The sequence below is a fragment of the Columba livia genome, chromosome 4, assembly GCF_036013475.1.
Source record: "Columba livia isolate bColLiv1 breed racing homer chromosome 4, bColLiv1.pat.W.v2, whole genome shotgun sequence".
NCBI lineage: Eukaryota > Metazoa > Chordata > Aves > Columbiformes > Columbidae > Columba > Columba livia.
Window position 1 is genome coordinate 65511919 of NC_088605.1, and position 60948 is coordinate 65572866.

Below are 60948 nucleotides of genomic sequence, written 5' to 3' on the forward strand. Positions count from 1 at the left end.
TGCTTTGTGAAAGTAAGTGATTTGTGTTAGAGAGAAGTCTAACTTGGTGTAACTTCAGGTATCAGATTATACAGATAATTCACAATCCCAGACAGCATTTATTAGACCTCAGTTTACTCCACCACAAGACTCAAATCTGTAGGACAAGCATTCCCATTGATTTCTTCAAACACATGGACAGACAAATTTATAAACAATGTGAAGCTGAAATACATTACAGAAATCTTTCCTGAGAGGTTGGTGGTGTGCTTCTCAGACTATTTGTTTCATATGATAAAAGATACATTCATGCATGTTAGTAATAAAACAAAAAATTTTACTGCTATTTACTTCTTGGTAGAACACTAGAATGAGCTAGTAAAAAGACCGAAATTCATTTCCATCGTCACTGTACACCATCAGCAGAATTGTTAAGACAGTGGGACTGTCATAGAACAGCCACTTGTAAGACCAAGTATTTATGAAAGCTGTAATCATGTAGGTGACACCTAATCATACACAATTATCTCGTCTGGGTAGGGAACTGAATGAGGTCAGTGAGAAACAACTGAGTTGTCACTATTGGAAGTGACTTTGGATCAAGCCATCATGTGGTGTTCAGTCTAAATTAAATTGAATTAAATTATGACAGGCTTGGGATTTTAGACAGAAAAACTGAGAAAGCAAGGGCACAGGTGAGTGGAAACACCTGGACAGGAAAACTGAATTTGATTATATCAATTCTAGGAAAACTATCAGGACTATTTTGAGTAAAAAACCAAACCAAAACAGAACAAAAATACAACACACCAAACCTCAAAGCAGGATTTCATGGTAAATAGAAAATAGAAAGCTATAAAATGCTGTAGAAATACAGATTCTGGAATACTGTATTGAAATGTATGGTTCTATTATCTGTTACATGTAATTTCTGTTTATATTTAATCTTGATTTATATTTAACAAAATGAACAATTAGAACATAGCAACAGTAAGAGTCAGCAATTACCCTATGAGAAGATGGTTAAAGATTGGCTAGTTCAAAAAGATTTCAGAAACTCAACAGTTTAAAGTGGCAAACACAACCTGTGTGTTTGGATATATTAATTGACTTGCTGAATGATTATAAATATCCAGCATGACATTGACACAAGAAAAAGATAAAGCCAGTATTGACAGGAGATGATTACTTGAGACCAGGAATAGCATCAGCTTTCATTACTGAGCTGGTACCCTGGCCCAACCAAGCATTGGGGTTGCAGATGCAAAAAATGATAGTGCTGTGGCAATAGCCCTTCATACATTTATTGCAAAGATTATGCACTTTATTTCTCTGTAAACTCTTCATCTTCAGCAGCAGGGAAGAAGAGGCAGTCCTCCCAGGCCCACTCTTGTAGATGACCCCAGCTGACTGCAATGTTGTCATAATGAGTGAGTGAGCTCACAAGAAGCAGCCCTGGGGGAGGCTGCTCAGTGAGCAGGTTAGTCTGCTGGCCTGGGGAGGTGTTTCAGCATCTCCTGAAGAGAGAGGAGGCTCTTTGGCTCTTGGATGGAAGACAGCACATGTGAGTTTGGTTGCATGGCAACTTTTTTTGCTTCTAACCTTCCTGAAAGACAAGTGCTAGTAAATGAGGGGCTCTATATTGGTATGTTGTTTGTTTCCAAGCTTGGTTAGGGAAGATGTATCAATACTGATGAGGAGTGTAGTGTAACCTGTAGGAAGGCTTGAGTAATACAAAAATAGGTGCAAAAGTGTGAAACTTAGGAAAAAAACCCTTTCATCTAAGGTTGTAGTGAATGTGATTAGTCTTTGGGCTTTTCTAGCTTGGACTTAAGTTTACTTGATAAATCTCTCACTGTTTCTAGAGTATTTGGTAAATGCTTGTTTCCTTAAAATTTTCTTTATCCAAGAATTGTAGTAGTTTGAAATAGTTTGAGATTAATTGAATGTGTAAAGTGACCTATGAGTGGTAACTGAAGTCTCCTTTAGAGAGTTGAAGATGATTTCTTAAAATGCAGAAGTAAAAATTAAAAAAGCCTTGATACCCTCCGAGGTATTTCCAAGCCACTTGGAAAACAGTTTGATACTTCTCTGTGTAAATCTAGATTATTTTTATAGATGGAGGAAACTGTAAAAGGATTGACTGCTCTGCAGTTCTGCTACAGTTAAAGCTGTGGCTTTATTTTCATTTGAAGCCTAACTTCACTGTTCTTGGTATATATGTCTCAGTTTAAGCAGTGTCCTGACTGATGTGCCTCAGCTGGAATGGGTGTGATAAATAAGATGGATAGATACGGAATTCCTGAGTTATAGTTACGGAAAGGAATTTTATCAGTCAACTCCGAAGCATGTCACTTGTAAAACTATGTATACAAGGTTATCTGGTGGAGATGTTGATACCTCTATGAAGTGCATTGCTATGGGATGGTGGTGTGGAGGAGGAATGGTTTTTATTTGCACAGGTTGTTACAGCACAGTGCTTCTCAGGAGCCAGCTTGGGTCTGGCTGCAGCTGACCACAAATGAACTGTGTCTGCACTTGCCTGAGGAGAGCTGGAAGTTGAGGGCAGAGGGAGAGAAACCCTGCATGACCAGAGGGAAGGGCAGCTTCTAGATTTTGCCTCCTCTCTGACAATGCTGTAAAGGCAGTCTGCTAGCCATACCATTTCAATGAGGGCTGAAACCTTGAAAAGGAGGGAGTTAAAAAACAACTAGTTTTATAGCGTCTCTTTCAATTTGCAGACTGCACAGGTGACATCTTGGTTTAAAATTTCAAAGTAAATAGCACTACTGAGTAGACTAACTTCCAGATCCAACAATCATCATGCAAGCTTTTCTTAGCGCCTTATTCCAAGCTGTGTCCATTACTCTTCCCTCTCTTCCCATGACAGCTTCCTCTTAGCAGGTTAAAGAGTAGCCTCAGTGTTGTGTTTTTTGCAGATCTGCAAAGTAAATAAACAGTGGTAGGCTAAGTTCCATTTCAGCTCTAACAGCAGTATATCAGCGTTTAGGATTGACAGGTTTCTGGTAAGCATTTGAATGGTAACAATTTATGTTTTTCCTGCTAGTAAGTACCCATCAGAAAGCTGTAATTGTTTCCTTGGGAAGTGGTGCTATGAGTCTTAAACCTGTACGTGTGTGCTGGGGCAGAGGAGAGAGCAAAGCTAACTGATACCATGTCTTGTGTGCAGCAATGTATGAGTTTCTCAAAGGAAAGCCACAGCTCAGTGAAAGGCCTTGGATCAGCAATTAAATGCCTGCAAAAGGGGTGGGGGGAGAGAGGGGACAGAGAGATGCTGAAACTGCAGAACATCCTTTACTGCCTGTAATTTATAAAAGTTCAAAGCTTTCTTTCATGAAAAGAGATGGCCAGCCACCATGACTCCTAGATCTGACAAATGTATAATGAGGCTCAAAAGACACAAAACTACTATATGACTTCAAACAAACCAAAAAAAAAAAAAAAATCAGATCAAGTAACAGAGAATGGGGAAAGATTTGCAGTTGCAATAAAGTGAGTTTATGAGGATACTCATAACTGGAAGGGGCATATTTCAAATGGACGATGGCAGGGTACTACACTGTAGTGTCCAATTTATTCATTGCAAGTGTTGTATAAGAAGTTGCTGAGACAAACATCTTTGTAAGAATCAAAGAGCACCTGCTAAGCTGGAGGTACTTGTACATCATATGGAGACCTTCTGCCAAGGCAGGTGAGAAGAAAAGCTCATAGTAAAGCAAAATTTGTTTCATAAGATTCCCCATGAGGATCAAGAAGAAATCCAGCCCCTCTATTTAGAGCCTTGTATAGCCATTCGTACTCTCTACATAAAACACAATGTGCTGACAGATGGATCAAGAGAAATGGAATATATTATAGCAGTGAATGAACTCACAGGCTAAGTATTGGATTTGATCTGATGAATGCAAGATCAGCTTTTAATGCAGATGAGAATACTCATTATACTGTGATTACCATTCTTCAGTATTTCAACATGCATATATCTGCACCCAGCTTAGGTCTGAAATAAATAATGAAGATTTGATGGGTTTTCAGGTCTTCTGCAAGGAGTGTCCATGTTTTATTTTTCAGGGGGGTCATCAGAGTCCTTCTACAAAGGGAGGGGAAAAAAAAAAATCAAGACATAAATGCCTTTATTCAGTTCAAGTCCATTCATTTTCTTCAATTCTTATTAAGCTTTTTTGGCACCCCCCAAGCAGTGAAACACTCCAAATGTATTCTGGTTTTTGTATGTTAATGGATGCAGTTTATGTTGGAAATTGCTTCACTATCAATTATGAGAGCCGACTTGAGCAAGAAGACAAAGGGATTGAATACCAAATAACTGTGTGACTAGGAAGGTGGAGAAGGCAGGGAGTGGGTGGGTGCAGCCTTTGAAAGGCAGTGAGCATTTAGATAAGCACATCAGAAGAGTTTTGTCTTTACGTTATTGAATGAGTCAGATTGTGTTTGCAGAGCACCAAGCTGTCCTGAGCTACCCCCGTGTCCTGGGTGCCCCCTCCCTTGGTGGCAGGAGGATGCTCAGCTCTGACAGTTGTAGGTGCTGCTGAGCTAGGCACTTCAAACCCCCTACACATGCTGGATCCCCTGTCTTGCTTTGAGGGGTGACAGTGACTCTAGCTGACATTAGCACCCTTGATGACATTAGAGTGGTTTATTTTTTTTCCCTCTGTAGGAAAACCACTTGGGCCTTGCTTCAGTAATTTATTTATTTGCACTCTCAAAAGATATTGCTTAACTCAGTCACATTCTCATGCCTAGAGATTGGTAGGTCTGGCGCAGATTGTCTTGACCTTGTGCAAAAAGCAGCACACATTGGTAGCGTGGGTGCCGTATTTTAAATACACTGCATCGTTGCAGTGACAGAGGTATATGCTGATGTGTGTTGTTAAGTTGCTATGGTATCTGAAAGCCACAGGCCATTAGTCAGGTGACAGTTTGAGCCTAGATACCATTGTGATTGATGCTCTAATAAATACCTGAGAGCAAAGGGTGGGGGAGAGACTGAAAGAGGGATGGACTGATGGAAATGATCTTATCCCAACAGTTGCCAAATACCCCTTATGGCCATAAAAACTAACAAGACTAAGAAATTAATTTGTATTCAGCTGAGGATTCAGCACTATAAAAAGAGGAACTAATAAAGTAGAAGCTCCTTATTTTTTATCTTAACATCAGTATATTAAGCAGATGATAAAATCTAATACAGAAGGACAGACGCCATCCTTCTGCATATGCAATGCTTTCAGAATACAAAGGGGCAGGCTTGTTTGAGGCTTAAGGTGTTAGATTGGAACTTTGGACTCAGCTTTTCCCTGCAGAGTTTTTATGTTGCTGTGGTTGAGGTAGTAAGAGTAAAAATGTCACTATTCACCATCATTAACCCGAGCAGTAGAAGACACTTAAGTTACTAAGGTAGAAGGAAAAAACAGTGTTTGTCTCTGTCGTCTGATGTTAATTGTCACCAGGCACTCAAGATGTCAGGTACCAGCAATGAAAGGACAGGGTTTCTGCTGACTTCCTCTGTTGTGGCGTGTCCTTGCTGGAAGGAAAATGCTTGGAGTCCAAGATGATTTCACAACAGCTTCTTCTTAAAACACTATAATTTCTTGACTCCTATTTTCTCGACAAGCCTGGGAGGGGAGACTTTTGAAATGGGTTTGCAAGAAAACAGTATGTTATTCCTCAGTTCATATGGTTAGTCTTGGGATGAAAATGGAGAATTTGGCCTGTCTTTCCCATATATAATGATAGGGAATTGAAGCTGCCTGCTATAAGCACCGAAGTTGAATGTTGTGAATACTTCACTGCCAAACTCAAGAGAAATGAATGACTGAGGCCAGGGTTGTGTTTGGAGAGAAGTTTGTTCTCCACTCGGGGAGAATAAACTCAGAGTTTATTCTTCACTCTGCCCTTCTTGGTTCACCTCTCCATGGGGCAGAGAAGATGTTTCTTATTCAATACAAAGTGCTCCTGGCAAAACTTGTCAGTGATTGACAGAAGGCAGGTATCATTGACATGTCATGTTGCAACAACTTTACATGTATACAAGGTGACTGCTGATGCTGTTTATCAAAGAGAAAATAGTCACTGTTTTGGTGTATTTTCCAAAATATGCAGTGTTAGTGATGGTTTGCTTGCTGTCATGGAACAACTGGGAATACCAGGAAGCCAAATAATCTGTCCCACTCTCATTTTTGTGTGTTGTTACTAGACCTGTGTTCAAGTGATTTGATTTGTTTCAGATGTTATATGGAAGAGGAATGTGAAAGGGCTCATATTTCTAAAACTGTTATTTTACAATATATAAAATAGAGTAATACATAATTCATAACACTGCACTGGAACTTGTCTTTTAGCCATATATGTATATCCTGACTGATTTTTTTTTTTGAGTTGCTGCATATTTCTGTGAAAGTCATTGGTGTTCTGTATTTTGCAGCAAGAGCCTTTCATTAAGCTTTGTGGGGTTATTTTTCTGATCAATTCTACACTAAACTAAATGAAGTGTCATTCTCTAGCATGTCCACACACTACAGGCTCACTTATAAAATAGAGACATTTTTTCATCTAGTTTAGGTAGATCAGCCAAAAGGAAGGGATCTGGTCACCGCACTACAGATTTGTTTTTTCCCCAGACAGATGTATTCTTTTTCTCTTTCTCATCTAGTTTTCACGTAGACTGTAGTCTAGGTGGTTTTAGCTGATCCTGAAGACGTCTGCTTGAGTTTGTCAGCTGTATGTCACAATTGCTCTCAGCTTTGTCTCTGCTAGCTGTCTTAAGAAACAGATATTGTCCAGTTGCTGTCTCTGACTGCATCTTGGTCTTGTGCTTTTGCTCCTTCTGTGATAAATTGGCTGGATCAGGTAGGCTTCCCTGTGTACAGGCCTCTGACTAATTCAGCAGCAGTTAGTTACAGCAGGTTTGCCTGCTCAATGCTCTGCTCCTGTTGGAGCACCTGTGTCCCGCTGCTGGGGCTCTGTGCCCTTGCACGCTGGTGCTGGCTCTACCTCCTGCTTCCAGTGTGGCAACACCTCACAGGCACCTCTTCCCATCCAGACCAACTTTGTCACCTGCTGGGTGATTACCATCCCTGCTAATTCTAGCTCCACATTGTTTATGCATTCTCAGAAGTTATGTATTTTTCTTCTTCAGTGCCCAATTTTCTTTCTTTGGGTAAGTTCTTTTCAGCAAAAACCTTCCCTCAGTTTAACTGTATTTCTCCAGGTGTCTTCAGATAATCTGCATTTCAGATTAGTAGTGTTAGAAGTTGTATTCTACTGTGTCCAGGTAGCTTCTGCCAATTTTTAAAATGGAATATGTCTATCTCATCTTTGGCCAAGGTCAGTATGTTGTGACTCTTGAGACTCTTAGTAGACTGTAATTTAGATCCTACTGCAGATCACCCAGAACTTTCTAATCTGAAACTGGCTGCATGCAAAAGGGTCTTTGAGAGGAGCTTTGAGCATGGTGCCTAGGGGGATAGAGTGCTAATCCTTCCACAAACAGACAACTGTGTATAATATTCTGTAATTAGTTAGTGTTACTAGTCATAAAAACAGTTGGTAGAGGGATTGCATCTTCTGTGATAGACATGCACATGCTTCTACTCCTACAAAGAGGAAAGACAGAGAGCCAGTTCAAAAGCAGCTTTCCAATAACTTTCATTAGAAATTGTGCTATTGCTTTTCTTTGAGTGTGGTTATGGAGGTCTACGCTTTCTCTAGCACTTGTTTGCTTGAGGAGAGCAGAGGATCTGTGAAGAATATGTGTCACAGGTGTTTTGTCTCTTGACTCAGTGCTCTGGGCAAGGACTGCAGCTGTTGTTCTCCTTCATGCCCAAATTTCATGGAAGCCATTATTGTGTGTTTTATTTTGAAGCATCTGTTTCGTTTGTGGTGTGGTGGGTATTTTTGTGTGGTGGTGTCTTGTTTTTGTTTTGTTGGGTTTTTTTGTTGGTTGGTTGGAGGTTTTTTGGGTTCTTTGTTTTCTTTCCTGATTATGACTGAGCATTGGGTGCCCAAGACTGGCAGATTCCCTCCAAAGGAGAAACCACTTAGTTAATCCCCTCAGAAGTCAGGTTGATATGGTGCCTTCTGTGGTCTCCACAGGTATCTCATGGCCTCAGGGCATAGGGAGACATGTGTCCTGTCCTGTGGATGCTCTTGGGCAGTCTCAGCATGGAGGGTGATGGCTACTTATCCACATGTGTTATCACACATAGGCACACAGGAGATCTGTGAAAGTCCTAAAGACAGACTTCTGGCCCTAGATCTGTGGGGTTTTTTGTTTTGTTTTTTCTTCTTTCATTTGTACACAAATGTCCTTTGGTAAGTCCTACATTGCTCTTCACAGAAGGCCACAAGGTTTTGCACGCTGCACATGCCCCAAAGCTGAGCCAAGTTGCTGTAAACAGGCACCAGCAACATCTGAAGGCTCAGAGAATAAATGGGATACCTGGGCTTGCCCAGATGTGGCTGTGCCTAGGCCATGCAAGATATATTCAAGGGACATATGCTGTGGATGTAGAGCAGGTGGGGTACCCACACTGGGAAAGTCCTCAGGCTCAGGTTCACATTAACATACATGCAGCCAAAATAGTCTATTTTCCAGGGTGAGATTCCTGGAAATACTTACAAGAGGGTTCTTTATTGTGAAATGTGAAATTTTGGAATCTTCGTTCTACTGCATAAAATCCAGAGGAGGATAAATGCAGAAGCAACTGTATCTTAATTTGAAATTTAATTTTAGCTGAATATTGGCTTGGTTCCTCACAGACTTGCCAGAAAAATTGCTGGGTAATTTTTTTTTATCTCAAAAGGACCAGCCAAGCCCACACTGAACTTGTCTCATGTAAGGGAAAAACGCTGCTGATCAAAGGGCAAATTTGAATATGATTTTTCTTCTTACGGTTGAGTGGCATTAATTGTGTAGACTATAGTTATGGGTAAAATGAAAAATGTATAGACCTAAGTTTGTTCTTAGTAGATAATTTGCCTTGAATTGTAAAATTATCATATGGGTTTCACTTTGCTTTCTGGTGACTACATGTCAGTATGAAATAGCACTGTGGCAGGAGGAGTTGGCCACAAAGGAGACTACTACAAGGAGTCCCCCAAATCAGTTTTACTCTGCCTCCTTAGCCAACAAAATTTCATGTTCTCTACATGCCCTGCCAGAGGCTGGTGAATTGGAGAACCCATATGCAAACTGAGATGATTTCAAGCTTTGTACTAGATGAAGACCCTGTATTTAGGCAGTGTTATGCACTTCCACAGAGCACCTGCTATTCCTCCTTGCGTTTCTACTAATTTTCCTTTCGTGTGTGTACTAAATCTGGTTTTACATCTGTAAGTACGTGTAGCTGTGCTGAATGAACTGGCATGATTTGTACAGCACTTCTCCTTTTGCTAAGCAATGGCTTTGTGTCCCTGAATTTCAACCACTATCAGTGGGATTTTTAGACTATAAACATGGAAATATTTATGGAAATATCCATACGTGGAATGGGCAGAAAACATGAACTATTAATATTTTGGTTGTGGTAGTTGGAGAAATAGTTCACTTTTTCTCAGCCTTGCAGCAGTCTGGGATTTTCCATGCATATAATCCATTGTCAAGGTTATTGACACAATCATCTTAATCAGGTAACAAGTGTTATAGAATAAATTAATATGTCATGAACTGCTATAATTTTAAGTAACTTGTTGCTTAATTTGTATCTGTTGGCCTCTAAGATACTGTCAGTTTTTAAAGGTTGCAAGGAGCTTTGGCTTATATATTTCAGCTCTAAACATGCATTCCTGGAGCCATTTCCATGACTAGGAACTAAAGCAGTAGATATATAATTGCTTTTTTTTTTTCTGTGCTTGTTAATTGCAACCTGTTGCAATTGTACTATAACTTTGCTCTTTTTAGAGTAGTACAGACTATGATGAAGGGACTTGTTAGCTCTGGATTTAAGTTCCTCTAAAGACAGGATGCTCAAGTTGGCACTGCCACCTGTTTTAAAACTGAAATCCACCAGTAGCCAATACTGAGTAAGGTGGCCTAAACAAAGATTAAATGCATGTTTGTTCTTCATCTTGTCCTACAAATTGGGTAAGCTTGTGCAGATTGAGGGGAAACAAATGTGCTTTCTGCTGTTTTGTGTGCCTAGTGCTGTTTTACAGCTCAAAAAAGATAGCTTAATTGAGACTGTCTGTGCATGGAATTCCCCATGTTTAGCATTTTGCCAGCTTTCAGGAAAGGACTATAGTTTCTTGCCAGATCAAGCATCATAGCAGAATATCAGCTTCTCCGAACATGAGCTGTATCATGTTTTCTTGGCCTCCACAGTTGAAAAAAAAAAAGTGTATGCTCCCTGGCATTTTGACTGTTGCTATCACAATTGCTTTGCTTATGAGGACTGGCTTTTACTAGGTCTAGGTGGTGAGTTGCATTCTCTGTAATGAGCAAGACTGTAAAATCTCTGCCAACCACAAGTACTGTCAGCAATGCCTGTAATCCACTGGCTCTACACATGGTGTGTCTCATGTTGTCACAATCACAGCAGACTTTCCATGGCAGTCTAAATTACCCTGGTGGACTGGACACTGAAGCAGATGAGCTGGGCTTGTGTGACTCATTTTGGCAACTGAGGTGTAGAAGAGGTAACTGTCAGAAATATCACAATGAATCTTGCAGTGGGAACAAACAGCATCTTCAGTCAGCATGGGTACATCTGGTAGCATGCTTCTAGAAGGAAAAGGCTATCTACCAAAATTAAACACATTTTTAAATTCTTTATTTTATAGCAAGTAATAGCTTTTCAGTGGTAGGAAGGAATCTGTACCCTGTTGATGCTGGTGAGAGAAAAACTAAACAACCAACTACAATTTGCAAGCCACACTTTGCTACCATGGTGTCATCTCCGGTCAAGGCATTATGCAGGCTGAGGACCTCATTGTGCTGTTCTGCTTCTGTCCCATCACCAGGTAGACTTGCTGGTGACCTAGGCTGTGGGACTCCTGATAAAACACCACTCATTGAGGTTACTTACACACAGCATCAGTGTGCTCTGAATCTTGTTCTTCAAGGTGATTTAAACAGCTGTGAACTGCAAGTGTGATTGATTGCGTATGGCTGTGCAGTAGCATATGAGGAGGCATGCTCGACTAGGCACTTTGGGATGCTATAGGTAAGGTGTTTGGGCTGGTTTGTCATGCTCATGCGGCTGGTAGGTCTGTCTTTGTTCTGTTTACTTACATAAGATATTCCAACTCTGTAGATAAAACTGCAGGAAACAGCCACTGAAACCAATGGATCATTTGCAGAGTATGATGCAGAATAAAGCAACAGGGTGTTATAATGTATTTCATGCCAGGTTTTTGCCACCAGTATGTATGTTGAACACCCCTGTATTCCATTAATGGACTTACTGGGGTTGATGGATATGCCTAAAACTTGAGAGTTTTGATGTATTCCTAAGCTGCACTCCAGCCCTTTTAGGCTGTGTCCTCAACATGGGCTGGCTGTCTTTTTGCCTTCCTGCTGGAGTATATCTGTCTTGCAGCCTGGAAATATCCCCTGCTGAGAATGGTCTTGAAGGGCTGTTGTTGGCATGGGTAAATATGACAGAAAAAAAGCCTTTTTATTTTTGTATACTCCATTCCTCAAAGCCTAAAGTTTGAATCTGCAATTTCAACCCAGCTGGCTTTCATGCTTTTCTATAAGATAGGTTTGCCAAAATACCAACAATAGTCTCAACTGTTTGTTGGTTTGGCACAGCTGTGTTCACAGCGGTCTCTGCAAAACAACTGCAATATTTAGAAAAATGCACAAGAAACTCAAGACCGTTAATTGTTAAATATTTTTGCACAAGGCATGACATTGAAAAGATTTTGCTCTGCTTTTCTGTTTAGCAACTGTGGGAATTTCCAGTCTTAAGTGACAGTTTCTCTTATTGCTGTGTTAAAAATCATTTCATAAGTCAGCAGAAACAGTCAGAAATCCTATTTTAGTAGTTTTAACAATAGCAAAATGCTTTTGGTCAGTCTTACAGTTTCATAAAAACTACAAAGGACTGTTTCTTATTGCAAAACTGCTTGTTCATTCAAGTGGAAAGCAGCCTGGTTCTGTTTAGCCAAACTGGACTTGCATCTAAAGGGAAAAAGAACAAATCCCACATAGTGGGGATCCTCACACCCAGCCAAAATATGTTTGCCCCCAATACTTCCTCTTCTTGACCCTATTGTTGTCCTCTTGGAAGCCCCAGGCCTCTCATCTGGGAATTGTTTGAATTGTATCCCTAGTCATTTCAGCCTCATTGAAACAAAGCGCGGATTGATCTCTTCCAAGCTCAGGGGGCTGTGAGCTCTCTCTTCCAAAGTGTTGTAGAGCACCTCGTAAGCTGGAGCCTCGGGAAGCCCTGCAACACTGCTGCTTATGTACAGAGACATCAAAGGCAGGAGTGAAACGAATATCTAGATAGGCACTGAAGGAAGTCCTGCTGTGACCACTGGCCTCTGGAAGGTTTTCAGCCTCCAGAAGGAAGAGATGGTGCTTATAAAGGTGTGAAATTACTGCCTGCCCTGCTTTGTGCTGTTTGTCTTGGATCTGGCATGTTTTTCAGTGAGGCTTCAGCAAGTGATAAGACACATTCATTTTAAATTTAGCTGCAGTCGGTACTAGGTCTTATTTTTCAACATATTACCACAATGTCCACAGCCAATAGACTAATCTGTTATGTGGCAATCTAACAGTTGCTCCAGTTTTGTTTCAGTTGATTGGTTCTCTCTATGCTGAGTGAAGCCATGCTGGATTACTCCTGCCAAGTGAGATGCTGCACTACATTGGGGTGATTTCTCATCTTGAAGGTTCTTTTCACTATATATCGTGTTTCCACTCTGTCCTTCAAGTAGTCATCTTGCTTTTGACAGCCTCTTTAGTCTTTTGGCTACTGATGCCAAGCTATGCTGAGTGTCCTCTCCCATGCAAATAGGGGAAATGTCATTATTTTCCTAGGCACAGCTCAGTCTGGCTAATTAGGCCTAATCCATAGACTAGAGGATGACTGTTAATTGGTCATTTCTCATCAGTGTCTGCCAGGGGAGGACTCAGTAATGGTATGAGCTATAATCAGGTTCTTATCCTGGGTTTTGGGTTTTCTCCTGTAACCACTACAACAGACTGGAACAGAATGACAAGTTATTTCAAAGATAAATATTTTAAACACACAGAAAGGTCAGTTGAAGGAATTTGACTGAACTGCAAGCTACCACTTCAGGGAATAGAGAGAAAATTACCTCCTTTGCTATGGAGACTGTGCTGAAATATTGCCAAGCCTTGAAATATTCAGATGATTGGTCAGCTGCCAAGAACTTCTTATTTATGAAATGCCTAGTATATACAAGCTTATAGAGCTATTACAGGTCTTAATGAACTACAATAGAGAATTTTGCTTCACAAAAGGCGGAGGAAGCGGCTTGTCCTACCAGATTCTTTGTTTTGGTTCAGTTCTGTAAACACGGGTCTAGAGAATCAAGTGCCTTTATTTGGTTTGAGTGACTGGCAAACTTGTGTTCATGTGCACGGAAAGGTATTTATCTGCGACTTAGGAAAGCTGTCTGCCACATAACTAATTAGACCACTTCATTAGGTTTTGCCTGGGCTCCCATGCAACTGGAGCCATCCTTGTTTAAGGCCATTCTTTGCTCAATTTTGGATCTGTGATTAGTGTAGCCCCTGTCTTCTGCCAGTTCCCAACCCCAGCTCTGCTGTTTTTGCAGTCTTTGTCGGATGTGCAGAGCACTTGATTAGATGGAGAAGCATGCCCTGCTGCTCTGTCTCTCGCTTCTGGTTTATTCAGCTAAGTAGCTTACTGCTTTACTAGTAATTGCAAAGCAGGCACTGCTAATAAGCTACTTGCTTTCCAGAAACCAGGCTCTGCTCCAAGTGTTACCATTCACATACTTTGTCATCGCCAGAGCTAAAAGGCTGCTTTTATTGCTGATATTTCAGACACCTTTGATTTGTTTCTCTTGAAGCATTCAGAATTTAACCTTGTATTTTTCAGCATGAAGTTATGAAAACTGCAGGTTGCCCCCTAGTCAGATGTTCCAACCATTCAAGCCTCACTATGAGAAGTCCTTGTCTGAATTTCTGTCATTTTTCTGGACACTGAGTTAATTCTGAAAAAAAGAAGCAGCCAGAAAGCTGTGTGACATCTCTAGTTGGAGACCTGAAGGTTTTTCTGAGAGAAAGACCAAATGGCAGGTTGAGGCTTCCAGGGGCCGAAGGTTACTTTTACCAAAACACATCAGATGGGGCACAGTTTTTTCTTCCTCTTTCTTTGAGAAAACAGTCAGGACTCTTCAGTTTCTCATACTTTTGATATACGTCACTATAATTTCTCATTTCACAAGAATTAAATGTTGTTCTTGGCATGCCACATGAATTTGTCTGCAAGGCTCCTAGCAAAATCGAGTATGAAACAATGCTACTCTTCATGTAACTTAATAGTTTCTAGGATAATCCTTGCCAAAAGGTTGGAAAAGAAATATAAAAAAAAATTTAATAAGAATTTATTGAACTGTGTAAGAGGGAAAAAATACCTTCAGAATGAGATTATACCAGAATGTGCACAAGGTGGTTTCACCAAAAGAACATCAATTTGTAAGCATCAAATTAATAGAAAAAACTTGGCTTGATGAAAATGCTGTGGAAATACTTCAGTGAACTTTGCCATGAGCCTTGTGTGTTGTACGTTTACTGTGTAATGTCCATTTTAATGATATGTCAGAGGCTAAAATCTGGTTTATTATATAATTTTAAATATATAGTGCTAACGTATCACTGACTCTATCAGTGAAGCAATTGGCTACTCTGGCTTCTAGTAGTGAAAATACTGTGCAGGAGTGCAATTCCAGTTTCTTAAGTAGGGATGATTTTTGCATTTGCTAACTGTCCTGAATAATACTTGTCAAAAATTATTCGGAGTAGGTCTTAAACCTTTAGGACTTCAGCTTAGGCTGTCTGTCACCACAGCTTTCTGAATTTGTGTGGTAAAGCTACAGCAGATGTCCTTCTGACATACAAAAGGGTTAGCATTGTGCCTTTTTTTTTTTTTTGGCTAGTTCTTCAACACTTCTCCTTTGAAGGTAGCAACTTAGACTGTTTTGAAGTCTCTACTTTCACAGCTGCCTGGCCTGATGCTAATTTTGGATCAGAACAGTCCGAGGCGCCAGTGCCGTCTTGTCCCCCGGCCCCGGGCTGGGGCTGTGCGGGGACATTAGCCGGGCTCCAGCTGACCCCTAGTGGTGGCTGCGGCCGGAGACAACCCGGGGAGAGGTGAGTGCCCGGGGGCGCTCGGAGCCGGGAGAGGTTTTGGAGGTGGTGGTTCCTGCCGCCGGCAAAGGAGCTGCCTGGAGATGACCCAGGTCCCAAGCTGAGCTGCGGGTTTGGGTGCGAAGCAGCCCCAGTAAAGGCGGTTCTTCGTCCTCCTGGTGTGCCCCTTCCTTGCTTACACAAAGAGCCTCTGTGGTTTCGAGGGAAACCAAACGTTTTTTAGGAGATGCACTCAGGGGCCAGGAAGAAAAGAAATGAAGTGTGGAGGGGAGTAATCCCACTTCTGCAACTTTTTTTCTTTGGCAGATATAGTTCAGTAAATACCCTCTAGCAGACCTTTGAAACACAACTTTTTTCTTTTTAATCTTCAAGATAATTACTCTCTGTTCTAAAAATCTCTGTTTCTGAGGATATGTCTATTTAAAGTCATGCTGCCAAGAGGAAAAAGCTAATTCAAAACCTTTTAATGTAACTCCAGTTGATAGGCTTGTGTGAAAATTATGTAGCCACAAAAAAGCAGTGTAAAGTATCTGTGTGCGGTGTTGATGCTTCGGGCTGGTACTGTCCTGGGAAGGTATAAGATGGCTGTGAAGCCAAATTTCAGATCCAAGCAAAACTGAAAAATCAGAACTTCTCTCTGGCATCTGGGCAGTACTATGAAGTCAGCTGTATTTAATTGCACACTGTAGTTATCTGTAACCGGGACAACCATCCACAACAATAATAAATGCTTCCATTTAGGGCTTCTGGAGCAAATTAAGCCTCTATGTTAAAGTTATAGGGTAAGACCTTTGACGGCGATGGGGTGGGGAAAGTCAGTTCTCAATCTGTGGAGAAAGCAGCCACCTTCTGTAGTTGGGGAGAGCTGGTATAAAGCTCATATTTCTCATTTGAGGAGATTAGTTTGTTCTGCCACACACACACACACAGGGCTCCTGAGGACTTCAACTGGAGTTACCTGCACATAAAAGAGGGTGACTAATGTGGCCAAGGATTTAAATATTTAAGTCTCTTTAACGTAATCACCATTAATTTTTATGGATTAAGGAATTCTCAGTGTTAATGCAGCCACGGAGGCTTTTGAACTTCTGTTTTGCTAATTGGTGGATAGAAAATAATTCCTTTTGTATGTCCAGATAACTGTGGACTGTTGGCAAATTAAGGAATTAAAGTAAAATCTCTGCTTAAGGCATTATTTACTGGTGTCCCTTGATAAATGTGTAGTAAGCATTGAAGAATTAAGAAAGAAAAAAAAAAAAAAAAAAACCAAAACAAACCTCAAAATGTTTGATAGTCATTAAATGTGAACATTATCAATCCATCTAAGCAAACAACATGGAAAGGGATGTTGTCAGTGATGAACCTGCACTCTGTCCTGAAAATAATAATTGTTTAGAGCAGTCAATCAAAAGGATGCAGAGAATAAAAGAAAAATTCATTGAGGTTACAGTCCTATAGCAACAGAAGAAAACACTGAAGAAAACAGAGTTAAAGGATGGCCTGACAAGTGCTTCAAGAAGCCATTTTAGGATTTGCCTCATCTGGAAGATTCTCCTGGCCAAAAACTGGGATGAAGGCTCCTGTTCACGTTGCACAAAATGATGTAAAATGGTGTGCAGAGTATAGGGAGGGCTATTCCGGGGCAGCTGCAGTCCTAGGGGAAAATGGAAAACACTACATACATACATACATACATACATATATATATATATATATATATGTTCCTAGAAGCAATGTCCTGCTGGTTGGGAGTTCCTCTATTTCTTGAAGTGCTGGTATTTAGGGAGCAAAAAAGAGGCTGGCCTTGCACATCCACACTGCAATCAGAGATATGAGCAATGCAGTACACAGACCTTTTTCAAAAAGGTGCTGCAACACTTTATTGTGCCCTGAGCCCAGCCTGTTATGGAAAAGCTTCAAATACTGTGCTTAAAGGGAAACATGATGTTGTTTAATAACATCTGAGGAGTGCAAGCAGTGGAAATGTTCACAGGCCCCTCTCCATCCTGTGTAATTCAATTAAGTTCTTAGATGGTGAATTAGGAAATAATGTCTGAATTTACTCTGCCCTATCATTGCTGTGTTATTTGCTGTTGCTGCTGCCAACAGCAGCATGAAACAAATGCTGAAACAGCAGCTGGCAATCTCTCAAATACATATGTTTTTATCTGTTTAAAAATAGTGACTGGGAATTAATGCTTTCCAGGATCAGAAAGGTCCTCTTTCTGGGGTTTGTTTAAGATAGTACATTTTTGTTGTAACCACACATTCTTCTGCTTTTTTGCCTCTCCAGTTAGATCCTTCTGGCCCATGTGTCTTGTTTACTGAAACAAATTTCATAGACGACTTAGGGAAACATTTGTGTCCTACTTTTTAATGCATTCATTTGGGATGAAAGCCATTTCTGCCCAGAAATTCTGTGGGCTAATTGATGCTTAAAGCTCTCCTTAATAGGAAATACAGCCATGCACTGGCATTGAGTAAACCCTGCTGCATAGTGCTGACCATACTGTTCAGTCCAGGGTTATGGCTGCATGGATCCTGCTGTCCCTTCCTTCTAAATAATACATTTTTTGTTGTGATGTTTTTGCCTGCCTATGCAACTACTGAAAACTGTGGTTTTCTGGATGTCAAAATCTCATTAATTCATTCAATGGTTGTAAATATGCGTAACAAATATTCCTATTGGTTTTCCTCTGGTACCTAGGGAATGTAAGGGGTGGGGATAATCAAGTTCAGTACAACAAATGCAAACAAATTGGAGATCTACCTGAAGTTATTCATGACAGACTGGACCCAGGAGCTAGACATGTTTTGCAGTTGCATGTGGATTATTAACACAATTATGAATTTAATTTAGCTTTTTTTTTTCATCTGCTTTTCTGTAATGAAGAATTGTGATTTAAGCTTTCTTTTAATTTTATGGCATAGGCTGCTGTGTGGAAATAAGGAAAATAACAATGTGGTTTGACTTAACCTATTAAGCAATGGCACAATTCACTATCACAAATAAACATATACACCAGGGATGTTTCCTCTGTCTACTCTCAGCACCTACGTACACCAACACCCTTTTCCAGTTCTTTTGATGATGGGTTTTCAACACTTCAGCAAAACAAGGGAAAAAACTAATCTATAAGAGCATGGAATATCTTAAACAAAAATGAAACAAAACAAAAAAAAAATCATTAAACACTTGTTATTTACCTCAATTGAATGACAATCATTAGTTGGGTAGAGCATTTTATCAGGTATTTAATTTTGGTTGTGGGTGTTGCAGTTACAAACACTATGCTGCTGGATTTGCAATGGAAGCAGTAAATGAACATGGGCTCAGAGCAATTAACAGGATTTTGCTCACTTGATTGAAGCATCTCTGCTAGACGTAACGTGTGTGTAGTTGTTCCTGTAACTCCAGTTGCAGCTGGGAACTTGTCAACAGCAGATGCTGGGTAGATGCGTAGGTCTGTTTTCTGGTAGATATTTGAGCCCATCCAGACCATTCTTCTTCTGTTTCTGACTGATCTCAGAGCCTACTGAAAGGCTTGTTCTTTAATCCTTGTGAGCCTAAGGCCCTGGAAGATGACCTTTGCTGGATTTAGCAGCCAGCAGTTCACAAGACTGTTCCTTCCAACTGTCCAAAGGGACTGAGGTGTCCCTGTCCTGCTGACTGCAGGGTGCAAGGGCTTCTCTGCTTCCCTGCACCCAGCAGGTCAGAAGGTCCCCACACCTCTATGGGATTATAGCTGTAGCAAAAGGGGCACAGTGTGGAGGGCAACCGGATTCCACTAAATTGCCAATGCAATGTCTACTTCCATTTCTGCAAGGAAATTGCCTATTTCTGATTTTTTGGGGGACAGGGAAAATTCTACTTAAAGGTTCCACAATAAATTCTGCTTGCCATGTTTTAAGAATTTTCTTCTATCTCCTTGTGAAATGGCTTTTCTTCAGCCATTCCTAGAACTTATTTCAGAAATTCCTGTGTAGTCAAGTCAATGCTCAAGCACTAAACATTGCAATGACCAGGCATGTAGCTTTATTAATATTTAGAAAGGAGCTTTAATTTTGTCATGGTATTTTTTTCAAACACAATTCTGGCCTGCAGTTCAACTCAATGAAGTCAGACAAAAAATTTTAAAGAGGTTAGCAAATTGGTTTCCATTGTCTTTAGCTTCAGAGTGGACAAAAAGCTAATACTGCATCAACAGCAAACTGGCACAATCTCCCTCCTAATGCAGTGCTCTTTCAGTGTGTCTCATCAACATTCAGTCTCAAATATTATGAATATTTTTTATAGACTTTTTCCCCAAAATGTGGAATCTGAAAGAGTATTATTGCTTATCCAAGCAACAGTTGAACTTTCCCTAAACTACTCCAAATAACATTGTAAATGAACCTCCAGGAAAATAATTTTTTTACATTGAGAAGTGTGAATAACCTGAATGGAATTTGGAGAAAGGCCATGGGAATCATCAGAAAGGCTGGAAAGACTTATCAAGCCAGATTATTATGGTTTAGAGGAACGATAACCAAGGAAAGACATGACTGTTACACAGTGGAAGGAGATAAAGGCTGAGGAAATGGGTTGCTTATTGTGGGAGGCCTAAGTCAAGGAAACAATGATCTTAAGTTATAGTAGTGGTAGTTGTAGTGGTAGTAGTACAAAGAAAGGTGAGGTGGAAATATCTGGGTACCCAGGAAAAGAAAAATTAGCGTTATAATAGGGAGGGGGAAACAGAGATATTGGTCTTCAAGAGCTTTTCTCTGTAGAGGTGTTATGCATATTTTTTTCTTCCTTGAGGATTAAAATATGCAGTGTTTAAGAACAGAAGCAAAATGTGTATAAAATGAAACCTGCCCACATGAATGGATTCTGTAGAAAGAAATTAAATTCTCAGCAAGACTCAAATGTCTGTGCTTGTGTGGGTTTGCCACAGTGGGAAGTCTGGTAGTGAGATCAAAATTCTTGAAGCTGTGCAAACATACAGGAAAAACTGAAAGCATATATCCAGTAACTGAAATTCTCTGAGGTTTTAGAACGGCTCCCAAAGGGAAGAAAAATATATAAGTAACTGAACTGGATTCACTGTGGGGAGCTTGCTTTTCATATTCCTCTTCCTTGCCCTGGAGAAGCAATTTACAGCAACTATGTGCAATATCAAGACCTATGGGATAGAAACAGTCTGGCAAACCTTGTTTGATCCCATGTTTTAAAAATCCTAGGTATAGATAGCTGCAAGGAGGTGAAAACTGAGGTATCATAAGTGTGAGTAATACCTGAATGTATCTTTGTTGCTAGAAAGATCTCATGTATGTGCCAGTACTTTCATAATTCTACAGAATTAAGAATCATTGTTTAGGTGACACAGGTGTGCAAGTAGGCACACACATAGCTAATTAATCTGTTAAATAATTTATAGTGTGATCAATCTCTACAATAACTAACTTGCATAGATATTCTTTTCTCTTCAGAAAACAGGTCTATCTGCCCTGTCTTTAGAGTTTTTCCTAATACTGACTTATTTTCCCAAAGAAAGATTCTGCGGTCTCTATACCAAGAGGTCATTATCTCTTTAACCTTCTGTTCCAACAAGTATTTCTGTTCCCAACATGTGGCAATCCCCCACAGGTTGACCCCTGTGGGCAGCACTGCAGCCAAACGCTTGTTACACAAATGGGTTTAACTCTGCAAGCAGTTATAGACATACAGTATTTCTGTGAATCTTGCCTGTTTGCTCAAATACAGGTTTGAAAGTTCATCTTTTTAGTGATTCAGAATTTTAAAGAGCTGATCAAGAAAATCAATGCTTGGCAGTGAGAGTGTGATAGGAGTTGTCCATATAAAAACTCAGATGGAAGCTTAATTATCTGTAAGATTAGAGTCCCCAAAGAGAAAACCATGTTGAGGTCATTTCCACAGCTTCACTCCAAAGATGACCCTGGGACCAACAGAGTGGCTTAAGCTGTTTGCCAGTTCTTATTCAGTATAACACATGTGGGATTGAATATTACAGCTTCACTTGGTGCAATAATACCTGGGGATGAAGATGAATTAAGGATGTATGTCTGGCATTTTTGTTTGACTGTTCTTTCCAGGAGTTACAGCTCAACCGCAAAAGCCTCGCTTGTATCTGAAACTTGGCAAATGAATTCTGAATCGCACGGAAATTAGTTAATGTAAACTCCTAAGACTAGAATTATTTGGCAATTTCTAGCCCTCTGGCCATCCACTAAATAATTACATAAACAAAACCCAAAACACAGCAGTTCCAGCTGTTCATTTGTACTCGGTTGGGGGGGAAAGGATTTGCTATTTCAAATGAAATTAGAGGAATTTTTCTTTTGAAAGTAGGAAGCGAGTTTACTATAACTGCTCATTTTCATTCAAACAGAGCTTATTAGTGTTGGAACACTTGTTCCAGCAGGCTGTAGCTGCAGCAGCACAGGTTCAAATGCAGTTAAGCCTGTAGTTCTGGATCCAGACTGTGATCAAAGCAGCACAGAACCATTCCCAAAGCAGGGCTGAACTTGGCTGTGTGTGTCACTGCAGCCCTGACACACACCCAGGAGTATGAACCAGCCCCACCACCACACTGCCATGTTGTGATTTACGGTGGAAATGCAAAAGTGTTATCTTACAGTGCAGTTGAAGGGAGTGAGGGCTTCAAACTACAGTTGTCTGAGCTTTTTGTCACCAAAATGAATCACAAGGTTGTCTTTTGCATTTTGTTGCTGCAGTTAGTCATCGTTTGTGCTCCAGCTCCGTCAGCAAGACATGATAAATCTAAACATGTAAACAAGCTACACTAAATTTCCACCTCTAGAGTGTTTTTCTAGTTCTTGGCACTTTTATTAACACCTTTTCTACCATCCACTTCTTTACTATCTTCACTTTCTAATATCTATTCTTTGCCCCAGTGGAAATTGTTTGCTTTGCCATGCAAATCTCCCTTGACTCAACCTTAACCTATGTTATGTCTTTCTGTCAAAACTGAATCTGTCAGTAAACAGCCTGGGCTTCTATTCTGGCTTAGAAATGGAGTGAGCAGATGATCTGAAGTGGGGTTTGACTTAGGGTTTGGGTCAATATGACTGATCCTTGCTCGCACATAGGAAACAGCAGCCTCCCTGGGGAGCAGCACTGGCTTGAAGTACCTGTGCTGGGGTGGCTGATGTCTGCTGTGGCTCTGGCTTTTCTCTGACGCTCTTTAGGCTATGGTAACATTAGCCAGTAGCCCAGACCCTGAGAAGCAGGTCTGTGGAGTGAGAAGATGGTGCTAAGGAGTGGGTGGTCCCACTGTAGCCCTCCTGGGGTTTTACCAGGCTGATGTCCCATGAGCTGAAGGCCTGTTTGCAGATGGGGGCATCCTGAAACCCACCTTTGGTTTTGTCATTGGCTTTTGAGGCTACCTTGAAGGGAGGGGACCCTTTCTGCTTCCAATATCTTCTTGCTTCGTAGGTTACTTTTGCTCTGGGGAAAAATGAATGTTTCCCACCTCTTCTTCCTAAATCTTCTTTCTCTCTGACATTGAGAATACAATGGACTTTTTAAACCAAGCCACAATTTAGCTTTTTACTCATTTTTAAGACACAACTTGTTCCTGAAGGACAGTTTAGTAGGAAAACTTAGGTCTTTCTGCAATCTGGATATCTTTCTTACTCCATAATGACCTATAAATACAACTAAATTATGAAAGCTGCAAAGCATCAATCTTTTCCTATCACCAAATACAGTATTTGTCCATCCTATTATATCTGTTAAGGTTTTGATTTTAACAGAATGGGCAGTATTGGGAACATTGCGCTTTCATTTTCAGCCCCAGAGCTCTAGGGTTGTAAATACAGAGCAGCTTTGAACAAACATGAGTGAACTGATCCTGACAAACATGGCATTTTTTTTGACCCACTCCTTGGTTATTTTGAGTTGTTTCTTGTTTATCATGCTGAGCATTTCCAAAATAAATATGGAATGGTTGTGGAGTCTGTCTTAGCTTTCCTCTTGCAGCTAATCAAGCTTTCTTGGTTCTTCTCCACCACCTTTGGTGAGAAAATGGAGGGTGGAAAGCTAGAGGAGACCAAGGCAAGGGAGAACTGCAGAGGTGTTGGAGGAAGCAGTGGGAGGAGGAGCAGAGTGGTCTGCTTGAGGTGGAGGGGCAGCAAAGGCACAGAGGAGGTGGGTTGCAAACCTCAGTGTGCAGGAAGCAAGGAGGTGGGTTTGTGTGGCTGACTTCAGAAGGGGTGCCCTGGGTGGGGAAATGCTGGAGGAAGGGTTCAAATCATGACAGAGATAATAAATTAATTTGAAGGGGGATCTTCAGATTAAAATATTGCACTGTGCGGTGGGATATATTTGTCTTCAGGGAGCTGGTGGATATGAGGCTTTTTGTAAGATAAGTGCCCAGCCTGCAGTTTAAAGATTTACATGACATTTGAATATCAAAAAATACCTGAATATCTTTCTGCTAATGTAAGCAGCTTGTTGCATTGTAGCTTTTAAAATGTGCTTTTCTGTGAACAGCTAGACAAGAACGGTCCTCATTAATTTGCAAGATCCCCTGTTTAATGGTGTCTGCATCTGAGTCAAAGCCAACTGCTCTACAATCAAATCCTTGAAAAGCAAAAAAAGCTATTATTCAGCTATGACTTGAGAACCAGAGAACAGACTAAAAGCAATTTCTTTGTGGCTTTAATGCAGAAGGAATGCACTTTTCATGAAGCTTTGTAAATACAAATGACTTCTCTATTGCTGCAATATTAAAATTTAGGGCTTTTTCAGTACAAAGAATGGCCTTTTGTTTTAAGTACTCGTTTAACATCCCATGAAACAAGTCTTTGGAATGATGGCAGAGGAGAGTGAGTATAGTGTTTTAGCAGGCAGTATCCAAGGGTTTGACTAGTGATGAAACAGTCAAAGTTATTTCTCCATAAAGTAACTATTCATGTTTGACTGATTCACGGTGCTGTAAATCTGAAGGCAGCTCTTCTTGCTGTTTTTAAAGACCATAGATTGCAAAATGCATGTGCTACTAATGTTGTCTGGATTCAAAATACTCATTTATTCTATAAAACAGTGTGTGTTGTAATAGGAAACTTTTAAGTTCTTCTTAAAATCTGAAAATAATTAATTTAAAAAAAAATCTGTTACTACATATTTAAAAAGCTAAACCATTTGGGGACAGAAGAGGAGATGAAAAAAATAAAGAGGGAAGATATATAAAAAAATTCAGAGCATAAAGACTCTTGAGATACTTCCTGGGCCTTCTAATTTTTAAACCAGCCAAGGAACAGTGCTCCAGGTGCAGCAGAGGAGCCTGAAGGGACAGAGACGAGCTGTGGGTGCCACCTAGTGGGGTCTGGTCACTGGGGACAGGGACAGGAGTCGTGTGTTTCGAGATGGTGCCCTGATTCTTTACACCTTGCACAGCCTCGAATTAGCTTATTTTCACTTCAGCTCTCCTAGTTGCAATCTGGATTTCTTTACACACACTGTAGTAGTAAAAGTCCATCCCGTTTTGGATCACTGTTGTAGGCTGCTATAGTGCCTTGAGAAGGTAATGTTAAGTCATAAAATCAGTTTGGCAAGCATTTCACAGAAACAGGTAAATCATGCAATGTAAAAAAGATCTCATTGTTCTCATTAAAGAAAGTCGTCATAGGTCACAAGCGAAATATGGCATTTATTCATTTGGGGTAATTTTTCATGACACTATACCTTTTAAAAGGCCCCTTCTTGAGAGAGTTTTTGCTAGAATTTAGTCGTATTTGAACTGGCTTATTTACCCTTCTCTTGGGAAGGCTCTCATAGGAGGCATGTTGGCAATTCTAGATCATTACATTACAAACTGAAAAGATAGGGCCAAGAGGTATGTGCATGTCAAAAAATCCTTGCTAATGGTGTGTCCATCACTCTCAGCCCAAAGACGTGAGTGTGACATTCTCCTACTGGGAGCAAAGAAAAGAAGTAACAGAAGGGACATGTGTGATTTGCAAAGAATGCTAGCATCTGCTACCATTTTGATCAAAAATATTATCCAAGGTGACTTCTGGCTGAGCCACTTCTGCTTCTGTGGTGGTCTGTGGAGACCGCAGGGTTTTGCAGCCTGTGGTACCCCTTGGCCATGTCCTTCTGTCTTTGACACACTGAACCAAAAAAACGTGTGAGCTTTAATAAGAAAACGTTCGGTAACATCTTGGACTGTGTTTGAACTTGCTGTTTTGCTACGTGCTAAATTATGTCACTAAACTATGGCGCCACTAGATGGCAGAAAAGTACCCTGATTTGAATAACTAAGCATTGACACTGGAAGGAAATAGAAGAAACTCCAGTACCATCTGCCCTTTCAATTCCTTTGGCACAGCGGTCATCCCAAAGCATAAATATCGCTTTTTATATCAGGTATAAGTAAAAAGCTATCAGAGTGAGTTTGACCAGGTGAAAACCTTGTGTTGAACTCTGGATGATCCTTAAACAAGTGGAATCTAAAAACCACTGTGATGTTCACAGGCTGTAATTTGAGGATTTCAGCAGAAAAACAGCCTGGTAAAGCTGTTTTGTTCTTGTGAGGTTTTTATGTTTGTTTGGGTTTTGTTGTTGTTTTGAGGAGATTTCCCCCCCTCCCCTTCCCTTCAAATGACGTAGCAGTAACTTCATTAGGAGGTGGTTGCATAAAAGCTACGCACTGTAATCACCTTCTGACAACTGAGCCTAAAGAACTGCCCTGTTCAAAGGACAAAGAGCAGAAGATAATCTCCCAGGATGAAGTACAGGACAAAGATGAGGGAGCAAAGTGTGGACCATCCTCCCTTGTCAGGGAGGATTGCATGAATTCTCACAGATGGCTGTTAGAGAACAGACTGTCTTAGCTACATCAGTTCCTCATCACAACAATGTGATCATCCCCTCAGTTATCTGCAGATTAGCTTTGGTATGCTCCTTTGTGGTTTACTCCAGTCTTCATCCTGCAGTGAAACATGTCAGTGGTGGCTGAGCCAAAGAACAGGAATGCTTTTATGGAGATGTATCGGGCACACTGCTAGGATTGCTCTTTTTCCTGTGGAGCTGGACAAAAAATTTCATCAAGTCCCTTTGCACTGGGACACTTGGTTTTCATGTATTTCTGAAGGTCTGTTTTCCGAACTGTTCATTGAAAATCACTAATCACAAAAATCTGAGCTGTGTGTGTGCTTAGTTTAAAAGCTTTCAGATTCTGTGCTCAATTCTGACCAGGAGTTTTGTGGTGGATGACAACTAACATCAGCTGGCTCTGTCTTGTTCCCTAAGCTCTTGATCAAGTGACAGGCCACTCTAGACATTGGGTTAGAGTTTCCTGTGACAGACAAAGCATACAATTATTTTTGTCATTTGCTTCTGGAATTTTCCTGTCTCAAACTTGCCCATATCCAAATTTTCAGGGTCTCTGAATTTACTTTCCTACGGTTTGAGCTCTTGTTAAATAGATGTTATGAGTTCCAAATGCCACCCAAGGTTGCTAATTTGTGTTGGTTCTCATACTTGGGCAAAACTACTTGGCTGATTTTGGTAATCCAATCCTGCACTTGGTTTATTGCTGGAGAGAATGGAAGTAGTCCAAATTGACCTCTGTTGTAAATGTTGCAAAAAGTTTCACAGATGAAGTTCTAATGAAATATTGGAATTAAACTAATGGCTTCATATTAATTTATGCTTTTTTGTCAAAATATATTTGAGCAAAAAGTGAAAGTTATGAACTTGGACACAATGCCAACCTGTCTCAATGGCTTTCTATGGACTTCTTCAAATTATATCACTACTTTAATTTCTCTGTTTATGTATTGCATGTTGACATATACAAAGCCTTATGTGGCCAGTCTTTCTCTGAAGAGTTAAGGTGTGTGTTCCTTAAAATACTACCTTTCCTGCCTCTGCAGGCCATGAACAACTGGATCCAAACTTAAGCTGTATTGAGAGAGGTCTGGGTTTAGGTTCTCTTCCTTCTTTCTGAAGCATTGATACCTCTCTGAGAAACTTAGTACAGCTATGGTGCCCCATCTTCAACTGGGATCTACAATTGCATCTCTTTCCTGTTTCTCTGAATGTGTCTTCTCCTTGCTGGCTACTGTGTCCGTGACGTGCATGCTACACTTAACGAGCAAACTTGTTTTCTCTCTTTTTGCACATTGTTATCTGAGAAGTAAGCATCTATGTATATCTTGAGTACATTAAATACAGTTCCAAGAAATGCACTATTAAAATCATTAGTGTTTTAATTAGGCCACCACCTTTGAAGTTTTATGGCATTCCTGGCTTGTGCATGTGTTTGGGTGATTAGCAATACCTCTCTTATGTAATGCACCTTTTTGTAGGTGACATTTAAGAACTAACAAAAAAACCCTATAAATATTGTAATGGTTTGAAACATTTTTCCATATTAAGCCACTTATTCAATGCAGTCTGCCCTGTCACATGTTCCTTAAACTTTATTGTATGCTACTGTTACGCCTGTCTTACACATTGTATAGCTTCAGCTGTTTCAAATACTATTTTTTCTTCATCTGAATACCCCAGCTTCCTGCGGTTAGGCACAGTAGCACGTGTGAGTTAAGAATGTCTCATTCAAATACTATAATACAGTTTTAATCTAAAACTTTTTGAAGCCATCAAAAACATCCTCTAACACACTGACACATGAGAGATGCAGTCATAGCCCATGTGGTATGGGAGGGGTCCTGCGGTGGCTTTAGCAGTGACAGGTTGGGGCCCTGCTTGCTTGTTGCTGCTGGAGACAAATCTGTTCCCAAGTTCAGTACTGCAGCAGCACCATTGGACACATGGGTGAACCCATCCATGGCCCTCCCACCTATTTTGGGGCAGGTCCTTTACAGAGGTGGCAGCACATGTTAGGTAAGTCCTGCAGATGACAGGTTACCGGCTTGTGGAGGCACTGGCCTCCCTGGAGGCATTTCCTTAAGTGTGATGGCAGATTTAAGGCAGACTGGTTGCAAGTGGGAGGTAGCTGATGGCACGGCATCTAATTACAGGCTTTCCACTTTACAAAGCAACCCAGTGTCACACATAAACCTGTCAAAATTCCTCCAAGATTGAAAATATGCTGGGAAGTCAAACTGACCAGCAGCAGCTGGGGCAGATTGCTTAGAACTGTGTTTAGGTGAAGGAGTGTCTTCCACAGCTCATTCATGGTGTGTCCTCCTTTTCTTCCTCTCCTTTTGCTTGGCCTCAACCACCTTGAAATAAATGTTTAGCAGAAAATCATGCAGTAGTGTACATACCAACAGAAAACAAATGACACTTCGAACAGATTGCCAACATAAGGGAAATATTTAATATTGTTCTGGTGATGCCAATCGCTCCCTGTACAAAATAAGGCTAGAAAGGGGTTTTCAGCTAATTTATGCTGACTCTAAATAGAGTTTCTCTTAACTCTGTAAGACTGAAGGTGAAGGCTCCCTAGATTAATTCATTTGAGACAGCTTTATTTCTCCCAGAAATCAGTTTTAGAGAGAAATGTAAGGAGGTAGGCGCAGGTAGCATCTTTCAAGTTTGTCTGAGACCTGCAATGTGGAGTTCAGTCAGTGAGATGTCTGACCAAGTCAAAGAAAGCACAAAAAGGCACATGGGTGAAACTAGTATTAGCAATTGGAGTTAGGCTACAGCAATTACAACTGGAGATGGAAACCTGAGAAAATACTGCAGTACAACAGTATTGTGTAACAGTTTCAAGAGTACAACTATTGTTCTAAATGTTTGATAGATTGGGGAAAGGAGAGTAAATATTTTTACCCTCTATCTAGAAAAAAGTCCAGCTGGGCAGGTATCAGACACCCCAGGATGATGCTAATCAATTATAGGTAATGAAGAATAATTGTCCTCTTATTTAGTGGCTGTGCTTCACATGAATACATTAAAAAAATAAAGGCAAGTCATACTCCTCAGATCTAGCTACCACATCTTTGAACCAGGAATGCTAAACCAGAAAAGGAGAGGGATGATATTTTACATGGAAATGTTACCATGGGTGTATCTTGTCATCGATGGTGGGATTTCTCTGGTCTTATGACAAGGAGACACAGTTTAGAACTAAATGACATGCTTTGTTACACAAGAACATGGTTTTAAGTGCAATCTAGTAATTCCTTATGCATTGCAGAAGTTGCTTCAGGACATAGGCGACCACCTCCTCTGTGTGAGTGTGAGAATAGAAAGGGATCAGGAAGGAACTAGTGAAATGCAGGGACTAAAACCAGCCATATGATCTTTACTGAGCTTCCTAGACTTTTCCTTTCACCAGACTCTTAAAACTTTGATCTCTTTATGCCTTTGCTTCAGTAAAACTGAGTCTTCCATTGTGGCTTCTGGTATTCGGCTATAGGTGTTGTATAGCCCTTTATAAATATGTGTTTACTAGAAACAGATTAAAAGAATGAAAATTGTAGCTGCTTATTGCTAGTGTGATTTCTCGTATGATTTTTTAATAGAGCAAACATTCCTCATTTTGTGAAATCTGAATAAGATATTTCAAACACTTCCTTTAACTAGTCTAGCTATAACACAAGAAGAGTTTCTCTCTTCATATTGTATTTCAACATATCGACTTAAACCAGACATAGAAATAAAGAAAAATAAAATATTCACTTGAGCACAGAATTAGGGGGAAAAAAAAAAAAAAGAATCTCATCATTGGTGAATTCCTCATTTTGATGGGGTACTGTGCTTGAATATTCGTTTTGTCAATGGAGGACAAAATAATGGTATGGGATTTTGATACAGTCAAATGAAAAATGGCATTTATCTAGTGGTTCTGTGGCTTTGTTTAATCCCCAGGAAAACATTTAATATCTTTGTATTAGCTCTGTTAATTAGTAAAATAGAGAACTCTTCAAGGGGAAATGAATGTGCTGTGTTCATGAATTCATGGTGTAGGATTTTGTGAAATACCTTCAAGGGAAATGATACTGTAAGCTACCAGATAGTGCAAATTAGTATATTGTGCTTGTAAAAGTAAACAAATTTATACTATACATATATGCACTACAAAAAGCTGTTTCCATCGTGTTGTGGCCTGTTTAATAGTGTAGAGTCCACTGGAATAGTTTTCAGAGATCCAGTGGTTAAGTATTGTTTGCAAACAGTATATGGCCACATAAAGTTGTACAGGTTAGAATAAGACATAACACAAATTAATTTAAGCTTGTTATATTTTGAGAGCCTATAAGGGTTCTTAATTTTGTTTTAGTTTCTAGGTGGTTGTGGGTTTTTTGTGTGTTTGGGGTGTGTGGGTTTTTTTGGTGTTTGGTGGTTTTGTTTTTGTTTTTTTTTTTTTAAGTTCCTTTATTTTCCTGGTTGTAGGGCTAATAGCGTCAGCATTGTATTAGTATTCAGGAGTATTTTATTTTCGTCTTGCAAAACTATTTCAAGTGCTTAAACCCTCACAGAAGGAAGGTGAGGTTTCTAGGGTATTTTTTTTCTTTTGTTCCCTCTCAAACCTTTCAACACAATTTGAGAATATTAACATCTCTGATTCACAGCCGTATCTACCATTCAACACCTCCACCCACATACCTTTTGCGATATTCTAAGCAGAAGCTATCATTTATTAAAGCAAAAGACCTAGGTACATGGAATGAGGAAAGCGATTTCTTCTACAAAAATTGGCCAGTCGAGTTTTTATATGGTATGAATAGCTAAATCTCTGTTAATGACAGTATAGCGGCAACTAGTTATTTGTCTTGATGGCAGTCTGCAGGTGCTGGGAGCAAAATGAAAACTCTTTGGTGTTAGAAAAGATATTAAGATATTCAACATTAGCCCTCCTGCCCCATTTTTGGTAACTTAGTGGTCTATTGAAGCAGACCGTTTCACTGATGGACTTCAGCCAGTAAACAGCCAGTCATTACTTCTGAGGTTTCTCTTGCCTTACTGCTTTTTCTACTTCTAACTTATTGGTTCAGCACAATGGTTTTCAAATCTCTGTGGATGCGTCAGCATGGTAGATGTTATTAAAGCTACCTATGTGCTATATTTTAGCCACCATGTAAGAAAACTATCACAGTAAAGCAGAATGAGGCAGTTCCATCCCTAACTTGCAGTTACAAACACATGCATATTTTGGTGTCAAAATCTATTCTGAAGCACAATAATAAAAGTGGCCTTATTTGAAAAGATGAACACCAGAGATGATCAAGTCAAGATTTAATTCTTTAGGGTGTCCCCAACTTTGACAGTTGAGCTGTAATTCTGAAATCAAAAATCCAGCTTGTGGCCAGGGTGGAGGTCTCAGATGTGGTCCTGCATATGAGTGAGAGGAGCAGGGTCTGTATGTGAACAGCATCTCGGTGACCTTGGGTTCACACAGCCATGGCGCACCCTCGCCTTCCCTGCCGCAGCACTTCACCCGCTAGCGAGTGATTTATGGGATCTGATTTGCTGCTGTCAGTTACCTCTGATTTGTGAACAAGCTGGAATGAGCCTCCGGGAGAGGGCGGGAAGGTGACAGAGGGGATGCTTGAAAGAAAGGTTACATACCTCCACACTCTGAAAGGCTAAACGTATAATCTTCCATAGGAGCTCTATAATTTCTACCATGCCTGGTCATCTGGTAGGAAGAAAAACTGCTAACTGATGACAGCCTTGAAACAAGCAATTGAAGAGGTTTCTTTTTTTTCCTACCTGCAGGTAGAAATCATAAAAGGAGGGTGTGAGGAAGGAAAAGTTGTGTCTCTGGCATGTGGAATTAGTCACTGCTGGCAAAGCATTGATTGAAATGTTAAGGGAAGAGAGCTAGCTGCTCATAACAGAAACAATACAGGAGCCTTTATTTTTACACAAACTTGAAAATGGTTTGGTAATTTATCTTCTTCCTGATGATTCCTTTGAAAAGTTTATGGGTTTTGGAAAGGCATTCGGGTGTGACTTTGCTGACCATGTAAGTGTTGCTCAGTCAGGTTGCTCCCAAGGGCAGACCCTGATGAGGGGCTCTGTTCTCTTCTCTATGGGAAGCTCTTGGGATGCCCTAGGACTGCACAGGCCCCTCTATACCACTCCACATCTTGGTGCCTCAAAGTGCAAGTCTTGCCACCATCCTTTGCAGTATTCCTGGGCAAAGATCCTTCAGGTATCTGTGTCATGTCAAGACTCAAACTATATGTGACCATGCCATTTTGAATAGAGAGCGGCCTGCCTGACCCTTCGCATTGTCTGTAGGCTTTTTGTAGCAAAATTAGTGGTAGCTGTAGGACTCCTGCGTTTGTGTGCTGTGCTTGGTGAACGTCCAGATATGAAACTGTTCCCAAGGCAGTGAGTCAAAGAGCATGAGATATGCCTGGTTGTCAGGTGACATGTAACTTCTTCCTGGCAAGTTCTAAACTTGGGGTTGTTGGCCGTATTTGGTCTTCTTACACAGGCTGCATGTAAGGGCTGGTCCTCTTGCCAAGTCTGAGGGCACCCTGGAGCACCTCTAAGCTCCCAGCTGCAGAGCTGGGTGAGCTCAAGACCCTTCAAATGGGGCCTCCATCCTACCTAAATCCATATTTCCCTTTCTGGAGACTTCTATAAAGCCTGGTCCTCCAAAAACTCTTAAAGATGTGTCTAATACCCACTTTGTTGTTTAAGAAATGAAGGCTATTGATCTTCTGTTGCAAGGGGAAAACCTCAGCTTAGTGCCTCCATTAACCCTCAGCCAACCTGACCCCAATCCTCCCACTCTTTTATTTCATCCTCGCATTGTGTGCTGCTGCTGCCTCAAGTTGACCACAATTGCAGTTCAAAGACAAATTCAAGGAAAAAATCCTGCTGGGGTGATTAAATGTGATGTTCCCTCACAAACGGACATACCTCATGCTATTAACTGCTTTTTTCATGTAAGTGCTGCTTTGATTCATTTGTTAAGTAAAGGATTGCAGAAGTGCCATGTCTAAAGATTCACAGCATTTGGGCAGTGGTTTTGGAGCCTGGGTCAGAGTTTGGCAGCATGCTGCTAGCCCACTCCTGTAACCTGTAATAAAAGCATTGATAAAACAGTTTTGTTCAGTGCCAGAGAGTTAAACGTTGAATCCAGAAACCCAGGCTAGAGTTTTATAGCAAATACCAGACAGGCTAGGTTTTCTTATCACCCACAGAAATGTGTGAAGTATCCCGCTGTTCTTCCCGTTCCTGTGATGTGAAATGCAAGTAGCTCTACGCAAGTGAACACTGTGGGGAGATTAAATCAATAGTTGCAAGCAGAATATGAGGTTCTGGCATTCAATAAAACACCATACCAACAGAGTTGTATATGTAGCTACCCTTCACTAATGAAGAACCAAAGAAACCTGCTGAGTGATGTGCTATCTTTTAAATCATATTAATCCACATGAGACTTGGACAGAACTATTTATTATCCATCCTGTTTTTGTAAGTGAGGTTTCTAGTTCAAGCAGAGGGACAGAAGATGCCAAATTTCTTTTTTTGTGATGTGTTTGTTTTTGTTTTTCTTCTTCCAACTTTGGCTTGAAGCAGCTGTTAATAACACTCAAAAAAACCGTATAACTCCTCAGAAGCTTACACTTCACGGGCAGTATCTGTACAGCAGTTGGAACTACCAGTTTTGACTGGGGTCAGCACTGGGATGCTTGGAGCATGTTAAGATGGAGATGTTCACAGTGTGTCTTACAGACCAGGATGACCACTGACATACCTGAGGGCTGAAAATGTCTGGCAACAGAAGTGAACTGGCTCTTAATTTTAGGAACAGGGACAATCTCCAGCATCTCTTGCAGGTCAGTCCCATTGATGAGCAGTATTAGAAACTGTCCCACCCATGTTGTTTCCCTTTCTCTTTGGAACAGGTGCCCTGAGATGGCATGGTAGGACCCACATATTGACTTTCTTTGCTCATGTTTGAAGACCCCCAGGGCATGGCCGCCCTGCTTGCAGGCCACCACCACCCAGACCTGCAGGGGTAGCTGGGCACCCGCTGCTGCCATCCTTGCCATCACCGGGAGGTGCCGGGAAAAAAGCCCTGGTATAGGTGATACCAACGCAACAGATTTGTCCCCCACTGTTGACCTGGTATAAATGAAAGTGTTTGCATGAGTACTTTTTGCTTTCAACTGCTCAAAAGACACACGGGCTAATGCAAAAAAAGCATGGTGGGGTTTTTTGCAAGGTGTTTGTCATGTACGCCTGCTACAGATAGGTTTAATATCATCTAACATGAGCTTTTCCAGAATAGGTGTGTTTTACAGAAAAAGCTCATTTTGGAAATCTGTCATATCTGGATGACTCACTTGTTTTTCTCAGCCTTTGTCTTAATCCAACATAAGCCAGCAAAATATCTATCTGAATTGGTTTAGCTGGTCTCATAATTTATTTTCTAATATTTCTTTGCAGCATGAGGGTTTTTGGTGTTGGTTGGGGTTTTTTGTCCTACAAAAATTTGGGCAGTATGTAGAAGGTATTTTGATACTCACATTACAGCATTGCTTCTGAGCTGAAACTGATTTGAAGATATTTGAAAAATATAATGGTAAATGTCATCACTACTGCTGCCATTAGGAACTACATAGCACATGCATGCCCAGGTGATACAAATATAAAAATATATTTTTCTTTTATTTATGACTCAGGAAAATTATGGCAATTGTGCATGCTCGAGATTGGAATAGATTGTAACACAGCTGTAGCTACATACAACAAACATCCCACCATGTTTAGGTGAAGAAAATCATACTGTAATGTAATGCATTATCAAAGATACAGTATGTAAACAATGGATCAAAGTCCACAAAGCTTTCCCAGGCGAGGAAGTTTGAAATTCACGCTTTCTTCTATTTCAAATGAACTCCAGACAGAGTTGCAATTATCTAGGCAGCTTTGAGGAGATGAGTGAGCAGTTACTTTAGAAACAGTGCTAGTGTTAAATATACACAGTTCAGGTGCTGCCTTCTGGCAGTTTTTGTGTGTTCTTTAATATTAATCTTTGTAATTTAATAGGTGTAAATAGAGATCATAATTACCTTAAACAAAAATGCTTTAAAAGTTTTGTCTGGTATGTTATTTTGCACTTTTCCTTTAGACTGTAAAACCATAGAGGTAATTGTAATCTTGGTGGGAAATACAATACTTGGTATCTTTTATTGTGTGTTTCACTGCTGAGGTAGCAGCCAAAGCTATGAGAACCTCCACAAAGCTAATTTGGGGTTATTTTAGTGATAGCCACTGTTCAGACTATTTGGAAATCATTTCTTATTTTGACAGTCATTAATATTTTATTGAGTGGTGGTCCAGCAGGAGCTGGGAGAATTTGAGATGCTATGTGTCATAAAATCAGCTCGCTAATTCATAAGTAACCTTCTGAGCAAATAGGAACGAGGGAAACCATAGCCTAAACATGGAAGAAAAACACAAAATACAGCATAGCAGCATGTGGGTACAGCCCTCCCCTCTACCCTGCCCACTGCTGGGCGATGCTGCCAGGCCTGGGCTGACGTGCTGCCTGTGGACCTTGCACAGTGCAGATGCAGGCAGTGTTGACTGATGCTGGGGAGACAAACTTGTGCTGGGATAGACCAGCGTTGGCCCATCATGGTGAAAGGGATCTGTGCCAGCTCAGGATCACCTTCCTGGCTATATGTATGGGCCAACAGAAAGTACAGATCTAATTTGAAACTGACTCCAGCTTTCTCAGAGGTCAGCTTTGTATTTTATAAAGCAGTTTGAGTTTTGATGTTGCTTTTCAGAGCAAGTTTAAGACCCATCTTCTCTCCTGAGGGACCCGGCTATGTAAAGGTTTACCATTTCAGAGCTGCCAATTTGCACATGAAGACCCAGCCACTGACTCACCTGCTGTAACCACACCACCAGCACAAGTTGCTTGCAGGATCAAGGTTTGACTTAAGTCACTTTGTGTCAAGAGACATAGGAAAAGCAGTGGTAAAGTAAGCAAAAAACAAAAATGCATTTTTCTATGCAGTTCCCGAGATTGTGCCTGCTACAATTGGTCTGAGGGAAGTGAGTTAGGGTTTTCACATGCTCCTGAAATTATTTATTTATTCATTTGCTGTTGTTGTTTCTAATAGCTGAGGAATGGGGGGTGGGGAGAAAACTCCAGGAGGCAAGTAATAAGCAGAACAAAGCACCCAAAATGTGGCCAGTCCCTTTCTCCCTTCCTTCCTTTCATTTTCTTCCTGCCAGTGATGGCAACACTTCAGAAGGAAAAACTTGTATCCGATTAGTCCCCCACCACTTTTAGGATTTCCTTTTCACAGCTGGCCAAAATTTTTGCTCTCTGTTGTACTCTCTTCATGAGGACAAAAATACATCACAAGATTTGAAAGCCCAGGGCAGGGTTGGTACTTCCCCTTCTTGCCTTCCTGTATCTGATAACCTTCCCCACACGAGGAGTTTCTTCCTTAGATGTTTGGGGAGAAGCTCAGGCCAAAAGGAGGAAAGGAGCGTGGGTTTAATTTGGTTTATTGTTTATGGTAGGTTGCCTAATTTTAGCTGAATGGCCATTTGTTATACTAGCTGATGTGTATTTTGATATTGTAGTTTGAATTACAGGAGTATCCAGTGCCAAGATTAGCATCATAAAATGAAATAAAATAAATAAAAAGGGTTAAAAAAACAATCAGCCAGTCCAATTAAATTTGTGGCTGTCTGGAGCCATGGAAAAATGTAGCATAAACAGAGCTGCAAGATTTTCAGGGTGGAGCTGGCATTGGCAGTAAAGTGTACAGGTACATACCTGCCTCTCTGATTTGGCCCAAACAACCCACAGTGTGCTCCTCTTTGGGATCAGAGAACAAAAGTCAGGCAATCACTGCTGAACTGTGGGAGAAGCCAACTTGCAGAGAAAAAGTACCTGTTCAAACAGTCCCCGCTTTACTGAAACATCTCCCGTCTAAAGACTTTTAGCTTCTGTGCTTATCAGTTCATTGTCATGCTTTCTGGCAATTAGTGATCCACTTCACTCCTTGCAAGCTCACATCACGGCTGAGCTAAACTGACAAGATAAACTCAGTGCTTAAAACTCCATTTCCAGTAATAGAAATGTACTCTATCCTGTCATTTTATTTTTTTAAGCGGACTTTTTTTGAAGTTATACAAAATAGCACCATATTAGATTAAGCCCGGAAGGCAAGCACTTAAAGGGAGAAACCTGTGTTTCTGAACAGTGTGACAGCTTACAGTTTTCACGTTGTAGAATTTTCAAAATAGTTTTTTTTTCTAATTGTCTTACCTGCTTTACCTTTTGACTTTAGTACTTTTATTTCTTCTTATGTCTTTCACAGTTTTTTATTTCTCTCCTTATCTTAATTACACCCTGTGTAATTAAGCCTGGATTCAGTATAAACCACTTAAACACATTCTACTATAGGCTTGTACTGGGATTCTCTTGAAATCAGTGGCTATTAAGGCCTTGCTCAAGTGTTTTGTTAAACTGTTACCAGAATCTTTGTCCTTCAGTCTTTGGGCACAGGGTGTTTCTTGCACCTGGTCCACTTCATATATCTCATGTCAATACAAAAAAGCCAGGCTTGCTCATTGGCAGTCTTCTTCTGGGGTTTTACAGAAAATAAGTAAGAAGAGAAAGGAAGTTATCTTTGGACCAGATGAGATTCTGATGGAATTCAGATTCCTGGATGAGCACATTGGCTTAGCTGGAAACTTAGCTGATTTATAGGGTGGGAAAGTGTCCCACACCCCTAAATATGTGAAATGTGACCACTGCAAGATGCTTTTCCCATCCTGAGGCACAATTAATGTTGGTGGGATTGTAGCAAGGCAGCTCTTTGCATTAAATATAGCATATGTTGTTGGTTGGTTGGTTGTTTTTTTAACCATCTCACAATCAGCCTGCTTAAGGGTGAGAGAGTTTATTACACAATTCAGCATCATGGGTAGCCTGACATAGCTTCCTCCGTGGGAGCTAGCGGTGTTGTGCCCCACCTCTCAAGTGCAGACACCTCCAGGGCAGACTGTGGTGGTGTCTTGGACAAAACCTGCCAAAATGCGCAAAGGTTGAAAGGGCCTCTGTGTTTGGAGCAGTCTTGGAGGCCTATGAAGAACCTGAACTGAAGCTGGTTCATTTCTGGAAAATATGTGATCCAGAAGCATTTTGGATCTGGTTGAGAGACAGAGCATCATTGAAGCTCAGCATCTGGTGGTGCCTTAAAACATGTCTTCCTTACACTCCCCTTTATCACTTTTCTATACATTGCCCCGAAAAATGAGTGCTCATGAAAAAAATGACATACTTATTATCTATCTTCTCATTTGAATTTGTTGTGTGAACCAAGCAAGCACCCCGATGCTCTTAGAAAATGTCTTTCATGTAGGTAACAGTGGACTTTTTTTGTAAGAGGGCAGTCTGCCAAAGGGTGTCCAATGTAAGCCTTTGTAGACGGCAGTTTTTCTACAGAGAGCTGAGTTGACAGCTTTCCTCCTGGGATAATCACAATCTTCATTCTTCTGGGACAAAATTGCTTCTGACAGTATAAAACCCAGGACATCTTTGATGTAAAATCTGACTCAAACACATGAATGGTGAGACTAGAGAGTCATCTCATTCAAGAGAAAATGTTAGTAGTGGAAGCGAGATCAGAGGTGCCAGCTGAATTAATCAAGCTAGTAAAATGTGAGGAAGTATCAGTCCATAAAGCTGCTTAATAAATCTGAGTGCACAGCATTTTAAGGGAAGTGTCTTTGGACACTAAGCTGGGTGTCAGACCAGGAATGGGTGTTGTGTATGTGTAGTCCTGTAGCATTAAATGTTTTGAATGTGCTGTTTTTGTTTGTTTGTTTTTTTCAAAAAGCCTGTCTGAATCTCTGGTACTTGTTGACACAGCATAGTACCCAGCAGTATGTTGCTCAACCTTTCCCTTTCCTCCTTCCCCTCAGCTGGGATGAGGACTCCAGGAGCTGCTGTCTCAAGTCAGGAGGTGAACCTGGGATGTTTGATTCGGTTCTGTCAGCCCGCCCTGTGGAGCGGGGGCATCACATGCCCCTGAGTATCACCCACTTCAAGTTTGTAATGGTCATTGTGGATATTTCCAGGGAAGTACCCAGCATATCAAGCTGAGTATCAACCAGAAAATGTTTTGCGGGGGTAAAAGTGACAAATGCTGTCATGTTTTTCTTAGATTTTTTTTTTTTTTTTTTTTTTAAACTACAGAAGGACTGCTGGGCTGCTGTATCAGGGAAGGCATCTGTGTGATGCAACTGTCACCAGAGTAAGGCTCTCCCTGCTCTAGCCCAGCTGAGGGAAGGCTTCATTCCTGGCAAGGAGGTCCTGCCAAAGAGTTTTTTTGGATGGTTCCTTCCCCAATACCATCTGCAAACCCATGGCTACATACTACTGCTTGGCCTGCTGTGTCACAAATGTGGCAATGATATAGATCCTGTGCAAGTCACCAGGGCTAAAGTCCGCATTGCTGCAGTGATTTACATGACACGAGGTTTTGCTCTGGGCATCACACACTGTCCAAACAACAGCAGTCACCACTATTAGTTTTTTCACACTTTTGTTTCCGCATTAATCTGTGTACCTCCTTTTAATGCCGCATCATGCAGGTGCCGCAAGATGACCAAATGCTGCTTGTGCAATATGTGGCAATGCACTATGGCAGAGCTTTGGCATCACTGTGACTCTAAAGAGAACTTGCTGCCATGCACATGGGGATCCCAGTGTAGAGTGTAAAGCTTGATGAAGAAACCAAAGAGGATGCAGTTCACAGTGAATGATACCTTTCTCATCTTCTGCACGAATGCTGTGGATGTGAGGGCTGTGTAGTTTTACCATCCCTGTGTGAGTGTAGGTTTGTTTCTGCAAAACTCAGCAGGCTGTGTGGCAAATGATGGTGCAGCTTAAACAAGGTGTTAATTGTATATAGCCCAGGAATATTAATGGTAATAATATTCTGGTAAGCCTGCACTTGGGTATTGTTTGCTTTAAAAGACTTAGTGTTGAATAGAATCATAGAATGGTTTGGGTTGGAAGGCACCTTCAAAGGCCATCTAGTCCAACCCCTCTGCCATGAGCAGGGACATCTTCAGCTAGATCAGGTTGCTCAGAGCCCCGTCCAGCCTGGCCTTGAACGTCTCCAGGGATGGGGCATCCATCACCTCTCTGGGCAATTGGTTCCAGTGTTTCATTGCCCTCACTGTAAAAAAATTTCTTCCTCTTATCTAATCTGAATCTCCTGTCCTGTAGTTTAAAACCATTATCCCTTGTCTGTTCATAACATTCCCTTCCAAAAAGTCTGTCCCCACCCTTCTTATAGGCCCCTTTTAAGTACTAAAAGGCTGCAATGAGGTCTGCCCGGAGCCTTCTCTTCTTCAGGCTGAACCACTCCAGCTCTCTAAGACTTTTCTCAAAGGAGATGTGTTTCAGCCCTCTGTTCATTTCTGTGGCTGCTCTCCAACAGGTCTATGTGTTTCCTGTACTGAGGACTCCAGAGCTGGATGCAGAACTCCAGGTGACGTCTCCCTCTGGGTTTTCAAACCAGAAACGCAACAGAAGTAGTGTTTCTTCTCCCCGAGATTTTAAACACAAATTAAACTGGCGTTGGTCACAGCGCAGTGGAAGCTTCACTTACCGACGCCCCCCACCAAATCCGCCCTGGGAGGGAGGCGGCAGCGCCAGCACCGCAGGGCAGCGCTAGGCCAGCAGGGGGCGGCAGAGCTCCAGCCATGTGTCGCGCCTCCTGGCGGCCCCCGTGCCGCAGCGCGGCGCTCTCTCCCGGCTGGCCCGGGACAGGCGACATGGGCGTTCTCCGTGCGACCGGGCAGCGTCCTGCAGCTGCCGTGCGTGTCTTTTCTCAGCAACAGCGCTCAAGGGGCAGCTTCCAGTTTTGAGTGTGCTCACATACCCCAAGTAAGGGACACTAGGTCTCTCTGCTCACCTTGCAGCAGGAATGAAATATCTGACAGCCCACGGGCTCCTAGAAACCGTTTTGTATGGTTTTCCAAATTTTGTTTTTGTGCTATTCTGCATTTAGCCACACTTTTCTTAGCATCCCTGCAAGATCCCTCTAGAAAGGTAGTGAAGATGAAGGAAAAGCCAGACAGAAGTCTCTCAGACTGATGAGGCACACACAGGTTTCCCTATTCCTGTCTATCTCTGCAGCAGGTCTTGAAGTCTTACTGATTTCCCTATGAAATGGCTTGCTTGGTGCCTTGTTTGCTTCTTTGCCCTTTGGTTTGCAGCAGCATAGTAGAGGCTCACTGTTCTCTCTGCTCTCAGCAAGTACAAAGCAGCCCCTGTCTCTGTGGGTTCAGCACAGCATCTAAGCAGGCAAGTAATTTCATCGCTATTCAGCAAAACACTTAGCCACATGCTTACCTTTAATTATGTACTTAAACCAAAGACTTGTGAACTTGTGTAATGCTCTTATTCTGGTCTCATGCTGGACAGCACAGGACTTAGCAAGATGCTTGTTAATGCATCTTAATGTTAATGCAAGTTAAATAAGTACTCAATCATTTCCTGGATCAGGACCTAAATAGAAGATTGCTCTACCTTGTACTTAAAATTAGATCGTTTAGTTTCAAAGTCAGGGCACTTCCCTGAAGCCACATCAATTTGCCATAAATAGTTCTTGGAGGCAATGCCCTTGGGGTCTCATCCAGACCCCTTTGATCAGGCTCCTATTGACGTCAGTGGATTTACTTCAGGCCCAGTGTCCCTGCAGAGGAGCAGGAAGGAAGGAAGCAAGGAAGGAAGGAGGCAGCTGAGATCACACCCTGTTGCCTGACCCCCCAAGTGACACTGATGAGAGCCGGCAACAAAGGCTCATCGGCCTCCTCCTCTCCCATGGTTGGCAGCGGGTTGCAGGAGACCAGCAGGGTGGGAGGAGCAGCAGCATTGCACCCTGCAGGAGAGTGGGTGCCTGAAAATCACGCAGCCCACCCTTCTCCTCTCTTTTACTGACGTGCCTCAGAGTTATAGAACATAGAAGGTGAATTAAAATAGGTCAGTTTCGTAAAATGTGCTGGGCTGTATTTGACATTGTGGTTAGACAGGACTGACTTATTGTCCACAAGCTTTAAAACAAGGTGGTGACTCTCATGTCAGAAGTCCAGCAAACTGAGTGCTCCGTGTATAATGTGAGTCTGTAGCTGTGGTCCTCCAGCACAAATACAGGTTTTGAAGAGCTTTTAGCTCTATTTTCTTTGAAGAGGTGAAATGGATAAATCAACAACAACAACAACAAAAAAGAATTAGAACATAGTCATAAATTTACATGCCTCTAAATAGTAATATATCCACTACAGAAAAATAAAGGAAAATATTATGAGGATGTTTTGGTTTTAAGTGTCTGAATGAGATATTGGAACCATCTTAAAACACTAAGTGCAGCTCAGTGAGGAATTCAGACACAATCATATGCTCAAATGTTAGGTTTTTTCTTCACACAAAACATCTATCATCAGAAAGGGGAAACCATCTCATTTAATTTGCATTCCAGGTTACTAAGGAATTCTTTAGTTTGTTGCAGTAAGCCTGTGCAGTGTTTTGCTTAGCTACAGAAGCCAGAGGCAGATTGTATAATTCCCGTTTCCTGATTATATGACATACATAAGTGAAGGGACAAAACTTGGATGGCTCAGTTTACAGTTGGATGCAGAGTTTAAAGAGCTGTTCCCAAAATTAGAGCTGTGAAAGGAGTGTTTCTGAAGACCAGCCTGATCCCACCTCCTGTCCTGGTATTCTCCTGAAGGATCCCTTTGTTTGTCTCTCCAGTGTGTCATATAATGAGGCTGAAATGTAGCAACGTTTTATTAACATAAAATATATCACAAGCGTATTCAAGTGGAAGTTGGTGCCTGATACAATCTGGTTCTTATCTTCATCTTGCAGCACTGAGACCCTGGAGAAGAGCAGAAGCTCTTCTCTGGGACCAGTCCCTGAAAAGTCTAGGAAATACACCTCTTAGGATCACTCTTTTGACAGGTCCAGTGTACTCCCTGCCACTTGTGGCTGTGCCAGCCATGCAACATCCTTTCCTTTGTAATTTTCCCTTCAGTCCAGTCCTTAGCTCTTCCTCCCTTTTTATGAGACACTTCCTTTCCTTTCTTCTATCTGCAGGGTATTTCTTGCTTTCTATTCCTCTGTGCTTCTGACCCTTTCCCTTCTTTTTATTATATTCTGTCCCTTTCCTTGTGTCTTTCTGACCACCATCAGCATCACGTCTCTCACCTCTTTTGCTGTGTCTTGCTCTGCAAGAGGAAATATATTTCTGCTTTCTTCCACAGCCTTCAAAAACCATTTGAAACCCCTTTTCCCCTCAGACCCTCACCCATTTCATGTCAGGCATTAGAAGATCAAATCTGAGCATCACCCATCCCCTCAGTTTGGTAGAGGTGGCAGTCTCAAGACTCCCTTAATTTTCCTCAGCTGCCACCAGCAAGAAGAAAAGAGCTACTTTCTCTGCAGCATTTTCCCCCGGCTGCCTGAATGGTTTTCTCTCTTTGCTTCTGTCAAAGTAAGCACTAGCTCCACTGCTGGTGGTTATCCCAATGATGGCTTGCAGTGGAGAGTTGAGCCTGCACTGCTCTCAGCATCACTACCTCTCCATTTATCTGTCTGCTTTGTCTCTTCATCTGTCTACTTGAGCCTAAAAATTTAGAAGACAGACATCTTGCAGTGCAAGTGAAATAATTTAGTCCCTTAAGAGGCTACATCTGTTTTGTAGTTTAAAATACTTCATTTTTCTGAGTTCATTGTTCTTCCCCACCCCCTGCACCAAGTATTTTAATTAGCAGAGCATCAGTTGTCAGATACTTGTAGAAAACATACGCTAGTGTAGGAATAACACATGCAACCTGAAATTCACTCTTGAACTTAGATGGATGTTGTTTGGAGATGTCATATTCCAGTTTCTCATTGTGAGATTTACATGTCAGTCCTTTTGCAAAATCAGAAATGCAGCTGGCAGTGCACAGGGTGAAGCATTAGGAGAAGGGGCTGTGTTGGAAGCCCATGTTTAAATAACTCTCACCTTTGAAAATGCTCAATACAAGGTCTGGATCCAAACTTCATGGCTCAGACCCATCTCCATAAAGAATGAGAGAAATTAAACACCCTGTTCATTCAGCTGACCCAGATATGATATTTTGTAATCATAACAAAGACAGCAGCGGGGCCCAGCTACATCTTGGCTGTTCTTTATCCTTTTGAGTACTACAGAAAGACAAAAATCAGATGGGATGAGCAAACTTCAGGCCATAAGGCAAGTGCAGATGTTTCCTCCCAAGAGAAGAGCTCATTGCAGCTTGTGGCTGCACAGAGAATCACAGAATCAACTGGGCTGGAAAAGACCTCAGAGATCATCAAGTCCAACCCTTGGTCCAACTCCAGTCCATTGACTAGATTATGGCACTAAGTGCCATGTCCAATCTCAGTTTAAAAACCTCCAGGGATGGTGAGTCCGCCACCTCCCTGGGCAGGCCATTCCAATACCTGACTACACGGTGTACCATGGAGCTGCAACAGCTCTATGAGAGAGGAAGAGGTCCTGCTCCTCAGCATCCCAATCTGAGGATCGGCTGGGGCTACCTTTTGGGCTTTAAGTAGCTGTGCCCTTTGTTTCCTTAATTTTTCCTCTTATCTTATTTATAAACCACTTTGCAATCAAGACTGTAGTAAACTGTACATGAAGGCATGATTGTACGTATAGTATAGAACAACCTTGCCTGAAGTGCAGATGCTTTTCTGTTAGCCTTTCACAAACAGGGCACTCAGTATCACCAACCTTCTCTTAATTTAGAAAGCTAGCTGAACCTCTTTTTATAAAAGCACCAGTCTGGCAAACCACACACCGGGGTTTTGGTCAGAAAGTGACCTTGACCTGTGACAAGCTGTGAACTTCAGTCTTGTCAGAGGTGCAAAACTGGCTTCTGAAATATCAAGGTGATCAAACGCTCAGGTGCAAAATTAGCTACAATTACAGAATGCGACAACACTGAAGATTACTTTGATGGGTGTATTTACTTCAGGCCTCAGTGAGCTGTGCTGGCACTGTATGTCTGAATATCTTTTAGAAATACCTGCTGTTCCTCCTTGCTTCCCTGGTGCTGACCCATCCAGACTTGCTTGTGAGTGCAAAGACGGAGTTAGAAATGGTTTGCAAAGACTTGCCAGTCTGATGATAAAGTGTAGGGACTTGGCAGTGCTGAAAGTGCAGCACACTGGTCCTTATGGGGACCAGGAGTACCAGTGATGGGTCCACAGTTCTGGAGTCTGCAGAAGAATGGAGACATCCTCAAAAGGCATTATTTAAAATATACTCTTCAGCTGGATGTACAGGGAGCTCTAAAAGGAAACATTATGTGCTGCACTTGCTTCACAGTTTTACTGTTTGTGTCTTAGAATTCACTGTGTGTTTCAATTTGGGGCTCCAAAACTTCCTAGCAAACAGAGGAAATGCTTTTGGTCTGGTGTGTCCCACAGCTTGGGCTAACTATCTCACCTCTGTGAAGCAGAGCAAGGTAGTTCTGCTCTACTGAGGCGTGCACTTGGCTTCCTGCACGCGTGCTCCCCTGGTTGGTACTGGCACCTTCTTTCTTTCCCCTCCTCTTCCCTCCCGGTTTTGCATTGTGGCTTCTGTGCTGCGTATAGAAGAAGGTTCTGTTTCGTGTTCTTTTGCAATACTAGTAGCACTTGGTTTAAATTTAATTTTCTTCTTTCCAACAAGCATTTTTGGCAGTGCCTTCTTTGCCCTTCAGCTGTTTTAAATGTTTATTTCTCATTTTGTGTGTTTGACAAAGACAGCACTTACACAATTCCTCTCTGAATAATTCCCTTTCTCCCTAGAGCCAATAAAGTCAAGAGATTATAAAATGAGACACTGCACATCTGTGTTAAGCGTCTAGGTTGCCCATCTTGTTTTCCTACTCCAGAAAAGAGTGCTGGGATATAAAACCTTGAGAGGACCTTTGGTACAGCAACCCCATGTGGTGCAGCCTGCTGCCAGATCCCTCTAAATGCCGTTTGTGCATGTTGCCATTACTCCTGATACGTAAACTCAGCTTTGGAGGAAAAGAAAATTGAACAACCGTACCTGAACTGTCAGTTCATAACCTGTACTTACCTATTCTCTTGTTCTCTAAGGCCTTGACGCATAATTAAGTAGTATAAACCACACCCTTGTAAACTGTGTTGTATTTTACACTTGTGGTATTTGTTTGGTAGCCCTGGTGCAGGGTGGGTTGCTTCTCCCTTCCCAGGGTGCAGAGGCTGGGAAGGCTTGGGCTGCCTGGGGCTCGCCAGCAGCTCCAGAGTAGGTGGCTGCTGGTGGCCTTTGCACAGACCTGGCAGGTTTTGAGTGCCCACCCGAAACATCACAGACTGAAATAGTTCTACATGGGGTGCTGCCAGGGCAGTAATGCTGTCCAGCATGGCGATGAGGATGGGCATTAATGAGGGCATGTACACGGAGTGCACAGACTTACCAGCAAGATAAGTGTCTCAAGACTTCGCTGCTTTTAGACTTTGTGCATGGGTGTAGATTCCTCTGCAAAAACTGTAACGCCTTCCAGCTAATTATCTCATCTAAACAAGTCACCAGTGACTAAATGACCAAGTATTTTCTTCAGGTTCTGTATTATTTGCATTGAATTCACCAAATGCACCAAGAAATCAGTCTGGAACAAACCTCACTTTACAGGAAAAAGGATTTTAACAGAGAAAATCTGTTTGAGTATCTAGGGTAAAATAATCTTGAGATTTGTTCCAAGTTTAATCTGAGATTAAAGCTGATCTAGAAAGAGAGAAAAAACAATTACTTTAATTCTCTTAGTCTGTTAGAAGTTGTAGCAATGAAATATTGGAAGAAGGAGGCCATCTTTCCTTCCCATAACTCCCATCTGTGCTCACACATTAATATTTCACGTTGACCCTATAAGTCAATCTCTAATTTGGTGTCATAACAATAACACAACTACTCACAACAATCTTTTATGTTTTAAATGCAACTTGAGAAGGCTGCTTTCTTTTTACTGCCAACTTTACAAACTGTAAAAAGAGTCGTAAGATATGCATTTCGGGAATTGCAGATCAGCTACTGGGGCCACGTCTATGGAACAGAATTAATTCACTCAAATTCTTGGTAAATTTGGAGAAATTGTTCTGGTTTGGAATCCTAGCCTGAGCCAATAACTCACATTACATTAAACTACTGCTTTTTTTCCTGTCCGCAAATTGCAAATGGGTTAGATGCACTCACTATTTGACCGCTTCTTTAATTTCTTTGGAGTGGAAATCTTTTTTGTCAGTCACGAATACTTGAAATTTGCAGCTGTCTTGTTTGTCACATTACAAATACAGGCTGAGATCTTGCCATTGGCAAAACTCTCCAGGATTTCTCAAGACCCAGGTTTTTCCCCACGGGACACTTTAATTCTTCCACTGTCTATATAACTAATTGCTGTAATGAGATTTGCAATGGGCAAGCATAAAATTCAACTGTAAAGTCTAAAGTGAGCTGTTACCTGAAATTCACTTTCCATGAGTATTCTCACAAAGAAGGCTGGAGCATTGAAACATACATGGAAAATGAGCACAACAGGCCTGCAAACATCATTAAGTCCAAACGCAGTTTGGAGCTCAAATTACCTTGCAAAGAAGGTTGTGTTTTTTTTCTTTCAGTATTATTTCAGCTCTCCAAAACTGCCTGTGTGAAAAAAAAAATATATATATATATATAATATATATTATATATATTTTATATATATAAAATATATATAATATATATATTATATAATATATATTATATATATATTTTATATATATAGGTGACATGACAGAGTTTCTCCATGCACCTGAGAAAATGAGCTGTGAGCATTGCCTCCCCAGAGCAACCTGCAGCTCCTGGCAGCTGTGCTGGGCAGGGACCAGCAGCACCCACCACCCCTACTGCTGCCTGCTGCCCTGCACCCCTGGGCACTGCGTGCCCTGCTCTGCCTGGAGCCTTGAGGTGATCAAGGGGCAAATATATGCTCAGCATAGCAGATTTAATGCTGCTTATTGGTTTTCCTCTCCTAGTGATATCTGGCTGGGCACGACAGGGTGCAGAGTGCAGCACATGGGCCAAGCTGAGTGCATCTTTTCTGGCAGTTTCATTATCGCCTGGGCTGGTTGAATCCTGACACAATGTCTACAGACACAAGAAGTTCAGCACTGACTCTCACAAACCTAACAACGCTTGCTTGTTTTTTTACAATAGATATTCAGGATGTCAACTGCTTCTCTTGCTTCAAAACACTTTGACATTAAATTATTGACTTGGCTGTACCCTAGCGTAGAGGAAACTGACCCCTTCTTCACACTGAGATTTGACACCCACATTTATCTTGTCTTAAATTTGAGTACTTGGAGACCTTTAGCTAGGCAGCTATGGTCCGCAGTGGTCCGCAATGGCATAAATTTCCATTTTTAGTGATGCAATCATTTTTAGGATATTTATCAACTCCAAAACACAAGTGTTGAGCCTGTGATGAGCATCTGCATCTCAAACCTGTCTGGCCATTGTTGACCTGGCCTACCAGGCCCTTCATTTTTGCAACAGGAATGTTTGGCTCCAATTTAATGATTCCCTCCTTGAACCCTAAGTTGGCAGACAGGAAGAAAAGGTCTTCCTTGGCAGGCTGTGCAGGCATCTTCTCAAAGCTCTGCATCGTGCCTCGTGGTGTCACCACAACACAAATCACTGTGATGGATCTATGGCAGGAGTCTGGGAGAGAGGAGTGGTGTGTTCCCTGTTCAGCTCACAGATTCTCCTGCTAGGTCAGAAAAATGCTCAGATGACCAGAACTAGATGAGTCTCAAATCAACTGTTGGATGAGTACTCTGTCAGCAGCTCTTTACTTGTCTCTTATGTTTGTGCTCTGGCTTTGTTAAGCAGCAGTAGGTCTGGGGACTTCAAGTAAATAGGAAAGTACTGAAGCAGAAGGCTCAAATATACAAAGCTAACGTGTTTTCCTCTGTAAGTCTGAGAGTCATAGCATAGAAGTGGTCACCAAAAGTTTAATATGAAGGTATTGGCCCTCTATATGTAGCAGTTTCTGAAAGCAAATAATATATTTCAGTAAGCGTTTGATATAAAAAAATGACTGCTCAAGTGAATTCAGATTTCTCAGTCAGAAAAGCAGTTTTGAAGGGTAGGATCTGCAAGGACGTTCACAATTTTCTTTTGGCAACATCTTGCAGCTGTTTGTGGTAAACTGGTCTAATTGTTGCTTGTTAAAAGTTCAATAAAGTTGATGTGCAGCTTGTCTTCTTTACATTTGAAAAACTGTCAGACGCAGCTATATTCTTTACTTTCACATGGATTTTCAATCTGGCATCAAAAGTTTTGGTAACATTAGGTTATGGTTTTCATATTCCTTCTTTCTCATCAAGGAGGTTTTGCACAAGCCATTCCTCTTCTCTGTAGGCATTGCAGGTGCAAGATGGTTATTCAATTGAAATTCTAGTATATATATATTTTTAATTTTCAAGTTCTCTGTCATTCTCTTTCCACTGCCTCACTGTAGCTCTGTAATTGACTCTCCTGTCAGCTCTATTGCTGCCCTGGACTTCTAGTAGTGGCATTTGCTCTCTAACACACAGCTATCAACTGTATTAAATACAGCACCTTCGTGTCAACTTATCTGGTTGTACTTGTTGGAACAGCTCTGTGGCATTTATTCAAGGGTGTAAGTAATTGCTTTTTCAATCATGGCTTGGCAAAGAGTAAACCAGGAAAGGATGCCTAAATGAGAATGTCTGTCAGGCTCATTTTCTTCTTGCTCTTAAAGCTGAATTTATTTTGTCAGTTTCTTGAGGAAGTGGAACATACAGATGTTTGATACTTAGCTGGAAGCTGAAATTAATTTACATTCCTGTGGTAAAGGGAAAACAAAACAAAGTCTGTTTCTCTTCTTACCATCATCTGCATCTTCTGCTGACCAAACCTGGAGGCTGGTCAAGGAATCAGGGCATCCCATTGTCCTGATAAAGCTGCCTAAAACAGGATTTGAGCGTTACTGAAAGAGCCTGTATATTTCATAGAAAAACTGTTCTAGCTCAGTGAGAAACAAACCTTTGTGATATTTGAGAATAAATGACTCCAGGATGGAAAATTACATTTCCTCTGTGCTTGCTTTCACTGGTCACAGTGTTCCTTGCTCGTACTTCAGGAAATGTCCAATTGCTGCTGCCAGGGCCTGGGTTTCACTTCCCTCATGCAAGGTGACATCCATTCCAGGACAGACCCCATCCCTAACAACCACTCATGTTTCACAAAGGCCCTTGGGTATACCTGCTGCTGACTCTTTGCTCCAAAGTGATGTTAGTCTTATTGAGTCAGCAAAAATATAGGTTTCCTCCCTTTCTACCGGAAACATGCTCATTGTACCATCTTGGGAATTTTCTCCCTGTCTCTCACATTGTCTATTTCCTTTCACCTTATCCCTTTCTGTATCTTTCCAAGGATTATTAGCTTTCCAGGGTAAGGTTTAGGTACATTTTTTCCCTTTTTTGTAGAATACCTCATGTGCTTCAGGAAGCCTTATAAATAAATAATCAAGGTCAATGATACTGATAGTAGGGCTGAGCAGGAGTTACCATGTTTACTGTGGGACACTTGTTGGGAGGGCAGATGGGTCCTCTAGGTCTCTGCTGCATCTCTGCAAGGTTCTTTGGGTTTTTTGCGCAGCTGAGCTACCACTGTGTGCCACCCAATAGAAGCAACCCATATATCTTTGCTTTGGAATTTATAACCTCAGTCCAGTATTGGTGTACATTAGCAAATTAGTGTGACTCCTGGAGGTGGTATGTCTTTTGCTGAGCTGGTTCCAAAGCAGAAGCATTTCCAAGAGAGGCAAGAAAGTGAAAAAGATGACAGTTCCTATGAGAAGAAGGTCTTTCTCAAGGTTGAACTCACTCAAACTGGTAGTGCAGTGTTCAGTCCCTTTAATTCCTGCTCACAACTCTAAAATATATATTTTTTTAAACATGTTTCCAATGCCAGGGCCCAAACTGCTGGTTGAAATTGATACGATGCATCATAATATTAAGGAAAAATATCCTGTTCCATATATACTTCTCTTTAATGATGTGTGATTAGGAATCAAATAAGAAAAAAAAAAAAAAAACATCATATTTCCTATCTCTCATCTGCAAAGTTCTTTACTAAGTTAAAATGACTAACGTTTCCATATGGACTCCAGCTGCTGAATACATAACTGCAATAGAGATATAACGCATAAATAACCTGCAAGATCTTTTTCTAAAATGCAAACTGTTAATATCCAAAACCAGACGTAAGAAATGGGTTCTTCTAATATTTGTCTGCTAGTGATTTCCCAGATATCCGATGCTGCAGGGTTATCCACAAGACAGATGGGGCTCCCTGCCCTTGTGCCTTCAGCAAAACAGTGGTGAACACATCATGTACCAAGGAAGAGAGAAAGCTAAGAAACAGACCGTGCACCACTCTCTCAAAGTCTTGCTCAGAGTGCTCTGCAGCTTCCAACATGTGACTCAAAATTCAAACCAAGTAGGAGTGCAGGGACTTTGTCAGGAATGTTTTCTCTTATCCTTTTGTGAAACCTAAACACCTTCCAGGTTTGGAGGCTCTTGCCCTCAGAAGAGGACACTTAAATAAATTCCAGCATTTTTAACAAGTACATTTTCACAGTATTAACCAAACAAACACAACTCTAATTTGAATTAGGAGAATGTATGGAGACACACTGGATTTATGAATATTTTATCTGAATCCCTTTCTAGTTATGAAATCCTTATGTGGCCACGTTCTACCTTTGCAGATTGTGTTGAATGGTATAAAAATATTGTAATTTAAAGCTCTATCATGATTCTTCTGAAGCTATGTTATTATATATATATACTTTTCAGTGTAACTGCTACATAGCTTATAAAGCTGTACAAATTAGGTTTTCACTCAGCTTGATAAATTTAAAAATATCATCCTTTCTACTGTCCTTTGGAAAAGTAAATATTCCAAATTAGTTTCATCCTTTCCCAAATCTAAGCACGGTTGGCCTGTTTTAGAAAAGCTATTTAAAATTATAGCTGTTTTCAGAATGAGAGGCTGATTCCAGTACCTATAACACAGTAACTGTTGCTTTAATTGTAACCACTAAGTAACGCACTCTAGATCTGCAAACAGCAGAGAAGTTTGTTTAGAAGTAAACAGGAAATACAGCATTTATCAGTGCTGTGAGGTAGTCTTCAAATGTTAAATGACTTCAGACAACAGTGATTATGCTGTAGAAGAGAATATATTTACTGTAATGGGAGTAAGCTACATTTCCAAGGTCAATATTTTCCCTTATGCTCTACACAGAACCTGAAGAAATCTTCTGTGGATGTCCTGTAACTTAAAATTTGAAAGAAATGTTGACAGAAAGAAAAGCATTTCTGCTGCTTGCTGCTTTTGCATGTTAATCTCTTTCAGCAATACAAAACATTATCTTGACTGTCAGGCTCATTTTTGACCCTTCAATCTTCAGTTAATGAAATCTTCGCTGTTTTTGGGGGGGCTTGGCTGGTTTTGTTAATATACTTGGTCACTTGTTTGGAAATGAAATCAATACTTTTAAGGAAGAAGCTGACACGTGACTAACAAAGTGCCAAAAACCAGATTGCTAACTACTGAAATGACATACATCTTCTTTGTAAGAAGAGATGTGTGTGCCTTGGCTTTAAAACATTCTCCTGACAAATTTTTGATCCAGAAGGAATAAACATTACTTCATAACTGGCAGATCCACATCATGATTATCTTTAAGAAATCACCTATTCAGTGCCACCACAGAAGAGTGTTCCGTCAGCTGAGTGTGGCTGGGCAGAGGAAAGCTGCGAGAGCCTTTGAGGACAGGCTGATAGATGCTTATCTTTGCAGTGACAGCCAGATTTATAATATTAGCATCATATAGACAAAGCTGAGGAAGCATTCACCACCGGTAGATCTAGAAGGGTAGCTCTGTTTTGCTCCCAGAGCAAGAAGGCTGAAGGCAGTATAAGAAGCTGAATTGCTGAATTTTGCTACATGCTGAGCAAGACCTTCCCAGTTGAGTAATTAGGAGAATGTGCAAAGAATATGTCTTTCCTCAGTGAGATTAAGGGATCAGAGTCAATGTGTGCATGGGACAGACCAAGTCAGCCCGAGTCAATCTTGCAAAACTGCAGCACAGGCATGACGTCACGCTGATGTTCTCATAGCACTCGGTGCAATCACATTTCTCCTGGATTAAAACCCCTCAGGTTTAGGACAGTTTTTGGTTGCAAAATAGCCACAGACCTTTCACTGAGAAAGCTGTCTCCTTGTTCCTCCTAGGCATGGTCTGTGCACTGTCAGCTCCAGTGCAATGACAGACCACAAAAGCTGCTTTAAGGCCTGAGGAGAGATTGTCCCTGAGATAGGTACTATCAGGCTGATTCAGGGCACCATGCACAACCTCCAGCTTCAGAAGTGACCATGGTGGCATATCTCACATTCTCATACACATACATATATACAAACACACACATGCATATATACAAATATATTAGTTCTGGTTATTCAGCTGCTAATTGTATGATTAGCAAAGGACAATATATTAAATGAATCCCTTGGGTAAGCACATTGTTTTTCATGGAGTTATACAAGCGATAATTAGGGCCCCTGTTCATTTCTCTCAGCTCTCCTATCTTATTAGGGACAGAAAAGAAGTCCCCAGCCCAATTAAGCATTCCAGCTGGGAAAAGTGTGAATTTCAGAGCCCATTCTTTTCTCAAACTTGGCTGTCTCCCCCTTAATTATAATAAGCTTATTAGTTACAGTAGTTTGTTTTGGAAGGTAAACAGAAATAAAACATTATGAAAAGTGATACAGTAGCAGAGACCACAACTATGTCTAACTCTGTCTGTGGATACCCATTAATGTCAATATTTTCATTAGATGACTGGTGGTCAGTGCCATTCCAGTAATTCATTATTTTGTCTCTTGTTCTCCTTTTAATACAAACTACCTCCTGCTGTTTGTGCATCTAGTCCAATACAGTGGATTGCTCGTAGTATCTGAAATACCCTCACATTGAGATTGGAAAACAAACTAAATATTTTCCCCCGATGACAAGAAGCCATGGTAGGAAACTATTTCCAAACAGAGCTTGTTTGTGCTACCTGGAAAGCAGTATTTTCACCAGCTTTGATTGATAGTGACAGCTTAAATCCATCAAGGCCCTACCCATTACACTTCATAGGCAGTAGATTTGCTCATTTTGTAGAGACCCTGAATCCAATGTGGCTGGATGTGTACGCCTGCATGAAGGGTGGCAGGGGACTGCTCCAGGCAGGGCAGGGAGCTGAGTGGAAAGTTGCTTCTGGAGCCTCATTCAGCAGCACTGGCTTTGGTTCCTTTGGGGAAGGGGTTTTGCCAGAGTTTGCAGCACCCTGGAAACTCACATTGAAATTGTCAGAGTGACCCCTCACCCTTAACTGTTGGCAGGGTTTGTGAGCATGAATTCAATTGTACCTTGTGCATTTTTTTTAAAAAGAAAGAGCTAGTTTTGCTGACATCAATCTAACCATGGTTTTGGTATCTAAGTGTTACGAAGCAGAGGTTTTCTTATAAATGTAAGCCTTAAAAAATATATTCTCATGATTAAGAAAAATCCATTCTGAAAAAATAATCATCTTTACCTTCAAGCTGTAATCAATTATAAACTCAGGAGTTCCAATGTCAGTTCAATACAGCATTAATATTTCTAGGAGCCTATAGACTGAAGTAAGGTCCTAAAACAAATCATAACACAGTCTAACTAAAATGTCCTTAGTGGGGAAAAAAGGTCTAGGTAAACTTTGTTCATTTATACAGGACCTGAAAAGCTTGAAATTAATTCCTGTAGCAATATGCAAATAGTGGAGGAGCCTTATATTAACTAGGATCAATATCATAAATATACACCATGTCACATCAAGAGACAGCTATTTAGATAAGCAGATCACTTAATTGGTCAATAGAAGAGTAGTACAAGAGTCTGACAGACTCTACCACGTATCACCAGGTTTCAGGGACTGCAGGCGATGCTGTTGTGCATGTCCACCCTTGTGCTGCTTTTGTGCATCCTCTGGGCATGGTTGATGGAGTCATTAGGTCAGCCATGTGCACAGATTCCTCCAGTTACCCTGTGGCATCTCTAATGTGGCAGATGTTTGATTTCATTCTTGACATGTGTCCCAAATGCCTCCATTTCATTTGCCAGAGATGTGGAAACCATCGAGCTCCTTGGTAGTTCCTGATTTTTGTTACAAATCCATTCCATTTCATATTTTCACTCCACTTAGCATTTCTGAAGCATTTTCTTTCAAAAGCTTTAAGTTGTCTGCCTGTGTGCCTCTGGGGAACATCCAGGTTTCATATCCATACGTTCAGATGGAAATAACATTTGAGTTGAAGATTCATAGTTTGGTCTATGAGTTGCTGATTTGGCCTTTAAATGTAGATTTTCAACAACCGAATCTTGTTTAAACTGGTAATTGCAGCTGCTGCCCTGCCAATTTGTGACCTTATTTCCTTCTGGATGTCCCCACTGGTTTGCATGTTACTGCCAAGGTATGTAAATTGACCTATAGGTATTCCCTTGCCCTCTAAAGTAATTCTTCATCTGGGAGTTCTGGGGCTCTCATTAAATTGACTTTAGAAAACTGATTATGAATGCCATCTGTTTGTGATTAAAAATAATTTATTGTGATTACATGGTGAAATGTTGTTACTTTTGTACCCTATAGCTGCTGCCACAGTGCAGTCAGCTCTCAAGATTTCTACCTGTTCAACACCTATGCATGCTCCTAGCTCTCCTCTGCTACCAGACTCATGGACAATATGTGCAGCAACCCTAGCTGCATTTCTTCTATCTTTCTTAATTTATGCTAGTAATATTAATAAGATGGTAGTTATAATTATTCTAGTTTACTTGCAAAGTTATTTGCTGATTTTTCTGATTTTATTTTTCCAACTTAAAAGAAAGCTAGACAAGGAAGATAAAAGAAAAAAGACTAAAGGAATACATGTATTTCTTATAGTCAGATACGAACCTAGATGTAGTGTCTGTATATCAGGCTGAATTTGTCTCCTCTGAGTATCTGACAAAAATGTTTTTGTGTCTTTTGTCTGCAAAATATCCTTTCAGCCACCACTAATGGAAAAAATATCAGTTTGTAAACATGATTGTACTTAGGATGGGACTGGTATTTGTGGCAAAACAAAAAAGACCAAATTTCTAGAAACATAATATTTGCAAACTCCAGAACTTTGGACTAAACCCTCTTTTGTTTTTCTCAGTTGCTTTTCCCTCATTGAAAAAAAGAAAAGGGGGGAGGGAGGTGTTTGAATTTTAATTAATATTTCACAAAAAAGCAGCTTGGTCTGAAGTGAGACCCCTTTCTGACCTTTCCCAAATGGTCAGTTTGTGTGTGAGATTTGGTTTACTGTGCAAGCATTTGGTTTAGCAAGTGTAGTAACCTAATAGTGTTTCTAAAACACTGTGATCAAGGATTGCAAACAGCAAGGGATTAAGCACCAAAAATGTATATGGGTGTGCTTTCCTTTTATTTTCAGGTCCTCTTCTAGAACTGCACAAAGAGATGAATAAAAGCCCCAGGTTCATTATAATTTCATTATCATGAGCCTTATTTTATACACTTCTACTATGCTTCCTATAATTCAGTTGCTTCACTGAATACATATTTCGCTTAGTCATCACCTTAATACAAACTTTCCCAGGAACTTTTATAGTTTTTCTTTCTCTTTCTATTTGCAACTTTGATTTTGATTGTCTTGTCTTAGTTACATAAATGTATCTATTCAGAATATTTTCTGCCTAGAGGCATAGATATATATATATGTATATCATATAGAATGAGATATGGAAGTTATGTACTCTATATACTTTTGTTAAAATACATAAAATAAGTTATGCAGGCTATGCAGTGCAGTGTTTGGAAAACAATCTCCATACAACAATTAATCCATTAGCTGGTGTTCTTGAATGTCCACAAAAAAGCCGCAAGCACTCAGTGACATTACTCCAGATTCACACTGGTGGCATCCAGGCCAGAATTTGGCTTGGTAATGGCAATTTTACACAGGCTCTACACATGTGAAGTTGAAATTATATTTTCCGTATTTGCTTTATTTTGTACTAATTCATGTTAGGCTTTTTAGGTAGCGGTGACGCTTGCCAATAACCTCACAACTCTGTTGCCAGTAGTATATCAAAGACCATAAACTGCAGTCTTTCTCAGTTGTTGGGGAAAAAAAGCCTGTGCACTTCTTAGTCTGGTGGGCATCCCCAAACACTGGCTCCCATTTGACAATGTGTGTGTGCAAGACAAGAAAACTATTGTTTTCACAACCCCAAAACAAATGCTGCTGCTGGGCTTGCTTGTCCAGCCTTGAAACAAGGGAGGTGGGGACAGCAGGTGCTGCTGGAGCCCCTCAGGTCCTTTTGCCCTCGGCTAGCAGAGCTGGAGCTCCCTGGAGAGACAGGGGCTGAGAGAGGTGGCTCATGTCCCCCATGGAAGCAGCCTCTGCTCTGGAGCCCAGATCCATATGTCGCAGTGACTCATTAAAGCCTCGGTGTGTGTTTTGTGGTTGCCGAGGTAACAAGATAATTGAAGTAATTACCTTTGCAAATTCTCGTGTTGATATTCAGCCTGTCATTGGGCAACCTGAGGTGTGCATGCCATAGCCTTCTTTTCTGGAAACCAGAAATGCATTTTCAGTACGGGGCGGTATATATTCTCGGAAGAGTTTTGGGGTTTTTTCTTTTTCATTTCACAGGGCACAATGCTTTTTTCCAAGCAAGTCAGTTTTTGCCTTAGGTACCCCTCTGAGACTCATCACAGCTATAGCAGTCATAGATCTGGTTCTTTCCTTACATTAAATAAACATTCCTGTCCTGACTGGCAAAACCTCTGTCTCTGGTTTCCACAGTACCTGCATAGGCAAGGCTGTTAATGTTACCACACAAACGCTGATGCTATCAGCCAAATCTACTCCAAGAGAAAATGCAGGAGAAAACCCTACCTAGTTGATAAAAGTAAACCTGCAGATGCTTTGAAAATGTCCAAATTAGCAGTTGGTAACTGAGATCACTTCAATGAACAGCTGGGTCTTATCTCAGCTGATTATAGCAAAGCACATTTCTGCTTGTGCACATTTGGTGACATTTGCTTTCCTACACGTCCATAACTAGCGTCTCAAACCAGAGCCGTGGGTTTGGTGGTCAGATGTCCCCACAGAGCCCTGTTGCCCTGCGTTCCCTGGTCTCTCAGCAGCCCCACAGTCCCTGTGGATGCCATGGAGAAGCTTTTGTTTTGGTTTTGGTACACATTGGTGGATCTATTCTAGGTATTTCACTGGAACTAGGAGCATTCATTTTATTCATGACCCGAGGCAAATTTGAATGTTGATTTCCAGAAGTGTTAAAACAGTATAGACAGAGTTTAATGGGCCAGACTCCAAGCTCTATAAATTTAACTATTCCCATATATCCAGTGTAACTTACAAGTTGATTAAAACATGTGTGAATTGATTCCTGTAGACTGACACTTCCCGGGTGGCTGTAGACTGAGAAATTATCTGGTTTTGCTTTATAAAGTGCCCTGTAACTCATATGTGTGACTTGGAAGTTGTTTTAGGAAATCTTTGAGGATGCTGGACTGGCTGAGCTGACAGTTTGGCTGGGAGACAACAGACAGATTATTATACTCTTTTTTTTTTTTTTTTTTCTTTTAATCACTTGAAGGTTGCAGAAAACACAAACAGTGTGGCCATAAAGAGAGAGCAGAAACCACCAGAAAAGCAGAGCCCATCCCTGCCCCTTTGAATGAAAATTGACTGCAGCCTTGGACTTACACAAGTGCAGTAATTTTAACTAGACAAGTAACACCAGAATAGTTTTGGTGATACCAGAATGGTTCCTCAGCAATAGTAGCACTCCATAACAACCGCCTCAACAAGACACTGATTGTTTTGCTCCCACATGAATCCTACCCCAAATGCTCCTGTGCCCCCAGAGGGAAAGCCCAGGTTTTAGGGTAGACTGAGGGCAAAGCCCTGCCTTCCAGCCCACCTGTCTGCCAGGACAGGAGAAATGGACTTGGAGGCCTTCAAAGGGGATTCAGGTAGGGGGAAGGAGGAACTGGGTAGCTCCTTCTTTCAGTCTGTGGAGCTGTGAGGCTGTGAGGTCAAGAAGCACCTGGGGAAAAGGGTATTATGGGGAGAGGGGATGCTTCCCTCATCCTTGCAATAGCTAGCAGGACATCATCATTTCCCCACAGAGGTCAGTCCCCATGGCAGCCAGCCTCCGCCACCTCCCAGTGTGTTCCCAGCATGCCTCATGCTATATTTTTTCCCCATAGACCACTCTCCACAAATATGCCTGTGCACATCTGCTGATGCAATTGCGTGACCTCCTGTGAAGCTCTTCTGTCATTGACTCCTGCTGAAGAGGTTGCAGAGGAAGATTATAGCATCCTTGGCAAGACATCATGGAGCCAATCTTGATTGTTTTTTTTAGGGCTACCACTAGAAAAGCTTCATAAACTGCTCCATTGTCCCATGCCAGTGAAGATGTCAGTCAGAGCTATCACCTTCTCCCTATTACCACTAGCCTTTTACCTATTATCTTTGATAGCAGTTGCTAATGTTACAAGCAAAGATAATGATACACTCTTAAATAAAATTGCTATAAACTTGATTATGATAATAGAATAATGAAAGGTGTATAGTTTCAGCAAAATTTTACAGTGTGCGTTTCATTATCCTTGCAGGGAGGCTATCTCCACTCCTCTTTAGTGCCATGCAATACCCAGCTGAGAGACAATCTAATTTAGATACTGCGTCTCCAGCAGTGGCCAGGGGTGTTGTTTCTAGAAGAAAGCAGCCAACACTGCCCTGAGTGTGTGAGGTTGCAAGGTTTTGGATTAAACTCAGCCTGGAACTGAATGGTTTGGGATTTTATTTGGAAAATCTGTGTTAATCTGGTTTTGTCACCCTGTCATTTCACTGGTTGTTTTCAGTCTTCATTTGTGTGTTGCTATTTGTAGGGTGTGTAAGAATGAGACTAATGAAGTGCAAAGGCTGTGATGAAAGCATGGTTTTGCAATGTGGCATGATGTTGTTTTCTATAGAATTAGACCTAAGTAATAAAATCAGTTTTTAAACTTATGCTGGGGTTTTTGATTGTTCTGTGAAATTCCAAGCAATGCATTCCTGGGATTTAGTTGGGAAATCGGAGGAGTGTGTACTTGCCAGTTGTAAATCATATTACTTAAAATCCCCATTAACATACATGGTTCACTATCTATCTGCATAACCTAGCACGCTGGACTACTTCCAGGTAACCCAAACCAGACGAGAGTTTGGGTATTGCTTAAATTACTGAGACACTTGAAGTGGAAGCCTAATTCCACACTCTTTGTATTGCATGGTTTTCAGGTCTTAAAATTCTCTTTTACATCCTGATTCTGGAAGGCAGTAAGATAAGTGCCCAGTCCTAAGCCCAGGAGAACTCCCCAGCATGTCATTGCACATGAACTCTAAAACTAGCAACGTGACAAACGACTGTTGAATTAAATGCTATGTGGTGG

General features: G+C 41.1%; 1 long non-coding RNA gene across 1 annotated transcript; it reads left to right on the top strand.

Annotated features, from left to right (window-relative positions):
* The first annotated feature begins 1347 nt into the window (after positions 1 to 1347).
* LOC135579479 (uncharacterized) lies at positions 1348 to 60526 on the top strand. The gene is made up of 2 exons (XR_010472627.1): positions 1348 to 1543; positions 59719 to 60526. It is a non-coding gene; the product is annotated as an uncharacterized LOC135579479 (long non-coding RNA).
* Positions 60527 to 60948: the final 422 nt, after the last annotated feature.